The following is a 72,089-nucleotide window of genomic DNA, read 5'->3' as shown; positions in this document are numbered from 1 at the left end:
AGATGTGCCCATCATCACCATCTGTTGTAAAAAAAAAAAAAAAAAAGTGAAAGCAGTGTCTCCACAATCAGCAACACATTAACATAAATACTCCAGTTGTATGCACATTGTAAAGGCTAAGGCAGATGATATCTATAAAACTGTATATTATATTTGTGCAGGCTGTGTGCAGAATGTTGAATTCTGAGCTTGTTTCTACAGGTTCTCAAGCTTCCAATCACTGACCTGATACATTTAAGTGAGGTAATTGGTGACTCTAATTTGCCCATAGGTGCGTTTCAAGCATCAATGGCTCTCACAGCAAAAAGACGATGAGGTGTCAATTCAAGGTCACTCTTACCCAATGTGTTGCCTGAATAACTACAGGATTGTAACGGTGAATAAGAAAAAGAATAATAGGGGGAGAAATAACAAAAAGATGATAAGGAGAAAAGATTGGTTACTGAATGGTCCAGAGGGAAGAAAGGAAGGAAGGAAGAAAGAAAGAAATTAGAGAAGGAAACAACAAAATTGGAGAGAAAAAAGGGACATGACGGAGAGAAAACAATGTTAGCGATCAGATGAGGAAAAGGTTAGAGAGAAATCAATAAAGCAGTGATTTTATGCTCGTCTAATGGAGAAGGACAGAGTCAATAGCTGGATCAAGCTTCCTGTGTTCCTCAAAGCCCAAGGGAAAACTTTAACATTATTAGTGTACGGGTGACGTGTATTTATCATGCGTGCACATGCACAGGAAGACACACATTGTTGCAAAAACATAAACCACAAACAGGAAAGAAATGCATTCACTTCTGATTAATAAAGTAGAGAGGAGAAGAGATTTGAGAATCATGTGGATTTTCAACATAAAAAATATTATCAGCTCAAAACAAATTCTAAACCTAGAAATATTTGAACATATAAAAGATACAAAGTTATTACATAAAAGTGTAAAATGTTTTGAATGTGTAAGATTGTCTGTTCATGTTTGGTATTCAGTATATCCATGAGCTGATGTCACTCACCTGCATTTTCATTCAATAATCTACCCAACAGCATCCATTGGGAATCCTGTTCTGTGTTATAAGACAGGACTTTGTGTGTGTGTGTGCGTGTGTTTGTGTGTGTGTGTGTGTGTGCGTGTGTTTGTGTGTGTGTGTGTGTGTGTGTGTGTGTGTGTGTCTGCACATATAAGCCACCAGCTGAAAAACCACCAAGCCAACAGATTTTATCTCGCAGGTTGGTGTAATTGACCCATAAAAAAGCATCAAGGCATTGCTGCAGGTGAGAGGTAAAAGGGAGAGAGATATCAATAAAAATCACATCGTAAAGGAAAAGGAGTAGGCATGATATGATGGTAGAACTTAAATTCTCCAATGCGGAGAGATTTTGGATGGGTTAGAGAAGGCAGAACAAGCAGAAGTAGGGGCAAAGCCTGAGTGCAAGTGTTCGATCCAACAGTTAGATAAGCAACAAACAGAAACTCATTTTGTAAGTATACTTTTGTGTTTAGCGTGTGATGTTCGGATGCAGATCTGCTCATATTGGATTTAAAGGCTGATATGAATGCCAATATCCACAGATCTGATATCAGATGGTATCATTATCCATAACCCTGAATGAATCAAATGTGAAAAATTTACAAGGTAAGCTGCAGCTGTTTATGTAAACATAAGTGCACTTATCTAGATTTACTTCATGGTTTCCATAGTTACAAACTCTGCTTTGAAAATGTAGCATAGGGTGTATTAACATACAGTAATTATTAATAAAAGTATTAAGTGACTGCAGCCATTGCCTTTTGAGTTAATAATTGTGTTGGTTTGTTTTCTGTCTGTTTTTATCTATTGTATTTTATTCATTGGACTTTTACCTCTTAGTGTCTTCTCAAGTGGATCAATTGTTGAATGTATTTGTGCTTTTGCCAACTGCAAGACAAATTGCATTGTCATAGGGACAATAAAGACAACTGCCAACCTTAAAAGTTACAGTTTAAGCAATAAATAATTCAAAAACTAAAGCAGGAGTCACAGGGACTGTTAGCTGTTGAGGAACATGTTGCTTTCTGTTGAAAAAAGCAACAGTCCGAGTGAAATTATCCCGTAGGATATGCCTGACTTTAAATCTGAGGTTACAGCATGGAAGTAGCACACAAGCATAAACAACTGACAGTGAGAAAAAATGTGAAATGCCGACCTAGTGAACTGGGGCGCCTGTGGATCAGTGGTATAGTGATATCTTAATCAGAAGATTGTGGGTTCAATCCCCAGCTCCTGCAACCATATGTCTGATATGTCCTCGAGCAAGACACTTAACCCCAGGTCACCTAACCCTGCTGCTACATTTGCAGCTTATGAATGTGTTTGAATGGGATTAGTTAATACTGATGGACACTTTACATAGCACCCTCTGACATTAGTGTTTGATGTCAAAGGGTTTGATGTGGGTGTGAATGGGTAAGTGCAAACTAAACCATTTACCATTTAACTGTTGATTACTGGATTGTTTGTTGGACGGGTAAACATCTACTTTGAACAGCTGGGTGGACTGTACACGTTTGTTGCAGTAACAATGTAATGTAAATGTCATTTAATTAAGTGTCATGACATTTAAGGAGGTCATTGGCGTTGAAAGGAATCACTCTGATTGGCTGTTCAACATTTTATTAAACATTATTCTTTAGAAGAGCTTAGAGTACAAGTGGTGAGTGACAGCTGTTTGGAAATGGTCTTCTTGTATCATAACAACGGTTTATACTGTATATCCCCATTCATCTCCGTCCTCTTCCGCTTTTTGGAATGACGATAACATACTAGCACTGCCGACTGGCATGGAGATTTATTTTCTCTCACGCAGAACACACTTGGTAATTGGCCGACTGTAGTCTGTTCAAGTGCAACTTTTTGGCCAAGACAAAATGCGTTGTGAGGCTTCGCCACACTCGCCACTAGTTCTTTGAACAGCAGGTAGCCTTGCTTATTGTTGGAAAATGAAGCTTGTTCAGGGGAAGAAAAGGGGGTGAGCTAAGTCTATATAAAATTAATCAGCTTGACTTGTGCCACCACTTTTGCCCCCTGTTGCTTCTGAAGAAAAAAGTTCACAATTCAGTTTATGTGTTTGTGATTAACAAGTGATTAACATTGTTGTCAAAAGTTTTAAGCATTGTAGATCCTATTTTAAAAGAAATTGTTGACATTTTTGTGAAGTATACCGGTAAGCAGTGTTTGGCAGTTTTAGTTATTTAAAGAAAAATCTGACATGGCTAATGTGGAAAGGGAAAACACTGAATACAGAGGATCAAATGGTGTGGGTCTTTTTAACATAAACATCAATCAATTCATAGAGAATGCATTCAAAATAAATAATACATTATTTTATTTATGAAAAATGTCCTTTGGCATCAGTAATATATCTTGATTTAAATCAAATTGACATATTCTGCATTCAAACACTTTATGTCCACATGGCTCTAGGCCTTGTGTGCTGTAATGTTATTTCCCAGATGGCAGCTTCATATACAGTATGTATATACATACTGTATGTGTCAGGGAAATCCATTTCTGGCAACATTTCAAACACTCACAGATGGCTCACTGCTTGCTGTTTTGCTCATTCTAGATTCATCACTTTCCTTTTTTTCAACATATTGCTTTGATTCTTGTTAAAACCCTGCTCTCATGACTTGAATTTCCCTCGGGATCAATAAAGTATCTATCTATCTATCTATCTATCAGGATGCAACAAAAGTAGGACTCGAACACCTCCCTGATTGCGACACCGCCTTGACCTGAACCTGTAACAGAGAAACAAACAAGCAGCACGGGAAGATAGGTGTGGACGGGTTGCCTTATGAGAGGTTTACCCATTTGATAGGACAGATCTTACTTGGTAGAATGTTTTTTATGAACATTTATGACGTAAAAAATATTTCAGGGATACCCCACAGCTGTGGAAAATATAGCAGCCTAATTGAGTTACTGCTTTTAAAGACACTTCTGTATCTTATTTAACATTATAGTTATTTCCAAGCATCAATGGGGGCTTATGAACTAACTAAAGATACCAGGATCACCAACAGCTGACACTTACAATCAGTGTTCTGAGTTATGCGAAGTGATATACACTCATGTTAACACACTTTTTTTTCTTTTTTCTTTTTTGCTAAATTAGAAGAAGTCCGTTTTTGTTTTTTTTCATTAAGGGAGCATCACGTCTAATTACACAAGCATAACACTGTTGGACTCAAAACACAGACATGCAGTGACTATCCTCTGCAATCAGCCAAGCCTGAAAAAAAGTCTTCAGCTTTCATCTTTGATCTTTTATGACACTATAATGACAATTTCCTGCATGACCTTTGCAGATCTGATAGCTTTGGCTGGATGAGCTGCAAGTCAGATAGAGGATGACACGAGAAGTGCTCTATTATGGGAGGGACCAACTCGGGATGCCCCCTTTGCCTCAGCCAGTCACTACATCAATCATCTCTTTTGCCCTATTGATTTTCTCAGTCCTTCTCCTTCTTCATCCACTCCTCTTCTTAGAGGAAATTCACATGTGGGTGAGCACAGCTCCACTACAAAACAGAAAGCAGCTGAAGTATGAGTCACCGGTTAACAGAACCTCTGGATTTGATTTATATTCAAAACACAAGGAAGCAACAACTTCATCAATCAGTGAATCATGGAACACGTGTGATATGGTAACACCAATTAGAATCCCAAGCTAATTTTGGGAATTATGAGGAGCAAAAATGAATGGGTAAACCCTCGCTAGACATTCATTACTTCATTATATTTATTAAAATAAAAAGTTAAATCTTTTCAGATCATTGAGTCACAATCATTCTTGTTTGTGATTGCTTTACCTTCTCCAATATTTGAATACATAAGAATGAAACTGTCACATATTCAAAAACTGAATAAATGTTGATTTCTTAATAGGGTTAATTTGACTGATTCTTAAAAGATTTTAATTAGTTTTTGGATATCTGGGGTTAATATAACATACTGTGAAGAAAAGCACATATTTCCTGAACTTGATAACGCAAAGCGTTTTCCTTGAGAGGTCTGTTATAACAGAGCTCTCAAGGACTATATGTCTGTCTTTCAAGTGCTTGGAACTTAAAAGCTTGTGTAGGAAACTGTCTTGTCATAATATTGGCAACCCTCTAGAGCTGGACAAAAGTTCTTCAGCCTCATTTACATACACCAATGGATATATTACCTTGATCCTCAACACATGAAATATGTCCTCTTTTTTTGTATCCCAGGACTCTACTCCCACTGCCTTTTTTTCTTTTAACAGACTGATTCATTGTCAACTCCTTGCTTTCCTTGTCAGAATGAGAGACTGTGAATAATGTGTGTGTGTGTGTGTGTGTGTGTGTGTGTGTGTGTGTGTGTGTGTGTGTGTGTGTGTGTGTTTGTGTGTGTGTGTGTGTGTGTGTGTTGTGTGTGTGTGTGTGTGTGTGTGTGTGTGTGTGTGTGTGTGTGTGTGTGTTTGTGTGTGTGTGTGTGTGTGTGTGTGTGTGTGTAATGTTTCTTTTGTGTAACTAGTTTTTGGGTAAGCCTGTTAATGCCCGTGTCTAGCTGTGAACAAAGTTATAATCACCCCGGGGGACGCCCTCACCACCAGTCTGGCCCCATCCTTATTTTAGTATCAAGAGTTAAAGATTATGGGAACATCTGGATTATATCAAACAGCCACATTTAAGAGGAATCAATAGTGTCTCTATTGTCAGCGAAGGAGGCATTTCAAACCATTTTTAAAATTGGTGTTGCCTTTTTCATTTTGAAAATACGATATTGATTTGTTTATTCATTATTAAAGACTCATTTATTTTCACTTCACTCCCTGGACCGACACAGAGCAACCACGCCTGTCAAGAATTCATTACAACTGATAAGATCACAACGTGATTGCATTATGGGAGTAAATGGTCTGTACACTTCAAAGGGCAAGGTGGGATGCTTTTTGCTTCAATAATTTCTGATAAGGCTATTTAGTATTTTTCAATTTGAGTCAAAAGCCAAAAAAAAAAAATCTCAAATAGGCACTTGAATGAAAAATGGCAGCGTGTAGGAGGTGTTCGAGTTTATCAGCCTATAAATAGCATGCGCAATGTGGGTCACAAATTCAAAAATAATCAAGAAAGCAGATGATGACAGATCAGCTCTGTATTTGCATTTGATGTAGCGATAATATTTCTTCATTACTGAAAATTTGTTTTATCGTCTATTTTTACCTTCTAAGACTGTAATATAAGATTTTAATTAGGCTACTATCAACAGCTTCAAAAAGGTTTCATGCTTAGTACATTGCACAAATGCTTTCAGTACAAATAGAAGGGGAGATATAAACCTGTCTGAAGGTGTGTGTGTGTATGTGAAAACAGTGTTTCTTGTTTTTCTTGTCTTAATGAGGATTTTATCTTTTGCGACTGTTCCCATAAAACCCGAAAAATTGTCAATAGTTTTACATTTTCATTATTCAGTCTTTATCAAAAAATGCACGAGGATTTCATTAAACCACATCCAGTTTCTGTTATTTCCTCGCTAAAATGATAATAAGTTCATCATCATCCCATTGTTTCAAGTCGCAGCATTTTGAAATGTGTCCACTGCCGTCACGTCAGCAGTCGCCCTCCGTATTTCAAACAATAAAGACTCGGGGGAGAGCTGGTGTACATCATAGAGTACATAGGGTGGTGAATGGTGAGAGGAATGCTTATAACCTGATCATGTTTATTTAATCAAGTCTAAAGTCTAATTCAATGAACCATGATGTTCATACTGAGAATCATGGTATTGAAAAAAAGACAAAGAGCAGGTTATATACACTATATACTACATGATTCAATTACGTCTTGGTTTACAAGAGGCAAACATTGCAAACTTACTATCAAGAATAGCTGTAGTAATATTTGGGCCTACATCCTCTTATCAAAATATGGTTATTAAGTTTAGAATGACCATTTTTAAGAACTTCGCTGCTCAATAATGGAATGTGCTTTAAGCTTAACTTCAGTATCTGTATTTCAATATATACTTTATATATATATTAAAATCAGATGATAGCAAGACTCTTCTCATCATTTTCTTCTCTAACAAGAAGCTTATTCCAAATGATAATCTCAGATTCAATTCTGATGTGTTTAGACAGCTTCATGGGTCAGCACAGCCTCATCAGTGATTATATTAGTCGGGGGTCTTTCCCTCTCTTCCCTACAGAGCATCAGGCTGGCATAGATAAGCTGTCTTGCAAAGAAAGCTCTTATTAGGGATGCCTAATTAAATGTGTTCCTAAATATCTAGATTTCTTTCTGGTTTCTTTCTGCTATTTTTGTTTAGCACAAGTTTTGTTTAAAAATAATTAAAGGCCTGTCTGCAAGGTCACAAATGAAGTGTCATTTTATAGACTCATTAATTGGATACATATTGCTACAGTAATTGAAGTTGAGTTTGCCTGCAGTGTGTAGCCTCATAGTGGAGCAATCATGGCGTACTGTCGTTCCGCCTCTATCTAAAGTAGAAACAGATGCATTATGGGGAAAAGATGACTGCAATGTGTAATGTTGGAAACAACAGGGGGGATCAGAAATGTGTGTTTCCATGTTTGTATATTGCTTATTTCCTATTTTCCCTTTGTTCTACACAAACTTTTTGTTCCCACGCCATGAATTTGTACAAATGGGACTTGACACTGGAAATTGAACACACTGATGCATGCACTTCTACTTTTAGTTTACTTAAGTACTGGGACATTCTCCATCACTTTTTCTACTTGTCTATACCAGGCTAGTTTTGTGTGCCTTCCAGAAATAATTGGGATGTGACAGAAACATGAAGCTGTCACTGTAGTTAATGGTATATTCCTTAGGCAGACTGAAATGTATACAGAACATTGAAAAATTAAAACTATGTATCTGGTTAAAACAGAAAAGAGAGGTGGAAGGGGGGAAAGTGTATAGATCTCCTTATTATTCCAAGCTCCTTGTTGTCACGATCACCTCTAGTCAAATGGCCATAATATAGGAATGTGATTAATATCCTCACTTCTACTACCTTTTTTGATGTTTTGTGCTGCCACCTGTGCAGTTTAATAGCAGATCCATCTTTGTCAGCTCATTAGTGTATGCAGAGCAATGCAATCATGCATTTCCGTTACGCTCTGGAGTTAAATCCAAAAAGAAAGTGGAGATGTCAGTTATGGTTTAGTGTTTGTAAGACATTTGTCAACCTAATTAAGCTTTAAACACATTCAGAAAGTTAATTTTTTTTCTCAAAATTCTGTTGAAATCAAAAGTAAAATACATTACAACTATATTACTCTCAGCAGTTTCCTTCTCTGTCTCTTATATTAGAAAAAGGAATATGCATATTCTCCACCACAAACAATTTTGACTTATTTTATGCCCTTGTGTCGCTGAGTTTAAGAGGAGATGTTTCATGGATGACTAAGACTGCAGTAACAGATGACCTGTGGACATGTGTGCTCTGATAGAAGGATGCATTAACCTGTTCAGGGACTCCCATTGACTTCTTAGCGTGTAGTTTCTCTTCTTCATACTTTTGTTTGGTTTCCTCAGTGCCTGTCACATATCACATTTTTCACTCAAGTTACATGCAAATACATATTTTCAGGATTTCAACGTATAAAATCAATGCTGTGCCAAAGCTGCTGTTTTTCAGCTTAAGGCCAACTCCCAGCCCCACTTTTTTTTCTGTGATTTCCATGGCCTAATTATAAATATTTCATACATGCAACCATACATTATATATGTTTGTCTGCAGATGCCAAAGTTGCCTGATTGGCTTTTGCTCCATCCATCTTAATGTACAGATGGTATGCCACATGCATGGCTGACATATTGCCATTTAAAATCAATTACATATCAGGGCTACAGACTACATGGTCAAGTAGTGTTCAACTGGCTGGTTTTATTTATTTATTTTTACTCCTACATGCTCCTGACAAGTGGACTTTTTTGTTCGTGAACACAATTTCAAGTGTAACAGAAACTTAAGGGAAAGTGAAGTCAATTGGTTAGATTTATTTTGCAAAATCAGGAAAATGCTAAAGTTTTACCAACAATCATTTCTGAATGAAATTGCTAAAATTATCCATTCGTCACAGATGATTTTAAAAAGTGAACTTGCTCACAGTCACTTGCAACCTTAGATAAGATGTACTACATTTGGTTTTCATGAGTCCAGACATGTCTGGACAATTCTGATTTCTGGGTTCAGCTGTAGAACAAGGCTGCGTGATTATGACTGTGTTCAGAGGTACATTTAGGGATTTATGAATTCAGCCAGTAGATCATGACCGCAGCATGGAACATAGTTTTATTTACCAGACAGAAAGTGATCACAACAGGCTCAAGCCTGAAGCAGATGTGTCTCTGCTGGTAAAATGTTGGAGCAGAGGGTGGCCATCACTAAGAAGCAGACAAAAAAGCCGCATCAGCATGAACTGATGTGTATAGTTTAAGTGGTCTTCGTGGTTTAACTTAATCCTTCAATTAAGTTAAACCATGATGATGATCAATAGTGTCCCTCGCCCAGGGCTTTCAAACAGCAGCTGAGGATGTGTGGCAGCAGACGGAGGTTGCAGGCTGGTGACTCCACCAATCCCTGAACAGGTTGGATGGGTACATCGAACATCGTAGACAGCTTGGAGGTATCAGAACTGCAAATGATCTGTGTGTGATTGTGAAACAAGGAGTAATCTGACAGCCTACCTGCTTCAGAGAAAAATGGCATGCATGACCAGAATATTGATATATGCCATAAATCTTTGACCATTCTGTAATCATGGAAAATGTGGATATAATTACCAATAATCAATAAATGATTGTTTAAAATAGCCGTTTACACAAAGTTTGAGTAGTTCTTAATAAAATCCTTATTGAGCTTTGGTGGATGGCAGCTCAAATCATACAGCATCGGTTTTAAATGTATTTAAAAGAGCTGGAGTTCAAAGCTGGAGAAAATATTAAGCAGAGTTTATCGCAGTGGACGCTGGATTAAGATGGAAGCCAGCTCGTCACTTTTACCCATGCAGTGGAACAGTAATGAATGAATACTCATTAGGAAGAAACTCAGAAAATGCTGTTAACTCAACAGACCAAAGACAAATCTCCAACAGGGTCATAAAATCCAAGTCCCTGGACATTAAGAAATCATTCAACAAGAAAGCCTTTTTAACCAGGGATTTTGCATTAATAAGTGACTGGCGGAGTGTGCTTCTTTCTGCCAAGTATTTGAGAATTATTCGGCAGAGGTTTCCATGATCCGTGGCGGACCCCGGACTTTCCTAGTAAAGGAGCCTTTGCTTGCATGTTAAGCCTGCTCACAGATGCTTTCTGGAACAATGGGCAGGATCCACAGCTTTATGAAACCTACTTGTTGCTGTGTTGTAGCAGAAAAAGGGCATCCACTGCAATAGTGGCCACGATCATTCCCATAGGTAGATTGCAGGCCCTAATCCTCACAAGAACTGAAGCCTGCTTTTCCCGTCTTCTTGGGCATTTCCTACAGGGAATGGCATTATATGGACGACACAGGGAGTCGGTATAGCCATTATAAGTGGAGGAGGAGGGTTTAAAGTATGCTCTCGCAGATAAAGCTTTTTCAGCATTTCTTGAGCAGCTACGATATTGAGAAGCAATTGGTGTTCATAACAATACAGCAGAGACACAACAGCAAACAAAAAAACAGAGAAAAAAAGCTAGCAATGGCCTGAGCATGACTGACATGCACACTGCTGGAACCATTATTTTTTAAAACCTGCTGTACTTAATAGACCAATATTTGACTCCAATGTTTCCCAACACCAAGCTTTTATTTCTAAATTAAGCATCAAGGGAAGGCAGGCATTATGCCATCAGCAAAGTGCTTCAGAAAATTAGTTTGGATAGAAGCCAATTCCCACCACACCATCATGTTCAAGATGGTCATTGCCCACATGAGTTAAATTTACCATAAGATTAGTTCTGCTTCTTGCTAACAGTGTCTTCTGTCCTCTCCTCTCATACCTACTGTGTATACTCTCCGGACTTCAAAGCCTGCTAAATATTCCAGTACAGGATTACATGAATCACGATTACTCTTGCACAAACAGTGAACACATGAAATTATGAATGCAGAATCGTGCTGAAGTGTGAAATTACCCCAAAGTTATCAACTGAATATGTAAAAGAGGGTTAATTTATTTTCCCATAAAAAATGCAATAGTTAAAAATATTATATCTTATATCTGAAGCTGAGAGCTAGAAGCCAGAGTCAAAGATTTGCAGAGTGGTGAGGTTCAGAAAACAAATGCACTGTATGCAAAAAAAAAAAAACATGATCACCTTGAGGGAGGGGGGGGGACAAAGCAGTAATTCAAATCCCTTTGCTGAAGTTGTCCTTTACATGAGCTTAAATGTGCCGTGTGTTTGTCTGTTGTTTTTTTCATAAACAATCAAATGTCTCTCTCACCATGAACATTTGCTGTGGACAAGGAATATTTTGTAATACGTGATTACAATCAAGACTTTGTCAGTTTTATCCCAGATGAACTTGTTTGCTTTTGGAGATCATAAAGAGACATTCATTTTAATATCTGTCTGATAACCAGTTCATATTCTTCCACGAGCTTTAAACATAATAAATGTAAATACTGTCTTTGAGTCAACTTAAGGCATAAAACTTATTTTAGCCTAAATATACTTTAATATGTTTAAGTGTCTTCAAATTACATTATTTTTTAATTGTCTTTGATTCCATGTTCCTATCTACTTTAATACTTTCTATTATTGATGTGATGTGTCCAGACACAACCTTATGTTATCACAACAAAAAATATCAGTGTATTTTCGCAACAGTCGCGTAACTAAGCTTGGTCGCCATTGCATCTTTGTTCACTTCATATTGATTCTCGGATGGAATTATATTGGTATTGGTGTCCCAGTCTGAATTTCTATTGCCTTTTTGGCATTACAGAAACTTAGTTTAGCGTCGAAAAACAACTGGAGCTCCACAACAGTTTCAGAAAACAAAACCGAAAAGATCTCAGATGCAAAAAAATACAATAACAACAGCTTTATCCTGCTCTATGTTTATTGAGGTGTGCATTTTATTGTGAAATGAGACTTTTGGTTTTGAGATATGGTCCAATACCACTAACACCAAGGATGTTTACATCTTATAACACAAGTACAAAAATACTTAGCATGCCCAGTGGCAGTAACAGAGAGCAGACTTAATATGAGGATAATTGAGATGTTTTGTCAGAGCTTCTAATAAAATGTTTGTTATGAAAAAGAATGAATGATTAAAGGATGGTAAATTGCAATAAGGAATATATTTACGATTTAGTGTCTAGTCAGAAGACTGAGCTCAGGGGAGATCACTGAGTCTGAACCTGCCTCAGGTAGGAGCTTACTCTCTTGAATACACAATGGCTCACTACCAATAGTGCTGATGTACACCATCACCCAAACAACATGTCTGCCTCCATTAAGAGAGTTCTGTCAGCCAGTCAGGATGCATAATAAGCCTGTCACTGGGGTGTGTGTTTTGTTTCTAAAAATTTAACAAGAAGAAGAAAGAGACGAATTGGGATGCAGACTAACATTGATACCGCTTCAAAGAACAAAGCTTACAAGACAACAGGAACGCTAATGCAGAGGGCTCAGGTACAAAAGCAGAGGTTTATCCTACTATACATTTTAAATACATTTCTCAGTGAAACAGGTGACATTTCAATGGTTATCTTACTAGAAATATTACATGCATTTCAAATACCTGAAGAGGATTCCCAAAGTAAACAGACCACGGTAACAAAAAAAATTATTGTACAAGGTTTATTGTTACTGCAACTTCAACACTACGAGGACATGGAGGCTGTATGTTGAGCCTTAGATAGCTTATTTCTAAGTGTGAAGATTTTAATTTGAGACAAATATAGTTCATGTTCATCCCTTACTAGTCTTTTACCATGAGATGAATTATCCACATAGGTGTTCTTCTCTCAACAAACAAACAGACTCAGTTACACTACCCAGTAAAACATTACATTAAGCTTTTCCATAATAAAATTATGTTCTCTCAAATTATTTTCATGTGATCTATGGGGGCTGCAAGCTGATCAGCCAATACATTTCAGTCTATCTTTTTCCTCTAATATACTCACAGCAGCTGCTTGGGAAGAGGAGTAAGCATCGGCAGGCCAACATAATGGTGATGACTGAATGACTTTTAAAAAAGTGGGAACCAGGTTTTTTTTTTCATATATGTTGCCATGAAGTCAGCAACTCTCTTACAGGTAAAATATTTAGGGTTATACAGCAGTTTGGTGTTGTACTAAAAGGAGTGAACATGATAGTGACGAATAGCTGAACATGTTCAATAGACAAAAAGTCTAAGTGGGTTCAAGTCTTCAATGTTTCCCTAAAGAGCATCATAGTTAAGGTTCAAATTAAAGCTGCATGGTCACGATCAGAGGTAAAATGTGCACTATACAAAGTACCACAGCATAAATTCTCATGTACTGCTTTGGTCTCTGGAAAGCCTCTAAACTGGACTTACTTGATTGTATTTTATTTTTCAGACTGTCACACGATACAGCCAGAGCATGCTCAGCACAGACCGTTATGATTCTTAATAGTTCTATTTTTGGTCTGAATGCAGCCTAAGGGAGACAGAGTGCACGACCAGAGGGAAGAGACAGAAACAAGGAGCTGTCATCAGTTTTCTGAACAGCTAGGTGCTGTTGGGATTAATAACTCTCTGATGGGGTCATCAGTGCAACTGATGAGCACAGAGACAATATCAATGAAGCCAGACCAGGATTATCCTTTTTCAAGATCTCTTTTCTATTTTAGTATGCTGGCTACAGTTCAAAGGAAAAAGGGCTTTTTTGTTGGATGGCACTGACAGCTTCTTTATTCTGCAGGTCTCAGTGCCTCAGGTAAAATCTATTCCCCCTTTAGCTTTTAAGACCATATAGATGAAATATGGCAGCAGTTATGAAGGCTGACAGGCCTGTCATTTCCTCTTTTCACTCCAAACCAATCATGACCTGCTTTGAAGAACAAAAAGAACCAAATGTGAGTGGCATAGTGACCTTTCTCAGTAATTTACTCCTGTTTATTTGATAAGCCCTATGTTATTTATAGTTTGTTGTTATTTACTTGTTACAGTACAACCACTTTGTATTTACCGTTTTGATTGCAAGAGGGAAGTACTGAACCTGAAGTGGATTCATTTATGATCTAAGTTTAAAAACCAAATACAGAAAATAACTTGACATTATTCTGACTTGTTTAGTGTTATTTATTGCGATAATTATCTTCATCGTTTTGTATATAGATAAATTCCTCTACCACATCTACTAAGAAAATAAACAGCATCAGCATCAGTCACAGCATCCGATCCTGTGTCTAAATGTGCACTCCACATATGATGTTCTATGAACCAGCAGCAGTTACATCTTAGTTTTTCAATGAATATGAATAAAATCTTATACCATTTCAGGGAAATTGTCTAGGGTTTTAGCGTGTATATTTTATAATTAGGAAATAAAGTCACAAATGTGTATCATTTAGAAACAGCATTGTGAGGATATTGGATTCTCCACACAGGTGTGAACATGGTTTTGTCCACAGCATTTATCATAAGAAAACAGATATGGGTGCAGAGGTCTCAGCTTATCGCTTCACATTGTGTGAGTCAGTGATGAGCTCCTGCAGTGACATTGTGCAAGACACTGAACAAACACATGCACACAGTACATTAACAATTACCAGTTTGATCTACGAGCATGCAGGCTTTATAATGACCTAAGTGTATGTTTTTCCCACTGTGTACTAAACAAGAATCAATGATGCAAGGCTGGTGAGTAAATCTCTGCATCTAATCAATAGTAAGGCCAAACAGTCTGGGAAATAACAGTCTTCTACATTTTCTTGTACTTTAAAATCCAGTTACATTTCCTTGCAAAACCATTCTTGGACTTTGAAATTTTACAGTGCATGTTTGAGGGTTCTCAGACTCTTATTTTAAGATCATTCAATACTTTTAAAAGTAACTTTGAAAAGTACACTTCTGCTGGCCTATATGAACCTTAACATGTTGTACATCATGTGTTCATCCTTTTTATGTTGTGAAGCATGTGGGATAAATAGTGAAAGAAACAATGACAGTATGATTGTTATATTTTAGATCACTACATCTGCAAAACCCATAACTTTTGCAGTTATAGTGGAAAATATTTAAGTATAGCCAAACAAACATTAAAGTAATTGAATCCCTGTTATAGGGGACTTTTTCTTGTAAAGCCAATGTCAATATTATAAAATCCCTGCCACAGGAAATCTTTGTTTTATACCTGGATAACAGGAAGCAGCTATTTCTGTAGCCCATTTGTCTCCTTTATCAACAGGGCACTGTTGTAGTTCTATGACCAAGGCAATCTCACAAGATTTTCATTTGTTTTCGGTGCCAAGTCATAAAATCTTCTTGTTTCTGCTTCACTGCATTTGACTATTGGAAATCGTTGATGGAGGCGACACAGACCACAGTACTTACAGAGCCTCGGCTATCTCACGCTACACTGAGTTCTCCAACCAGGTAATAGGAAATCTTTGTAAAGAAATCTTTGTCATTCAAAATAACCCTGGATCTGAGATTCATATGCACTCATATACAAAAAATTGACAAGAGCATGGTTTCTATTTCAGTTGTTTGGGAGAATAAGAAAATGTTAGTCTACTTTCAGAATAATACATTCAGTGCACTTCAGGTACAGATTAATTTTGGATAGTGTGAGGGACTGCACATGTGTTTGTGAATAGAAGAAAAAAAGTCATCCCTGCTGATATAAAGTATAAATCAATCTGCGGCTTTCACAGGCTGGCCATGGCAATCGTTTCATTCTCCATGTCTCCAACCAAAAAGTCGTATTACACATCAGTACACTAATTGATAGTGTTTTTATATATTTTTTTTTTTATAAGAAAAATGATCAAAACTACTAAAAACATAGTTGTGGAGTCAGTTGTGTATGGTGTGGATAAGTGGAAATGTGCTGTATGTGTGTTGTTCTGTAAGATCTGTCCAGCTATACATAATCACAAACAAATGAATAAGCATTACAATTATTACAACAACTATTTGTACAGAGCTTTTCAAGGTTTTACAAAGTGATCTGACATGTGCAGAAGAAAACAGTCAAAACAGGAAATCATCATAACGCAACACATACAGTATATGAGACACCTTACCAATAACAAAACCCAGACAATAAAACAACCCAAACAAAAACCTGACCAACAGCACAATTCAAGCAATAATAACTCATACAACACAGAATCCCAGCAACTTAGGTTGAGACCAAGGGGACTGAGGATAGAGGAGCAATTAAAAGAGAAAAAATAAGAAGTGAGGGCATTGAGAAGAGATAAAACAATAAAATGTGTCTAGATTAGAGGCTAGAAATCATTCGGCTCTCCAAGCCCAGAGGCCAATATAAAGATAGTTCAATCAGGAGAGACATGAGAATGAACAATTATTTATTAACAATGAAATGTGCGATTATTGAATGAAAGTCTTTTGGGGGCTAGATTCCATCGTGACGACTTCATGTACTCTGGGGTAGTGAGGCTGACGCAGGACAGGATGCCCCCGTGGAGTCTAGTCACTGGTGGTGGTGAAGAGGAGTGGAGGCTGTGGAATGAGTCTCAGCCTGGACCTGGACTCTGCTGAGCTGGATGGAGGTGCTCGGGCGGAGGAGTGTTGCAGCGTTTGCACTGGAACAACAGAATGACTGTGGGAGAAAGAGACTGTTTTAACCGTTTGACAGCTGGAGGTTGATTAAAGGTCGTGGCAGAGTCTGGTTGGTTAAATCTGGGATGATACCCGCCCATGATCAGCTGATCACCAGAAAGAGAGATACAGGTAGGTGAAGATAGATAGATAGATAGATAGATAGATAGATAGATAGATAGATAGATAGATAGATAGATAGATAGATAGATAGATAGATAGATAGATAGATAGATAGATAGATAGATAGATAGATAGATAGATAGATAGATAGATAGATAGATAGATAGATAGATAGATAGATAGATAGATAGATAGATAGATAGATAGTTTATTGATCCCGAGGGAAATTCAGGGAATTGAATGAATGAAATGAATGAAGGAAAGAAAACCAGACTCCCTGTCTGAACTTTCGCTGCACTCCATTTCAACATAACCAGGTTATCTTTTAATTGTCTGGCTTCACTAACCAAATGAGCAACCACACAAAGCTACTTATCATTTAGTCAAGCCACAGATTCTATAAATGCGTTCACATAGAGGGGTGATATTTGCAGCCTATGACCGATCCCTAACATGAAAGCTCTGCCATCAGCAGTTTGTCACATTTGTAAAAAATATTAGAAAAACATAAGGATGTGAAGCTCATAATCCAGACTGTCACCACAGGTGTCAGAAAAAAATAAATAAAAAAATCACCATCTGAGCAAATAAAACAATTAAAACGTGTTTCACTTTCCATTATGTCATAGACGTGACTTTAATTACTCCATTCTTTCATTTAAATTAATTCATTGCTGAGATAGTCTTGTGTTACATTTAACAATTTATAGACATAGGCTAATATTTCATTTCCAGCCCTTATATATACAGAATGGGATAGAGCTGATAAGAGGAGAAATTAAAACATAATTCAAAACAATAAATACGCTTCATTTTATAAGCTAGTACAATTACAAAGCTTCGGTGCTTTTATGAGTCTATATGTGGTGGCATGATATCAGTAGCACAACGATCAGGGTCTCTCTCTCTCCTCCACTCTCACATCAGCTCACAGAGCTCTGCAATCAAGTGAACTCAACTGAGTGGTCAATAGACGGTGTTTTAGGTTACACGAGTTGATCTCTTACCCTGAATATAACTTACTCAAGAGCAGGTAAGGTTTTCAGCTAACATTATTGCTCAAACCCAGTGAGGAGATAACCGCCTTAGTAGTGCTGAAAACAAAGAGTTAGCTGAAGTAAATATCTGAAAATCCTGCTTCATAGTCTCATCCACTTGAATGCACTGCTGACAAATCTGTAGTCATGGAAATGGAGAGCAAGCACTTGTACAAAGCAGTGTACAAAGTAGAGAGGCTGTCACACCCTGTTGCAAAAATGCTACTGAAGAGGACGCTGAAATCTTAAACAACGCTCCGATTTGACCTCTCACAAACAGAATGTGTTTTGACAAGATAATCACAAAACTCTGTGCAGAGCGGCGCTTTAGTAAAACACTGTGGGATTGTACAAAACAGTGACTGAACATTATTAAAATCCATAACTTCGCTACTCAATCACCTATCAGTTGGAGGATTGCTTAACAACAAACTATGTCTCGATACTAATTTTCAACAAGAACATCGGGATTCCTTTTTTGAAAACTAGCATGAGAAAAGTATTTGTAATACTGTAAAGTCAATACTGATAAAATAACTTAATTTTCTCTACACATTAGCCTACCAAGTCAAATAATAAAGAAATCTGACAAGAAATCTGAATCTACACATTAGGCCTGTCCAACCCATTCTTCTGTGTACATAAACAATGAGCATGTTAGAGACATTCATTTTCCCACTTATGCTTGCCATTAATAAAAATGAATGGTGGTTTGTTGTATGTATACTTTATAACAATTGTAGAGCAAGTCAGAATTCATTTACTAAAACTAATTGTGAAAAGAAACTGCACCTTGTTGATAAGACTAAATGGAAACACATGCTGGCTTGACTTTAAATCAAGAAGCATTTCTTAATGACCCCATGAACTTTCCTGAAGCCCCACTGAGGTTGACATTTGGATTTGTGTTAAATAAAACAACAAAAGGATGGCTTTTCTTAAATGTTTTTCACTTCTTGGATTTGTGACCAAATACTGTACCTACAGCAAACGATCACCAACATCATCAGTACAATCCTGTCATGTCTGTTTAGTGCTGATTTGCAATTCTTAGCATGCTAATATGCTAATAGATTATGGAACAAAGAAAACATTTCCTGCTAAACAGCAGCTTATTTTTAGTATTAACATACTACAGCGAGCATGCTTTAATCTCTTAGCAATGAAGATTTGTTCTAAATACAGGATCTTTGCTTGTCATAGTAAAGATTTAGCTATAAGAGACGAACTTACCTTATGTGTTTGATAAATGTCAAATTAATTTAGTTACTTTCCACAACAGATTTTGACTTACACTCCAGCTGTGTTACCAGCTGGAGTAACTAAAAGACTAAAATGCTCATTCCTGAACCTGTCGATCACAGAAGAACAGCAACCATGAGGTTGTGACCATAATAAATGGTAGGCTGTGGAAAAATTAAAGGGACTGCTGGAAGGTGAAGTTGAGGACAGATGGGTCACCTGTACACTAAAATACATGTATATTTTATCTGAAATAATTATAGCTTGAAATAGAATATTTCTTTTAGGATAACAAGATTTATTCAAATGTGCCAGCACACTAAAAGCAACAGAGCAAGGTATTGTAACAGCTGACTGCAAAGCTTTCCATCATTATAGACAATTATCATTGCATGTGCATAATCATTGCCCATTTTTCTGAAATGAAAAAGTGATCTCCAATTATGGTTTCACACTTTTGTTCCTGCTTTCTTTGTGTCACAGTCAGTAATGTGTCACAGGTAGAAAATAGGGAGGAGGACCCAAGTGCAGAAAACAAAGAGATTCATTTAAAGAAAAGGCAAAACTTACTCAAAAAACTAAATCCAAAAATGAGGAACAGAGAACATCCAAATAATCCAACAGCAGGGTTCAGGACACAAACAACAACAAACCCACAACACGAGGAAAAGAACACAGAGACTAAATAGACAGGGGTAATCAGACAAAGGTGAAACTAATAAGACAGGTGAGGACAATCAGGGTAATCAAGACAGGAGGGAAACAGAGGCAGGAAACAAGAACACTGAAGACCAGAACTAAGATCCCATTATTACAACAGGGAACACTAAAGACGGAACTAAGAAACATTAATGCGCAAGTAAAACTGGCAACAATTAAAGACGTCATAGAAGGACACGAGGAAACAAAGTAACACTGAAAAACACCAGGGAATAAATAAAACAGAACTCAAAACTCAGAAATATAACATACACAAAACCAAACCATGACACTTTGAATTTGCAAATATACAATTGATTGAGATACTATAATTAATCAGTTAGATCAATCAATAATTAGACCAATTTAAAAAATAAAAATATGTGACTTGTGTGTAATGTATCTATCTATAATCTATTTTTGGTGGAACAACAATCTCTAACACAGTAAGCCGATTAAACCTGACTTTTATAAACAATGGACAAATTAAGCTCTTTTACTTTTCAAAAAGTCAAGATTCTCAGTCTGCACCGTATTTATGTATGCTGAGTCTTCTTCACCTCACTGCTACTTTAATGAGCCTGCTGAGCAACCCCAGGTTTTTTAAAGTGCTCTATAAATTCAGTGGCTCACCTTTTTCCACTCCCACTCCATCAAGACTGCTGTTTGTTTTCTACAATCTAATGAAGTCGGTCCATGTCACAACAGCCTTTGTCTGCATGGTGCAAGAGCTACAGCAACATGTGGGCTAATTAAATCTGATACTATATCTGAACAACAGGTCCCTTTAAAAAAAAAAATTCTCCAAGACTGCAGGAGAGGTAAAACAAAAATCACAATGTGAAGTCTTAGAAGTTGTGCAAGTTGTGACCTAGAAAAACTCTTGGTTTCTGTTAAACATTTTAAATATGGCTGACCTTCTATATCACATGCCTGCAAATTGGGGGACTGGCAAACTTGCAAACTATTCCATATTTCTTAAAATGTATACGAGAAGTCAGCTTTTCTGTATCATTACCTGTGATGTCCATCAAATAGGCCGTATGACACATTCTAACATGTCAGAGTAGATAATAAACACATTTAAAGAACTGAATTCAGTGCTTCAGTCCAGATTCCTTGTAAATGATTTTATTGTTGAAACTGGGTGGATTAGGTGTTTTATACATTTTGTCATGTTGCATTTCATGAGTGTTTTTAAATAAATATTCAAACTATTACATACGAGTCAAAACTTCTGTCTTTTTTTGAAAAGACAGAGGACACCACAATTCTGTCTTTATTTTGCAGGTTTCACAAATGAAAATGAAAATCACGTTTAAAATGGGACAGATGGCATATGTGTGCAGAAAGGCTTTTGTTTTCAACATGTACATGGTAAACATGAGCAGAGGACAGGAGCAAGATAGAAGACTTTAGCTCTTATTGTCGATTAATTTAACCATTCACTGCTCTCAAGGAAACTTTAACAAAGTCTAACACTAACGCTGCATGAATATTTAATCATTTTAAGTAAAATAAATTTTACATTTTGTTAACAGCAGGCATATTCAAAGGCCAAAAATCCATTTCCCTAATCAACCTCATCCTGAAAGTGTTGTCTCTGGCTTTGCAAAAGTGGCCTCATCATCATCATGCTTATTAGTTCACAGTTTTGGTGCCTTAATTGTGCATTGTGCCCCTCTGGCTTTGCTCAGTAGTGTTAAATAACCCCTGTCTTGCGGCCAAAAAAAAGAAATAAGGAGATGTTAATGAGGGAGGAGGAAGAAAGATGTTATTGTTAGAACAAGTTTCTGACACTACGGCTATAGCGGAGATGACAAAATGTAAAGAAAGAAATACGTCATGAAGGAGAAGAGGACAGCGGAATCAACAGTGCAAAAAAACCCAGAGAGATTAAAGGATGTGGAGAATTAGATCTGAGAGAATCATATATGGGGCTCTGTGTCTGAAGAAAGGAAAGCAATTATAAGTTGAAGTGTTTCCTCATAAGTGTTGGGTAGGAGGGTGTATGCGTGTGCAAGTGTTCAGTACATGCATGTTAGTGCTTCTAGTGACCCTTCAAAAACACTACAAAAAACTCAGATCCATTCAAGCAACTCTATGTGTATGTGGAGTAGTCTGATTGTCATCACAGATGCATTTTGTCTGTAATATACTGTATATACCAGATAATGAGCATTGATATACAAACAACAAGAGACTGAAGAACAAGGGAACTTCCTACTAAAATACAGTAAATCAAGTAAGATGTTGACAAATTTGACAGTGTCAATGCTCCTTAGTGTTCAATGATATCCCAAAAAGAAGTATCATTTTCTTTTGACTGATTACCTCTTTTCAAACTCTTCAATAAAATGCTCTTTGTCTTCTAGTTTCAGGTATTGCACAAGATCAATGAAAACTGCTCGTCAAAAATGAATCAGTGATCTGTTTTTGTTTTATCCTTGTGGTGGAAAAGGTTGCCTAAAGGTTGCCTTAAGATCTCCCAAGGTGTTACACTGGGCAGATGTCTTATGCTTTGCTATCTGCCTTAATTAAAAAAAAAAAAAAAAAAAAAAACACCTTAATATTCTCATCAACTAAGAATTTTTCATCTTGCCATCTTGATTTACATTCAAGTTTAACTTGGCCTGTCAGCATCTTTACGCATGTTCAGTGCATTCAACTGCACCATGCAGCACAGCGTTCTTTGAGGTGTCAGCACTTGTGGCAATCTTCCTCTCATCTAATCGATTTTGTACTTGGCCCCCATCTCTGTATGTATGTTATTAATATTCTTAGTGTGTCTGCTTAAGTGCACTCCTCATACTCAGTATAAAGGTTTTGGCCCGGTGAGAAAAAAATAGATTTGTTTATTATGACAAAATTATCAAACAAGCCAAAATACCTTGTGTAATGTTTCAGAATTCAGGTTATGTTGTCAAAAATACCATTTCAAAATCGTCTTTTAATAATTACATACTTATTAAATACTCTGGGGTGTTTTAGACCACATGCCAATATATGTTTTTTTACTGCATTTTGCAAAACAACATGAGCGATGCATTACACGTTCCTGCAAATTGCTTCACTCTGTTTATCTCAGATGTGCAAATGCTTTATGGATAGAGGATGAAAAGCATTCAGAACCCTTTTATTAGGCTCATAGGAAAAGACAGAGCTGTTAATAGAAATTATACATTTATTTAAAAGTGAAGTCCACAGGTTACTTTTCACAGGTGAAAATAAAAACTTAAACTTCATAGAATAGACACAGATGTTCAACCTTGAGCAAAATTGAATGTAGAAAAATAGACCTCAACCTTTGCAAATGTAGATCCAGTTCCAGTTGGCTTAATTTTCTAATTCTCTAAAAAAATAAAAAAAATAAAAAAAAATGAACACATTAAAACAGCATGTCCAACTTGGGATAGATCTACAAATCAACTTCCGGATGGTGTGGTGTCCATTTTAAAGATTATGAGACAGACTGATTCAGCTTCTCTATAACTCATTTCATAAGAGAATGAGAGTGACTCATAACTTGATTCAGATCCGATTTAGATTTAATCAAGCTTCAGGGAACAACAGAAGATTAGATAAGCCATCCGAGAAGTATGCAGAAACTTCCTCTTTGTGTATTTTAGGCCACCCACTATTTGTTATATCTTTGTTAAATGGACCTTTTTTTTATCTTTGTATTGAAGCTGTCCTGGAGGCCCTTTGAAACTTTGTGCAAATCCACTGAAGCTTCAGTCAAAGTTACAGGTGACCAAATTTAAACTCTGCCTGTTACAGTATATATCAAATATATCCTCCTGGAAAAGCAAGAGAGGTTACATTTAAAACAAGTAAGAGATTAAAAAGAAAGCCAAAAATTAATGGGATTTAGATGTATCTCCGTTAAAATGATGATGATTAAAAATGTTTCTCTGTGAGATTATGGGCATGATGTCACAAAGGTCGTTGTTGTCCGCCACCACTTTCTTCCTCACAAGCCTGAGGCTAGATAAGAATTTGTTATCTTTGTGTTCATGCATCTGTGTAAGTGTGAGTGTGTGTGTGTGTGTGTGTGTGTGTGTGTGTGTGTGTGTGTGTGTGTGTGTGTGTGTGTGTACGCGTATGTGTGGGTGTTTGTATGTGTTTTATTTCTTTAACCTTTCGAGCCATTTCTGCTGCGTTTCACACCTTTGCTGCTGGTTTTTTTACGGTCAGTGTCTCTGTTCTGACCAAATCTCTCCTTGCTTCCATAAAATATCAACTGATTTACTTTTCCATTTTACAGGAGCCATACACTGTACAGACAATGCCATATTGGCAATAATCTTTTTTCAAAGTTCAGCTCACCTCAAATCACATTTTCTTTGACCTTTACTGGAAAAGACACATGCTGTTTCGGTTTAATTAGCTCGTTTCCCTGATTGGAAACATAACCGAGCCAATCAGAGCTTTGCAGGAGGTTCAAGGCTTGTTAAAAAAAAGGTCACAGGACCTGGTAAGAGGTCTTGACGACGATCCCATCGCCTTTAAAATTCTTCTTCTGTTCTAAAGAAACTGGTGGAAAGAGCTAGAATTACAAGCCTCCATGGATAATAATAACACTAACGATCAGGTGACTGATGGTGCCATAAACGTTTTTGTTGTTTCAAACTCATCGTAAATGAAGGTGATTTCTGGTGCTGCAGATGCACACCTAAAAACAATGCCATGTGCATGCAAAAGGTATAGAACAAGAAGGCAGCTCGAGAGTTAACATGGATCAAGGCCAAGATACTGGGATACTGTAATTAAAAACTAAAACCATGGTTAAAAACAATTAAGGAGATCAAAAAAGGTTGCTTTTGTTTTTTGTTGAGGTTTCGGGTGAATTTATTTTTTGGGGCGTTACCTTTATTTCATATCAGATATTACAGACCTCACAATCTAAAGAAAAGCATTCACTGTATGCTGTCAGTTTGATGATTTGCATCATGAAGAGGCTATCTCATATTCCTTGAAGTTTTGATGGACTGAACGCATGAACTGCTGTTTCTGTATGTTTCTGTCACAGACTGCAGACACTGATGGTGACATTATCCAGCACAGACGTGTCAGACACGCTTGGCAAAGGCTTTATCTGTGTGATACAGCACGTGCCTACATTACAGTTCATCGCAATGAGAATTGACCTTTTTGTGAAAATCAAAAACAACCTAAAGCAACAGCAAAGAAGAAAGACAAATATTGTAAGAATGTAGACACACTTTAATGCTGTTTAATCCAGCTGTGTTATAGTTTCAAGCTGAAATGAGATGAAGCTGTGACAAGACACTGAATCACTTGTGATATGCTTTGCATATGGTAGTGAGCTGCTGCTTCACTTCCCTTTTTACTGATAAATGCCTTTTTAGCCTGGGGCTAGATAACACTCCAGCTCTTCCCCTGCAGGGTTTACTCCACCACCGCTGCCTACATCCACCTTCAAAACCTGATCTGATGGTTGCAAACACCTGCCCTGGATTCCCTATGCTTTCCTGGACACAAAGAGAAAACAACACAGAGACAGAAAGAGAGAGTAGACCAGGTCAGTTTAGCCTTAAGTCAAACAGTGGCTTTTGGAGGGGATTAACTCATACTGCCAACTACACTCTGTGAATCAGGAGCGGTGGTGTGTGTGTGTGTGTGTGTGTGTGTGTGTGTGTGTGTGTGTGTGTGTGTGTGTGTGTGTGTGACAAAGAAGAGAAAAAAGTCACTCCTGCTGATATAAAGTATGAGTTAATCTGAAGCTTTCACAGGTTGGTCATGGCGATGGTTTCATCCTCCCTGTCTCCTACCAAAGAGTCTGTGTGTGATGTTTTGCTCCGATGCTGCAGGGTGTAACATGAAGCGTCTCTTCCCATAGTAATGATGTCTCTCTTATCGTTTGACAGTCCATATATTCTGTCCCCTGAATAACTCCTTAAAGGCCTAATGTCTATTTCCACACACTCCATTCTTAAAGGTAATGATCCTGCGTTGTCGTTCACGGAGTGTCTTCTCATGGGCAGGAATTGTGTTTTCTGCATGGAGTTCTGAAGAGTGTGCAGCTGGCAGGGGAACAAGGAGCTGTCACACACACTGGGACTGGAGCGACACCAGTCTGAGATACTGTGGTCGGAGCCTGCTTGGCTGTCTGAACTGTCTCCGACCCTCTGCCCTAGTCCCTGGCCTCGGGCCAGGTTCAACAGCCTGGGGACAGTTACAATGGACGCAGACGCTGCCACAGCTGCAGCAATATGGTGGCGCTCAGCATAAGTCACTCTTGAGTCTGAAATCCGTGTGACCGGAGACGTCACTGCAACCGAACTTGAGAATGAGGCGGAGCCGAAGAGAGCCGCAACTTTCTGGTAGTATCTCGTCCGTATCACCTTAGCTGAGCGGTACAGATCCCCTATGAAACAGTAACAGATGGGGTTAAGGCTGGAGTTTGTCAGACCAAGCCACTGGGCAAACGGCCGAGTCTGCAGGAGCCAAGATGGTTGACTTTGATCGTAGTCAATCCAAAGGTCAGCCAAGTAGAGGGGCAGCCATGAGACTGCAAACAGCAGCACCAGACACACGACCATCTTAGCAATCTTCTGTCGCGTTTTGAGGCGGGACAAATGCAGAGCTTGGCTGCGAGGATCCAGATCCGCAAAAGTAGATTTCTTTCCTCCCCAAAGCCGCCTGCCAGTTAGGAAACCTATGGTGAGGTTAAACGCCACAGGCAGGCAGTAGAGCATCACAAACAGCAGCACATTATATCTGTGGAAGAAAAGTGAAAGACAACACATTAAGATGCTCCCTTCTGGAACTAAATGTATAATTTTAAGCTGGAACATTAAGGTTTTAAATCATAAGTGGAACCAATTCCCTGCATACTCTGCTACTTATAAGTTTTGCATGAAGGATATTTCTATTACATCATCCTCCTCAGTGTTCAGTTATGCATTGCAGCCTGAGAATTGTTGAACTTTTGGGTTCTTTTCAGACCCGTTCAAGTTGTTTTGTTTCCATCACAGAGACACAAGGCTCAGTATGACGAGGTCATCATGAGCAGCCCCATCAGAACTCCCAAAGAAAATCAGATTTGACAGTTTCCCTCTATAATCAACACTTTTTCTCACACTTTGCAGCACACAATCACAGACAATAAAAGCATAATGAAATACCAGCCAAAAAGATAAAAGTAACTACAGACAATAAACAATAGAAGTGATAAGGAACACAACACCTGCAAGGCACAACAATAGAACAAAAGTCCATCACTAAACCTGCGTTTGAAGAACATAATGCTGCTGAATTTGAAATCCAACCATCTAATGCACAGAATTCAAAACCTTGCAGGTTTTAATTGGAAGGGGATCCAAAAGCCCCAGACACGTACAAAAAAATAGCATGGGTGCATGAAAACTTGTGCATTGTCTCACATTGTCTCACATTGTCTCATGTTACTTCATGTTGCTCATTAACAAACTACTAAGCCAACAGATAACACAGCCTGCACTTAAGTATGTACACGTCATCTGATGCATACGAACGTCACATAGCGTATATATTGTGCAACTAAAAGTTGCAACTAGCACAGTGACTTCTAACTTTGTCTTGCTCTTCCTATATCAGCCTGTGGGCTCTTCACTTCATGGGAAAAATAACCCCTAAATTGTGGGCTGAACTGAGCTGACTAATGATTCCATTTTACATGCACAGACCAATGCCTATTGGAAATCAGAAATGCACTAAAAGTACTCCTTCACTGTTAGGAGTCTACTCACATATCTGTTAGCAGATATTGTCTGGCTGATATACCCCATTAAAGATGCATCAGATTTGATGAAACAGTAAGAAAAACCTTTTCTCAAATTATCTTAACTACATTGTATATTGTTGTCATATGTGAGTGCTACACTATAAAACCATGAGGCACTTTCTTAAAGTGGGCAATAATTGAAACCCTATGTTTCAATGCGAGGATAGCATCTTTTGGAGAAGATGACCTACGAAAGAGCCACCCTTCATAGGTTGCATACACGGTTGAAATGAGATGATCTGGTCCCCCTATTCCTAAGCACCAATGCCCTTGGCGCCTATCGACCTCCACTGCTGAGACACAACTAACTGATGTTAATACTTTGATTATCATGACACTTCATTGAAAAATTTAAATTCCTAAAGAGCAGACCAATGTTTTTCATCTTCATGAGTGAGCTAACAAACTTCAAGAAAATACTTGTCCTTTATTCTGTTGGACTACTTACCCCTGTTTGAGGCGGTGCTGCGGCCACTCCTCCTGACACACCAAGATGGCAAATGTCCCAAAGCTGATCTCCCGACGTCGATTCATAACTGTGATGGGAGCACATATAATAAAAGATACAATCCAGACCACAGCCACGGTTGCCAAGATTCGATGGCGGGTAAACATGGAGCGAGCTCTTAATGGTGATCGAACACTGTAGTAGCGATTCACGCTGATCACCGTCAGGGTTAAAACACTGGCTGAGACCGAAACAGCCTGTGTGAACGGCACAGCTCGACACAGAAGGTCCCCGTACACCCAAGAGGTGTAGATCTGGTTTCCGAGTGTAATGGGCATGCACACACACACCACAGCCAGGTCACACAATGCGAGGTTCACAAGGAGATTTCGTGTTGCACTGACACCTGCTAGCCGTCGGCTGCGCCTGTTGGTGAGGACGCGCAGGGACATTAAATTCCCAACAAATCCCAAAAAAAAAGAAAGACAGTACATGATGGTCAGAGCGATGGTACTGGGCTCGTGAAGAGTCCAGAGAAGCATTTTCTCCAGGTTGGCTAAGTCATTGGGAGAAAAGCTGGATAGGGGGAAAGGTAAGGATGAAGCGGAGGGTTGGTAAACAAAAGTGGATATTTGCTGAAATGATAGGGTTGAGGTGGAGAATAAAGGGGAGGAGATAAGGGAGGAGTAAGGGATTAAGGAGGAGGGCAGCAGAGAGGGCAGAGGTTGATGGATGGAGGTAGTTGGTGAGTTGAAAGTGGAGGACTGCATGACACTGCTGTTGAGGTTGTTTGAGTTGTTGAAGTTTTCCTGAGAGCTGTCGTACTGCAGTAAGGAAGAGAAGCTGGGCTGAACTGGGCTCCAGCTCGACTGCTGGTCCTGGGACAGATCCATACTGCACTCCCAGCTTGGGCAAAACCAGGAGGAGAGGGAAGAGACGTATCAAAAACGTAATGCTCCTTGGAAAAGCTTTACATCCCTCATTCAGGGTCAAAAAGGTAGGTCACTGTATATGTAATCCAGGAAGTTTTTCCCTCTTAAGCCAGTTTGGATCATGATTTGAAGTTTTACAAAATATCAAAAATGTTAGAGAGCAAAAGATCTGCGTGAAATAGTCCTAAAACATCCTTAGTCCTCAATAAAACGTGCAGAATCAAAGCAGGTAAAACATCACATCCTCTTGTGGAATTGTGTAAAAATGTGTGTAAGCAAGTCATGGTCTCCCATCTTTTACTAGATCTTATGAATCAGCTGGAGTCCTCGTGCTGTTCATCACTGGTCCCAGTGGAGCCTTCTTAAAATGCATGTACATTTTGTCTTCCAGAGTCTGAACCTGATAACCCTCCACCAGGTGTTAATAGACTTTCTCACCTTCAAGGAAGGTGAACATCACACAGATCTTCTTTCTCCTTGCTCTCACTTGCGCTTCCCCTCACACCTTTAGACTTTAATAGGGCTCCAATCAAATCTGTTTGGATTGGAACACTGCAGATATCAGAGGCTGTATCCATCTGCAGCAGACAAATCAAAAATCATTTTTGGAAAAGAAACAAAACACTGAAAAGCGTAAAACATCTTCTTCTGTTTTGTTTTGTTTTTTTAGATCAAAGCATATCCCACTTATGGGAACCAAGTCAATAACCAAGTCAAGAACCAAGTCAATAAATATTAGTTATTATTTAGTGTTTTTTAAAGAATAAAGACAGGGCAAAGACGAATGTAGCTTTATAGAAATTATTCATATAGGCCTATAATGTGCATATATGTCACTCTGGATTTAGTATTAGACATGTTTTTATATTTAAAGGTCTGCCATCATTAGTAAACATTTAAACAGAAAACTGTGAAAGCCAAAACACAGAAAACAACAAAAATGTCTTAAGCCTAAAGGACAAAAACAATTATCTGTTAAAAAAAAAATGGCCTAATGACAATGATCCTACCTTCAAATAAAAGTCAAATGGCCACGTTTCAGTCATTGTTTGCTGACCATGTACAGATCCTTTTAGATGCTGAAAGCCTGAAGATGCTGAGGAGGCAATCAGGTGCAGACTGAGGAGCCGCGCTTAAAAAAAAGACAAGATAAGAACAAAACGGACGGAAGGAGACAGTCTTAAAGTTACTCCGGAATCGCTTGATAATCCGTCTAAGAGTGTTGTTAAAGCTGAGGAGGAATTGTTGTTGACAGAGCTCTTTGTGTTTTCGTCGGTTTTAATTAGATATTAAAGGGACTCTTCAGTCTGCGCTCGTGCCGGCGGAAGCACCGATCCCGCGTGCGCCACTGCAGGACTGAATATTGGAAGAGCCGATGAATAAAGTAAGGGAGGGAGCAAGTGCTACTGCAAACACACACACACACACACACACACACACACAAGCGCGCGCGTGCGCACATACACGCGGTGCTCATCCTCACTGCACCGATGACATCTCTGAACGCAATCAATCAAAAAGTGCTCCTCGTTCCTGTGCTGTAGGGTTATTCCTTGGGGCTAAATTACAACCCGAAACATGTGTTTTGTTCCCTCTTGAAAATAGGATGATTAAACCCGTGCTGCTCTTGTTGATTGTAAGAGCCAAAACAGCATGACTATATTATCACCTTGCCATTACAGAACAAAAACTAGTTACAGAGGCGGATCTAGAAGCAGTAAATATTCAGGGCTTTGCCTAACCTATGCATGTTCCCTGGTAATGTTATCCTTTTAAGACAATTTTACTCACCATTTTCAAGCAATTTAAAATACAAATACAGATTTTTAACAACTGAAAATATGAAGACTAAATTATTTGGGAAAAATGAAAAAATAATTCCTTTAGAGTCATTTGCAGTGTTCATTGCAGCTTGTAAACCAACCACATCTAAACTGTCCCTCATCCTGGGATCGTCACCACCAGCGCACACCCATTGCAGGGAAGCATGTGTCATATGTACAGTATATATTTAATAGAATAGCATATACTGTGGTTCAACCTATATCACCAGTCAGAAGCGGTCCAGGGTGCAAATTGTAGCGCCCAAGAACTTCTTTTTGCAGATGATACAATTTACTCAATCAATACATATTATTTGCTTTAACCTTTTAAAATTGTACATGTATATGGAGCTTTTTTTGTCTTTTTGGTTGTAGGGAGTGGGTGAGCAGCAGTGTCTATTGACCAGCCGCCACTGTACTACATTTGTAAGAGCCAATAATTAAGCAAGCAGGAGGAAGCTATAATCTCTGGCTTTTGGCACCTGCCTATACCAAAGAAAGTAGACCAACTTTTCATCTGCGGGTAAAAGCCTACCCTTCATTTTGGAACAAGCTTTATTGGTGTGACATTTTGCCACACTTTGATTACATTTTCTTTTCTATGCCCCCACGTCTGGGTTTGCATAGCCCACATCAACAATATTGCCAATTTGAATGGCATCCAAAAGCTGTATTGTATCCACTCCCAAACTCACTTGGATGCATTGACTGGGTGGAACACTCCATTCACGAATCAACTAAAACATCTTGAATTAACCAAGGGAACAGAGGACAGGGTCTCTGCAGACATTCAGCACCATGTTTGGAGGTCCATAAATCCAATCCAGCTTTATTTATACAGAGTCTTCCCCAAAGTGCTGTACAGTCCTAAAAAATTAGTGGTTGCAATGAATGAAAAGTTATATGAAAAGAGATTAAACAGTAAAAGAAATAAAAACACAAGAACAAAGTTAAACCGTTAAAAGACAAGGGCAAGAACAGGTTTAAAAGACCTTTTTTCAGAGTTACAGTCAAGGTGTAAAAATTAGTTTAGAGACGAGCTTTAAAAACAGGCAGTGTGGGGGCCAACATGACCTGGGGGCGCAGCTCGTCCCAGAGTTATGGAGCTGTTAAACTTGGTGCAGCACTCCGTGACAACCCTTCAATACATCAAATAGGAGGGATGAACAGATCACAACAAACAGTGTCCTACTTTCCTGAGCTCTAGTTTAAAGACCTGCCAGAACATCAGCAAGACAGCTCTTGTTTAGAAAAAGAAATAACAAATAGGGTATACCAGGTGTGTTTTAAACACCAGATGAAATGTTTGTTGTCCATGTGAAGGGACATTTAGCTGTAGCTCCTGGCCGAGCCTATAAACTCCCCCAATACTATCGTGTCCTGACAATTTAATGAATCTGCACCCATTTCTCCTTTGCTGCTCGTCTGGCTTTCTAGAGAATAGTGGAGAGATGCATGCATACTGTGCATCCCAAAAGGAGCTGTTTGCTTGACTGTCATTTCTTGGTTTTCTTTTGGAAAAAGCTACTGACACTGTCTCAGTTATTGTCAGCATTGCAAACCATGAAACATTATGGTGAGGGTTTTTTTTTCGTACTTCTGCCTCCTAAAAACAGGCAGTAACTGCCTGATGTTATTTATGTTTATTTTTTAAAAGAAATAACACAGGAAGGGTAGGAATGTTTGGCAGAGTTTATTTTAAAAAGAAGGACATGAATAGTATGAAGTGTGGTTTCAGGGACATATTTATTTCTGTAACGTAAACAAGTTTATATTTAAGACATAGTATTTTAATAATTCAGTGTGTATAGCTACGAACTACCGTAAATTCCGGACTATAAGCCGCTACTTTTTTCTCACACTTCGAGCACTGCGGCTTCTACTCCGGTGCGGCTAATGCATGGATTTTTTATGGGGGACAATGAGCTTCTGCCGCAAAAACATTTGACTTCGTCACGTCGGATCTTAATATCAGTCATTTTGCGCTTCATGCACGCACCCTCATCATGGAAAACACACGGAGAAATACATATGAGGCAGCTTTCAAGTTAAAGGCGATCGACCTGGCTGTCAAAGAAGCTAACAGAGCTGCTGCACGTTAAGATGACACTGACAGCGACAACAGAGACTGGGGAAGTGAGTAATGAAGTCATTCTGAGGCAGTGAATGGATGGACTTTTTCTTGTGAAATATATTACGGTCATCTTTTTCATCAGCCGTGTTACAGACACCGTCGGCTAGGCTTCGTATTGTAACGGTTCATGTTGTAAAGTCAGTAGTTGATAATGTGTTCATAATTCCGATTATGTGGAGAGTCAGTGAATGCACCAGCGAGAACGTGTTGAGTGGCTGTATGAGAGAACGCTGGGGGAGAGAGTTGGATTGTTACGGCAAGTTACGTGTTGCTCTCTGCTGTAAACGGCGTGGTCACGGCCGACAGTGATCGGGTTATTAAAAGTTATTATTTGAACGCTCTCGTCGTCCTTTAACGTCCGTACGGACGCTACAGTATTTGCGGATGTTACCGGTAGCCTACGTCTGTGTAAATAGCTCCTGTTATAGCGTGGACACCTGCGGCTTATAATCAAGTGCGGCTTATATATGTACAAATACATTTATTTACTTATTTTTAGCCGGTGCGGCTTATATCCAGGTGCGCTCAATAGTACGGAATTTACGGTACTAGAAACTAGAAAAGAAAACAAGTCATCTGTGCTACAAAATTAAATTTCCATGTTGATCGATGGACCACAAAGGTCAATTAGGCTATTGTCTTTTACTTTTCCCTACTCCCTATCACAGCTCTCAGTAACAACATATAAGCATCTTGTCTCTTATTTTTGTGTGCGTGTGTGATTGTGACAAAGAAGAAAAACGTCATGCCTACTGATATGAGTAAAAAGTTACCAATAACTTTTCATAAGGGAGCTATGCCCATTCAGAATAGGAATTCATTTTCATGCTTTTAACAAATGTTGGTATAATTTTAAAAAAGTATTTGTTTTCATGAAATTGGATGAAGTGATCGAATAAGACAGCAGTATTGATCACCACACCCTCTCTCTGTTAATATTTATCATTGTGGAGCTCAGAGGTCTCACTTGATGACTGCAGGAACGGATCTACAGTCCTCTGAACAAAAGCTTCCTTCTGATAAACCTGGAAAAAAAACCTGAGAAAAAACAATTGTTTTACGTCTATTAACTTGGAGCTTAAATTAAAATGGCATGGGCCTGACACAGTGGTGACTCCGGCCAGCATCAGTAAATTAATAATTCCCTGTCATAAAGAATTTTGATCAAATTGACTCGGTTACAATTTATGCATTCCCTGCTGTCATTGTCACCACAATGGACTAATGTTTTCACTAAGGTTGTGTTTCCCACAATAAACAGTAAGTCTACTTCTCATTGGAAAATAACCAGTTCTGACATAAAAAAAAAAAAAAAAGCAGAACATTTTCTGTGTTATTGCTGAGCAACAACGGTAGTGTTTAACTGGTTATGAAACACAATGAAATGTATACTTGTGTTTGTATATGATCTACAAACGCAAAAAAAAGACAGTTATCAACAAAAAATATTTTTCTCTTGATAATTAAATCTGGTAACCTCTTTCAGGGAGGGTGAAAACCGAAAGATTGGACACATATTTTCCTCAGCAAATATTCACAATGAGAACTCTTGAAAAAATGTAGGATGATGTTTTTGTCAGAAAACACTACCCAAGCACAGACAGAAACACAGCAGTGAGAATTAGACATGTAGTTCTGTCTCCACAGGCTGGCCCAAAACTCAACAGACTGTCAGTTCCTGACAGTAGCTTTAAATCCAACATACTGGTTATGTGTAACCACTTTTCTTTTCTTGAAGATTAAAAAGACAATTATCATAACGACTGCCACAGGTCTGAAGTTTCCTAACAGGAGAGGTCTAATAAAGGTTTATTTCATGGAAGGTCATTTTAACTTCCTAATGTCAATAAAATGACGACTGGTCTCGTTCACTGTATATAGCACTGGCCCAGGGTTAAGCTACCACATTAGAAACCAAGCTGTATCATAAAAGTCACCCTCTGCAATATTGATCGCTTGAGCAAAGTTGGTGCTGAAGTTATGAGTCACTTCACAACATTTATTATTTAGTTCCATTTTTAGGACTAAATCATTTATATTTTGTTTTTTTTCCACAAATCCCCCTGAATCTGTTTATAAACAGACTGGGTCTCATAACATTCATTAATTAAACCCTTTGATGAGTTTTGTTAACAACAAAACTTTGATCATTTCCATTTTGAAAAAAAGTTCTTAATAATTCACTTTTCAACACACAGGAAATCACTGAGGACAAGATGAGTGTATCTGGTTTGGATAAAATTCACATGGGAAACCAGAAAACAGTAAATGGTCTCTTTTTAGCTACTCTAATAATAATTCTAAGTTGTTTGAAAACTTGGTCTTTCTGTTTCACCCTGAAAGGGACAGAAAAACAAAAGCATGCCAGCCTTCACTTACCTTTCTGCATTTTGTTTTAGTTTATTATGATGCTCATTCTGACTCAAACCCCAACCTGAACAAGGTTGTCTTAATCATTGTAGCAAAACGGTCTGTACAATTGTATTGAAACCTCCAATTGTGTTACCATGACTCACTCACCTTAATTATATCTTCAATCTCTCAACACAACAATTCCACAGATATCAATTATCTTTTTTCAGTCATAGTCACTACAATAATAATCAAAAGATCTAACGTTTCAAGGCTTTATAAGCAACAAGTTGAATCCTTGAAACTATTAAATCCGAGGTGAGCTTTTTGTACGACAACCATGTTCTCGATAAACTCACTTATTGTCTCAGTTATTGTTGCACAATTGAGTCAAATAAAATAAACACAATTCAATAATGCAAAACGTCACATATAATTAATTAACACTAAGTGTTTGTTTTTTGTTTTTTTTTAAAGGAGACAGAGCTTTATTATTCATGAGTCAAATTGCTCCAGGCAGTGCAGTTCTTTTTAACTGCTTTGATTTAAGCAGTGTTGTTTGTGCCCCTTCTCTGAGGGCATTTTATCAAAGAGGTGAGCTGCTGAGAGATAATCATGTGCAGAGCTTTTGGGTGAAACCAAAATTTGTAAATTGAAGAGACACAGGAGGGGTAGGATGTGACCAGAAGATAAAAAATGTCACATTTAAAAACTGTTTCAGGTTTTAATTTTAGTTGAGGGCAGGAAGGTGACTTCAGCTCATTTGCACATTCATTGTTTTATTCATTCTTAGGCATTAGAGGTAACGTAAATGAATGTGCAGTCAATCAAAATATGCAAGTTAATGCAAATTTGCCTCGGACTGTGTAACTGAGGTAAGTTAAGAAAAAAAAAAATGCTTCAACCAGGTGAGTAATTTCAAATTTCAGGCTTGATGAATCTTAAACAAATAAAATCCGGAGTTCATGATGAGATGCATAAACTCAGGAAGGCATGCACTAACCAAACACAACAACAAGCAATCCAGTGAATGTCTCTATATCTGTTGCTTTGGCTGAGTTAAAGAAATACAAGCTGCTAAATTAGTCTGGTTGTGCTCAGTCGCAACATTTCTTTTGACAGATTTTTAAGGTTAGATGTTACTGTGACTTCTTTATTTTATTGTCAAAATCAAAGCATGAAATCACTGCTCCAGGCTGTAACCCCTTAACAAACAGAAAATACACCCAAGACCGAATGGGAAGGTTATGAGTCTCAATTTAAAACTGGTGCATAGGGGACCTACAAACGCAAACCAGATCATAGGTGAGAAAATTCAATGTTTATTTTTTTATTTCTTTTGAATTTAGATAAAGCAGAAAAATATGGAGCGCAGAGAAACATAGAAACCTAAAAAAGACATGTACAGAGTAACCGGAAATTCTACCTTAGTTAGATATCAATCATACTTTTTGCAGTTATTTGTTTAAAGACAATAGTAACATTGCAAAGAAATGTAATTTATTTAAGTCTTATCAACAAGGTGTTACTAAGCAACAGGATCTGCTAGTCATAGGGTGAAGTGTAAGGGTAAGTAGTTTTTAGACCTACAATAACAGTTTGTTTCATTAATGTCATTTTGCAGTTATAAGTCTTTTATAGCCTCATATTATTATCTATCTATCTATCTATCTATCTATCTATCTATCTATCTATCTATCTATCTATCTATCTATCTAAGGATTAACTAAACTCTATTCAGATTCACTCGACTTTGAATTGATTTATCACAATTCACAATTAATCTTTATGTTCTTACCTGATACATAACCTGTTACATAAATATTATATCTGGCAAACAGCTGTATTCAAAATATAAATGTTCAAAAAGGAATCAAAGAGACGTAATGTTTTTATACAGGCTTGAAAAAGTATGCACTTGATTAAGGCCTTTATGCCCTCAGGATTACTGCTTTTATCCACCGTATCCATAGATTAATAATCTCTTGTAGTTTTTAATTTAAAATTTATACATAGGAACTTTTTCATTACAACCCCTCAATAGTACAAACATGTCACAGAATCTTACATTTTATTATTAACTGGGACAGGGATGCTCAAAAAAAGGAAAAAGAAACCACAGTTGGCTCTTTGGACTTCTGTGGTTATGTTTCCTCGAAGGATCCGTGTTTGGTCTCGTAATGGTGCTTAACATTCTCGCTTTGGACTAACGCCACAGTTTGATTAAACGTGAGACACAAATGTTTCCAGATGAATGAACAATAATTGGTGCATCCATTCATCTTTACATGTTCTGTTCTTTCTTTCAATCAAGCCATGTCATGTATTCACCCCTCTCGTCAGTGAAACACAAAACAGTCAATTTAATTGGCTCATTTTAATGACACTATGCTCATTGTAAATTACCGTAAATTCCGTACTATTGAGCGCACCTGGATATAAGCCGCACCGGCTAAAAATAAGTAAATAAATGTATTTGTACATATATAAGCCGCACTTGATTATAAGCCGCAGGTGTCCACGCTATAACAAGAGCTATTTACACAGACGTAGGCTACCGGTAACATCCGCAAATACTGTAGCGTCCGTACGGACGTTAAAGGACGACGAGAGCGTTCAAATAATAACTTTTAATAACCCGATCATTGTCGGCCGTGACCACGCCGTTTACAGCGGAGAGCAACACATAACTTGCCGTAACAATCCAACTCTCTCCCCCAGCGTTCTCTCATACAGCCACTCAACACGTTCTCGCTGGTGCATTCACTGACTCTCCACATAATCGGAATTATGAACACATTATCAACTACTGACTTTACAACATGAACCGTTACAATACGAAGCCTAGCCGACGGTGTCTGTAACACGGCTGATGAAAAAGATGACCGTAATATATTTCACAAGAAAAAGTCCATCCATTCACTGCCTCAGAATGACTTCATTACTCACTTCCTCAGTCTCTGTTGTCGCTGTCAGTGTCATCTTAACGTGCAGCAGCTCTGTTAGCTTCTTTGACAGCCAGGTCGATCGCCTTTAACTTGAAAGCTGCATCATATGTATTTCTCCGTGTGTTTTCCATCATGAGGGTGCGTGCATGAAGCGCAAAATGACTGATATTAAGATCCGACGTGACGAAGTCAAATGTTTTTGCGGCAGAAGCTCATTGTCCCCCATAAAAAATCCATGCATTAGCCGCACCGGAGTAGAAGCCGCAGTGCTCGAAGTGTGAGAAAAAAGTAGCGGCTTATAGTCCGGAATTTACGGTATCCTTTTAACCGGAATATCTGGGCCTGCAGCATGTAGCCACAATGGCAGAGAGGAAAGAAAAAAACCAATGCTCTGTGAAGATGATTACATTTTAAGCTAATTGATTTATCAGAAATATCAGTCATGGGTCTGGATAAAACCGTCACTCAGCCTCTGTTCCACCATTTAGCAATGTCTGATCTAACCTCATCACCATTTATACCAAGTTTCATGTCTTTAAAACTTTTTTTTGAGCCCCTTAAACCAAACATTGTAATGGCCACAGCATAGCTGAAAAAATAGAGAAGCTAATTTTCACGAGTAAATCTATAAACACAACAAAAAAAATTATAATAGAAACACTGAGGCCTTGAAGTGAACACAAGAAGTGTTTGATAACTTTTCATGAGTCAGGTCTCCTTCATCTTTAAAACCAAGTTTGACATGGATCCCATTAACACCCTTGATGCTATAAAAATGGGTGCAACACCATGACTGACAGCTGTTGACAAATGTGCCTGCTGTGGCACTCTGCACGGGATCAGCAGAGTTAAGGAGGAACAAGGAGAGAAAAAGCACTAAACACTTAGACACAAGAACACAAGAGCTGTTGGACTTTCAATAACTGTGAGTTTCTGTTTCAAACGTAAAAGTGAAAACTCTATCCCGGACAGTGTCGACATAAGGGGTCTTTGCCATTGTATTGGTAAATGATAAGTGTGTTTCTGTTATTGGAAGAGGCTGAACGTTAAAAGCTGATCCCTACTGTTCACACTGACTCCAAATGCATAAGAATCTTTAAACCGTTCTCTACAGTGTCATCATTGTAAATTCTGAATATGTGATTTTTCTGCAACTCTGGCTTGCTTTATGCCTCAAGATCTCATCCAATGACACTCAAAGTCTTAGCCAAAGTGCAGTCTGCAAGACACACTGCATGCTGAAAAAAAAATACATTTTTTGTTGTGTTTTTTGGGGGGGGGTTTCTACTGTGTGAAGGCAGACAACCTTTTGATATAAAGCTTGTATTTGTTCCTTTAGTGAAGACAGGCAGACATGAGGTTTGTGATGTGTAGACAGTTTGGCATTGTTTTTTGACAGCTTTTGTTGCTGTGAAAGAACAGACTAAAGGTTATAGGACAGTTTTGTACGAAAATGCTCGTACTTAACATGGGCGGTAGCTTGAGAAAAAGATTTTTAAAACAACGATAGCTTTACTGCTATATATTTTTTAAAGCCATGCGGCATTTTAACCTAATGATTTAAATTGAAGAACATTGCATCGACAATCATGTAAATTGTTCTGGAAAGGGTGTGAGAGACAAAGACTGTTAGGCAGCTGTGAAAAGTCATTAGGAGGAGGAGAGCCAGAGAAAGCAAGACAGGGTGGGGGTGACAAGAGCACTTTGTGTGTGTGTTTGTGTACATGGCGTGGAGTTAGCAAAGCCTCAAGAAATTGATTGCCCCCACACACACATCCTGATGGCTGAGATGGTTCGTTAAACCCTTCCACAGATTCAATTAATAGCTGAAATTAGTGTGCATGTGCATGTTTGTTTCTGTGTTCATGTGTGTTGAACATGATCTATGGGCCTTCAGCGGGAATCACAGCATTACAGCAGAGAAACTCTAATGATTTATGATAATCATTTCCTGTCACTAAAGAAGGAAATGCATTAAAAAATGAGGCTAATAAGAGAGGTAGAGAGAGAAAGGTAAAGAGTATTGAACTCAGTAATCTTTTTTCCACAATCCACTCGTTAACGTGCACATGTACTTACATCGGTTAAAGAATTGAGTGGAGTCAAGTATAGATTTGATAATTCAACAGGAGGACACATATTTGTTTACGTAATTTTCCATCAAGTCCATCCAATTTTGTTGACTCTCCAGGTAGAATGATCGAATACAAATATGAGTACATCCTTTAACTCAACAGGTTGTCCACAAACACACACACACGGAAAGCAAAAGCTGCAATCCTTTTGCTTACTGTCAATCATGAAATGGATGATGGAAAACAGATTTATTTCTGAAATACAAACTAAATGCAAAACAGCTTCTCTGTGTGCATGTGCTGTATGTGTGGTTACGTGTATGTCTGGGTTAACGAGAGACAGAGAGAGCAAGAAAGAGAGAGAGACTCCTGTGGTGGTGAAAAAATGGCTATATATAAACAGCTTTCCTTCCCTGCTGAGTACTGTGTTATAGGTAAGATTGCTCAAGACAGCTAGTTTCCTCTTGGCAAAAAGAAAAATACTGTTGAATTGCCCCCCGGGGACAAATCAAGTTTTTTTAATTAGATAGATAGATAGATACTTTATTGATCCCGAAGGAAATTCAATTAAATTGAATTGAAAGTAATTCTGAGATGGTTTTAAACCTTAAAGTCAAATTTGTCCTTTTTTGTTTTAAATTATTGAAAAACATGTCTACACTTGGTCAGTGTAGGCTGCTGTAAAAAACCTATTAAGTCATCACAGAATGGCTATAAGCTGCTTTATTTGAAGTGTCCCCTGTAGAAAATAAAGCCCTCAGCATGCTGATGTACCACGTACAGTTTAATACCAGCATTTTATTATCTTATCTTTTTCCTCATTTTAATTATTACGTTATTGTTTCAAGATTAATCCAAACGGCCACGAGTGAATCTACAGCTCTCAAAAAGCCATATCACACTTCCCAGAAAGCTATAGAGAGCACTTAGGAAGTTACTGACTGAAGCAATCAAATCAGCTGGTTATTTAATAGTTAATGTGCACAGAGTAAGCAATGCTTCTTTTATACGGTTTATTCAAAATACCATGTTTCTTTAGTGGTTTGGTGCGGTTTGTTTTCACCTTGCACTTTTCAAAAGAGGCCCAGAATTTGTAAACAAACATACATGTGCAATGATCGTTCAATTCTTGGACAAGAAGGTCTGAGGCAGCTTAAAGAGGGAGTCAGAAAGTGTAAACAATCATGGAGATCACTTTAATGCAACATTGTTCAGAAGACCGATTGAATCCTTTTTGCTGAACGTGGTGAATACAGTGTACTTTTAACTGCTTTTCAAATGGCCCTCTGCCTAAATATCCAGGAGACAGCGTGTCTCCTCAGGGTAAGAAAGCATATGATTTTTAGAACTGGGTTGAACTAAGGTCTGGTCGCTTTCTCATCTCAAACAAACTGTACCAGGGTCCATTTGGAAACAAACTGCGACCACCTCATTAGCTGGGTCCCGGATCACCTGTTCGGTGTGCACCCGAATTTGATGGTTTGTATTCACACCTGCCTAAACGATCTGCATCAGGGTTTAAGTTTGTTTCAAGTGGACTAAACACGTAGGTGTGAAAGGTGTGAAAAGACTCATGGGCAGTGAAAATAGTGGAGACACTCTCTACTCACTCACTCAGCTCTGTCTGCCACTAAAACAATTAAGGCTCCACAGCAGACTGGATGGTAGAAACACATTGTGCCTGTGACTCACACACATAATGATGCCATTTTCCCTGATATGTCCACCTTTTCTCCGTAAAACAGCCTCAGGCCTCACACTGATGGTGAGGTAAGTTTTGATTTCGGAGTATTTTATACAGTCGTTCATGTTATCTTCACATGACGTTAGAAGACTATTGCCATAAGGTGTGTAATAATCTTGCCCTGAGATGTGTACAGTTCTTGATAAAAATGACCTGAATGTGTTATTGATGTCTTTCTTGTTTGTAATAGGGTTATTGTCTGTATCAAAAACTGATGGAATAATGTTGTGGGATTGCATTTGTTTTACTCAAAGAGTAAATAGTTTACCAAATCTGACACTTTGTCTTTGTTTGAACTTTTACTATAGCTGCCTTTGAATTGCCCCCCGGGGACAAATAAAGTTTTTTTTTAATTGAATTGAATATCTCTTACCTTCCCAGGAATATTTCAGTTTAGTGCGCAACTCTGGAACTCAAAACTCTGAAATATAACAAACTCAAACCATGACACTCAAACCACATATCTATCTATTGGTACTCTCCAGTCATTGCTCAGGGCTGTATGGACTAGTTCAACTTGCTTATTAATGTGTCAATAATTTTATTTTCCAAGTTGGTAGATGGGTGGATGAAGGGGGTGGGGTTCTGTGACTTAGTTTTTTGTCAAACTATTCAGTTCTATAACCGTTCTTTGTTATTTTTAGGCTGTTTAACATAATCCTTTATGTTTCTAACAGTGAGTTCTGCAATTAAAATCAGAAGTTATACATAAAATATACGATCAGAGAAAACGTCTTAGAAACACATGATTAAATATTATTTGGTTTCTTTCTTTCATAGAAGTCATTTTGAAGGTACTTCATAGGGATCCACCATCAGCTCATTGCTTGCGTAGTCAAGGGTAAAACATGTAAAGCTAAAAACCAATTCATGCTACAGAAACATTGAATCTGAGAGCAGAATATTTAAAACAGCACTGCTGCAACATTAGGCGTCTTGGCTTTATTCATGTGAAAAACATGGCTCAACCTTCCAGAAAAAGATGCTGTATGTAAATATGTTTATTGTACCCAGTGAGTGATACAGTACATCCAGATGTGCACGCTGTTGCACTTTAATGTTTTACACTTCCCACAGTCATATTAACGTGTGCTCAGCAGTCTGTCCTCTGATACTCATCAACTCATTTTCTGCTGTAGAACAGCAAAGAGACCTTCCCGACCATAAATCCAATTTCCTGCTGGGAAATCTCATATGCTGTGTCTTCAGCTTTGACAGTTTGCTGTGTTGTTACATATAGTTCACCTGGGCACCTGAAGTGTGTGTATTTGTGTTGGTCAGTGTAGGTGTGTTCTTTGTGGGTTACAGATGCTTTCTGAAATGAAGAGAAGCTACTCAAGTAACCCTGGGACAATTCTTCCCTGCAAACCCTCTGCTTTGCATCATAAATATTTAATTTCTTCACAAGTCACCTTTGTTCTGGCCCCCCACTGCGTCCCTCTGTATATTTATGAGAAGAAGCATGAGAGACTATGACTCCTTGATTACCTCTTGCTTGTGCTAATTGGACCAAAGATTAGATATATTCATTTTTAAATCATTATTTCTGTGGAATTGGTATGATGGAGCACTAAACTGACAGCACTTGCACTCAGGAAAGACAGTAAATTTGAGATGTCAGAGTCTCTATCAGATCAAGAACCCTGTGGCCCGGCTACATGGTAATAAATGTACTCTCATAGATCCAGTGTATAGTTCAACATTTTATGCCAGTCATGCATGCCTCTGTATACTGTGGCGACCTGTATAGCCCTCAGATTGACCTTTATGCATCTTCCACCAACTGAGTCACTATATATATATATCAACTGCAGGAAAACTAATTTTCTCATGCAACCTTTCACAACCCTCTTTCACTATCATAAATATTTCTTTTTCACCTTCCTCTAACTTTTGCCACTTGCAGGCACGTTTGAGTTCAGTTCAACACATGACTAAAAACAATTTTGCAAGTAGGTTTCATATTTGCACGAGATAAGCAAATCCTTTAATTTACTATTTGCTGGCATTTCTGGTGGTGCTGCATGATAACCTCTTTGTTTCTGGGGGTAGGATCACACTTTACAGCATACAGACTGCAAGACATTTATCAGAAAAGAGAGATCTGACATACAGGACTTGTACTTCTACAAACAGCCAAACAACAAGCTCTACTCGTAAATGGAACCTTATTCTACGTGTTTGGTTTGTCTGATGGATATTAGTTTGTTCCTTCTTCAAATGATTCTAAATTTAGTGAAATGGGCCACTTGAATTTGCACCCTTAATGAGGTTAAAACCTTAATTTATAATGTCCAGCACAGCCTCCATTATTCTCCATGCGGAAAATGTGCAGAAAAAGCTGCAAAAACCTTCTTAAAAGAGAAGGTGATCCCCATAATAATAATCTCCTGTGTAGGACTTTCGTTGAACTAACTAACCCACTACTTCCTTACTTCCTTTCAGTCTCCCTATCCATACAAAGTGGATGTGGACTTAACAGTGGATGTCTTCCTCGCTCCCTCTCTCTGGCTTTGATCTTATGTATGACATTATTTTAATACTCGGGGAATAGAAAGGGGAACTTTCTCTCTAGTTTACTCATTGATTTTACAGTAGAAGTAAGAGAAATGTAAAAAACAAAGGGTCTGCAAAAACAGCTTCTCCCAAATGTCGTCTATGGGAAGTACTTGCCATGGCTTCACCAGCTGTAATCCTGTACGCAGTGTGTATAACTTTAATAGGCCAAATATTATGTATTCCTTGGAAATCAATCTATGAGAACATCACAGCCTCTCTTTGAACTCTTCTATCAGATATTTGTCTTGATTTGCTTTCTTTGGTTTCATCCACCCACTAATTAAGTGACTCAGCTCCTGGAATCAGATAAGTCCCAGAAATGACCAAACTAAAACAATTTGATATTTTCCAGGCTTTTGGAAAAAGTAAAATGCCTTTAGAAGCTTCTGCTAATAGAAAAAAAACATTTATCACATGTGTAGTGTGTTGTTATTCCACGGAATAAGCTATCACAACAAAGTCCTCCTGGAGGTGTCCATGTAGCTTGTCAGAGTTGTTGCCAACTCTTTACTGTAACACAATCACCTCGTGTGTTACATCAACACACCAATAGTAAATGGAACACACCATAATAGACTCAATGCTTCTTTTTTGATGCCTGTGTCCACGGACAGAGTGGTTTACAGTACTGTGATCTTTTTACATCGACATAGACTTTTCTCATGAATCTCACAGTGATTGACTTGGAATACATTGATAAACAACAATCATATCTGGATTGATGAAGATGCTGTTCTGCAAGAGTTTGATAAACAGATAAACAAAGAATGAACTTCACACAGTTTGGTACGTTATAAAGAGTTGAAATAATTTACCTGCTTAATAACGGCATTTTATTTCACAGTGATGTGAAGTATCAGTGGAGCTTGAAGATAGACGAGCACATTTAATGTAACATTAACCGTGAGTGTAAACACATCCAGTCTTCTCTGGGGCTTCAATACATATGATCTGAAGTCATTAATATCTTGCGTAAATACACATTCAAATCAATGGAGTCGTTTAGTTCCAACTTACTGAACTCTTGGTCTTATTTTTTCTTTCATTCATCTCTTAATGCTGTTCTCCAACAACTGCCATAAGAAATAATTTCTCTTTCGCTGTCCTAGACCAGATGCGTAGGATGTGTGTATTAATGTTGTGCAAACAGACTATATATTGTATGTCTGTAGTGAGTAAAAATCCCAGGGCAAATTACCTAACACATTTCAGCATATTCACAAAGGTTCTCCAATAGTAGCAATTCAGTCCAAATCGGAATCTCAGTGATTGTGGAAATATTTTTGAAGGTTTTTTTCTGTTCAAGAATAATGGAGTCTGTGCTGGACATTGTAAACCATGGTTCTAACAGTATTTTCTCTCTATATTCAGCTGGCACCTATTGCCCCCATTATGGAGACCCATTTGCAAAAAATACCAAACCAATGTCCATCAGAAGAACCAAGGTCGAAGAGTGATAAGATGGATGACATTTTTCTTATCTTTAAGATAAGATAAGATAATCCTCTGTTGATCTCACAAATGGATAAATTTGTAGTGTTACAGCAGCAAAGCATTCACATTGCATATAAGGATGGACATGTTATTGCAGAAGTGGTTTCATAAATTATTACTGCAATGCAATATTAAATAATATCAGGTGGTTATGACATCTTATAACATTATTATTGCACAAGAGGTAGTAGTGAATTGTACTGTTTGTGGGTGAGTTTTGCGATCAACTGGGAGCAGGTTTGGTTTAACAGTCTGACTGCAGCAGTAAGGACGGACCTGCAGTATCTCTCCTTCAGACACCGCGTGTAGTAGGGCTTTGCAGCATGTAGGAAGGATTCGAACATTTTCCATCTTTCAACATGCTCAAATCAAATGTTTTTATAGAGCATTTATTTTAACAGCATGTGTACATTAAGGCAATGTCACCTAACAAAAGCAAGATAATTCACATTGCCTATATAGAACTTAAAAAAAAAAGAGAGAGATTAGGACTTGATTCAATGTCACTGTCATGCAACACCTGGATGTTTACAATCAGCAGTGTCATTACATTTGAGTGAATAACAGACTTCACTTATCCAGTGCGAATGTGCCACAGTAAACTGACATAAAAGACAATTCCAAAATTACTAATCTCATACACGGAGGGCTTTAATTGAAGTCGTTGGGCTGACAATACCTTGAAAAGCAACCACTTAAATTACAACATATGAATATATATGTTTTGAAACCTCTCTTTGAAATACATGAAATATGACCAAAGAAAAGATTTTAAACCAAGTGGAAGGTATCTTGACTTTTTGTTAAAGTGAAAATATGAATAGATTTTCAGGGTCAAGAGTTGTGAAATGTAAGCTGCTATAAATAGGATCCCTTCTCTTTCTGTAAGGTGGTTCCTCCATATGAGTCACCATCCTTTTTTAAGCAGGGGACACTTGCTGTGCAATAATGAGGTAAATATGGAAATACAAGAAGCCTCTTCTTCTACTCTTACTCATCCTTTAACTATTCACTATATCCTGTCCTATGACAAGTCACCAACATGCGTCACCGGAAACACAAAATACAATTTTATCTGTCAGCTACAGGCTATAGGTTTTTCGATCCTTGCGTCAATGAGCAGTTTCTGGAAAAAAACACTGACTCAAACTGCCAAGGGGGATAGTTACAAGAGAGAAAAATGGAGGGAGGATGGAGGGAGAGAAATATATAGATGTACATGCATGTTTGTGACAGAGCAGGGGTGGAACAAAGTGTCCCAGAGTAATTCCCCAAAGCACCACATGATGCATGTTTCACTTCATAGTTTCTGTATAAAATTGACACTGATGAGTCCGTGTCCATTTCACAAGGAAGATGTATGAGCTGCACGCAGAACAAATCACATCAGCTACATGCGCCCCCCCCCCCCCCCCCCCCCCCGCACCCCAAGCCGAAGCCTGTGTAAAGCATTGCCTTTCTTTTCTGCCTTGATGTTCAGACCACTGATAATGGATTCAAAAAAGACCTCAATGCATTATTTTGTGTGCATGAGTGTGTTTGCATTAATTTGTTTTGAAAACTAAAACGACTACACAATGAAGCCTGTCAGGATTTATTGACATGCATGTGACATGATTCGTAAAGACGTTACAGCACCATCTAGTGGCAAGAAATGCCCTGTTGCACATGCAGTGCATATGTCCTGCAGAAACTGGCAGGTATTCAAGTATCACAGTATCACATTTGCGACTGTTCTTGTATTTGCTAGAGAAAAATGCTACAGGAACACAATATGTTATCATAGTATTGGGGTTGATGCTGTTATGATGCTAAGATATTAGTGCCACTTCAACATACCAACAACCTGGTATTTCAGAGAGAAACGACACCCTTGTCATCACAGTTTAGATACTGGGTAAAAGACATTGTTTAAAGGCATACAGAGGCCTTTATGACATACATGACTGTACATTAACGGCAAAAGGAAATAAAAATAAATTGACTCCTTACATTAAAGTAAATTGGTCTTCAACTCTCAAATAAAAATTGGATTTGCAGTGAAAGGGACTTTACACATAAATCTGAGCCATGGACAAACTGCATCCATAAGGAAAGTGCTGCTCTTTGAGGGAACAGAGAACAAGTGAGAGGACATTACTGACTAAGTGCACCATCAACTTGAAATGTTCCTGCTTTGCTGGACAATTAAATGCCTTATTGTCTATGAAGCATAACTAAAAGGTGCAGATAAATTCCCTTGAATTATTTCAGACAAAAATGTATTGTATAACCAAGCTTCCAGCACCATGTTCCAGCAGTAAGGGACCAAAATATTGTCCAGTGTCACTTTCTCACGGCAGAACAGATTCTAACAGATTTCATGACACTAAAAAGGGAGTTTGAATATTAGCTGAAACATTAGCCAATCAAGTTGGGCACCAGGGCGGGTTCTGTTCAGCAGAAGAGCTGCACAAACAGATACCACTGTGTTTTACGCAACGGATCAATAATTTAAGGTGGTCTTCAGCTCCCATTTGAACAAGTCTGCAGGGAAAATCTCACTGCTCTTTAAGAACCCGCTCAAATAGAAACACTTAAGATATTTCAGAGGATTAGGGAAGCTCTTGTCCACAAGACTGTAAGTACCTGGAACAAACTCCAGATATGGTCTCAGGGTGGACCTGGATTAGTTTAATCTGACCAGAGAATCTGTCTTTAGATGTGGTCTGAAGCTCAAAGTCATCTTTTGACCATACATTTGTCCTGTCAGGTTTGAGCATGAGAGTTAAAACCACAGATGGCTACATTCAACAGTCTTTAGACTAGGGGTTTTAAGAAGAAGCGTTGCTCCCTTCTGAGAATTTAACAGTTTAATATGTTCATGTGCCTGCAGACACACAGATAGTCAAGTACACATGCACAGGATGCTAAAGTGGAGCTAAAAATGATTCCACTTGTCCCTTGGGTAATTTTTTTATCAGTGTCAGTGGAAAGTGTTGCACTATAAGGGCAGTGTGTGTGTGTGTGTGTGTGTGTGTGTGTGTGTGTGTGTGTGTCAGAGAAAAAGAGAAAGAGATATTCTTCTCACAAGAAAGTGACTCACTGCTTGACAACAGACACTGCCTTTACTTGTTTTGGTATCACTTGTTCTTGATTTGATTTGGGACCATACATGGCAACTCTTTAAAGACACAATGATTGTGTTCATCCCTCATGATTGTATTTAAAAATAGAAATAGATAAATAATAGAGAATAGAGTGATATGTAGCCATTTGGATCAAGTAATTTATAGTTAAAGACTTCTCTTTGTAATGCCACACGTTTAAAATGATCACAAATCTAAAGAATCAGCCCGTTTATGATGGCCAGATAGAGAGTATATGCACTTGAATCCTTTCAAAGTTCAGCTTGTAATGTTGATTTTAAATAAACTCACTAACTGTTAGGTTTGGTGCCAAAACATTTCCAAACAGTCAGTCTCAAGTGTATGCCTAAACAGGAGGGAAACATTATGGGGACCGTGAAATAGCACTGAAATTTGATGACCCTGGGGGGAGAAGGCTTAGACGCTGTTTTAGGATTTTAAACGTTTCCAGTTTCTTCCTTCATAAGAAGTCAGACAGGGTCATATATTAGGAAAGAAGAACCTGAAGCCCTTTTCTGCTTTGGAGAACTTTAATAAAAGTTTACAATTAGTAAATTAGTTAGTCTATATTGACCTACTGTTGTCAGCTATTTGTTGGGTGAAATACATCAGGTAAGAGAAAAAAGAATGAAGGGAAATGTGGCATATACATGATGTTTGGTGTCTAAGTGCTGATTAGCAGTCAGGTGTCAGACTGATGGAACACATCTCTGAGTCAGGCTTATGTGTATGTCTGTGATAAGATAAAACACTGAGGCTGTCACAATCACATTCACACAAACTGAAAGGTGTCAGTTTCATGACACACATTACCCTGTTGCCATTTTCGAAGCACTATTATCAGGCAAACACCTCAGACACACAAACACAGGATTGTTTGGCTGTAACTGTGAGAGCACTGCATTGATTTTTTTCCACACACTCGGCTTCAGCTTGTTTTTTTTTAATGGAGGAGACAGGACAGTGAATCAATCTCACTAATTCACAGATTGACTGTAGTGACATGTTGTGACATTAGAATCCATAACAACAGGAGCCTACTTGTGCAATCAGTTCATCAAATAAGATAATAACCCCATTTTGTGCCAAGGAGCAACATATTGCAGTTCAAAATGTCATTTTTAATCAATGCATGCAGCACTTCTCAGATGAAAAGCCTTTTTTTATTTGTGTTAATGCGTCTGATCTCATTAAAAAGCATTTATTCCTAGAGATGTTAATCATGAAAGGTTGATCACATCACTATTAAATAATATTCAATTAAAAAACAATAATGACGTAGGGCAGTGCAGATTTAAGAAACTTAACTAAAACAGCAGTATATTGTATATTTATAGAGGGGGCTATTTTCAGGAAAAGGATTAACATATATGAATCCTGCACCTTCTTTCTGGTGTTGGTGATAAGGAATGAAAGAGCCTGACAATAAACCTGTGAATAAAAGAATATGCCAGCGTTTAAGTCTGCATGTGTGAACGGCCGACAATCCAACACAACAGAAAGCGATAAGGGCTGGGTGCAGGTTATTCTTTGCATGAAAGTTTGCACATGTAGATTTAATTTATATTTTCACATCACAAATCTGAAAGAACGGAAAACTCAGCTCAGTTTATTTGTGTTTGATCACTGAACATTTTGAAGCATCTCTGCAGATGTCAGGTGGATTTGACTTTTGGCTTCAGCTGCTTTGATCTTAAATTCAACAGCGTTTGCAGATACATTTTTGCAGTTGTCTGTTTTTAACCCACTGAGCTGCGTGATTTATGAAATTCTTATACCATGACACAAGGTAAATGTAGCATTTGCATACACACACACACAGGAGGTCACCAAATGCCATAAGTGTCATGTGCTGTGAAAAAAAAGTCTCTTTTAGCAAGTAGAGTTGGTTTTCACACACTAAAGGACAGCTGTCCATCACCCTCCTGTCTTCTTACTTGATTCAGCATTTAGTTCCAAAATTAATCTCCATTTCTGTGCCAAATAAGAGTTATTTAATTCAGTCACAAAGACGTCACAGATTTACAGAATATAGACCGGTCTTTAACCTGCTTCAATTTCAATCAGTTCAGCAGATTCACTTTCAGACGCTGATAGTGACAGCGTGACCGAGCCGAGGCTCCACACAGACCACAGGCTCCCCTGCATTTGTCATGGCTCAGAGTCTGTTGGCACGATTTTATAGAGCCTGAGGAGGAGGGTTTAAAGTTCTTCAATGTATGTGTGTCACAGTCAGAGGAGGTCAGTGCAGGTGGTGTGGATTTCAAGGACCAGGAAAGGCAGGGGTTATGGGTCAAAAATCAGCCATTAGATTTGAAGAGCTGCAGGGAGAGAAGTGAAAGCAGAGTCCAGCTGAGGTAAAAGTCAGCCGGGTCAAAGTTTAAAGTTAAAGGTGATGAAAACAAGTTTAACCTCTTAAACCCCTGAACTAAACCATGTTCACTGTCTATGAGATTAGAGTAATGCAGTAAAAAATGAGTCTGGAATTTGTTATGTGCACAGAAACACAGTAGTAATGACACCTTTACGTACACTCTTATGTTTACCACACAGACAATTTACACTGTTGCACTAATTTAAGAATCGTTTCTTTTCTATAGTTTTGGGAGTGCAGCCAGACTGTGTTGAAAGACTTCTACAAGAATGGAAGTCTGTACGACTGAACATTTCTGTAAAATTTAAGGTAGCCTTGCCACTGAAATCTGTCTGAATTGCGTATTCACATATTTCCCTTACAGGGTGAAGTTTCCCAGACAGGTAGGGGGTCTCAGGAGTAAAGACATGATGTATAAAAGACTCAACAGAAATCGAGCATGGCGGTGAAAAGCAACAAGAGTTCAACGCAAAGATGATGATGCCTTTATTTCTATGTGTATTAATGTATTCAAAATGTCACAGTTTCAACAAAGGAGTGAAGAAGAGCATACATAGAATGTAAAGCAGCTGCATTGCATGAACAAAGATTACATTGGTGTCTCACTGGTCAAATGATATACAAGTACCGTAAATTCCGGACTATAAGCCGCTACTTTTTTCTCACACTTCGAGCACTGCGGCTTCTACTCCGGTGCGGCTAATGCATGGATTTTTTATGGGGGACAATGAGCTTCTGCCGCAAAAACATTTGACTTCGTCACGTCGGATCTTAATATCAGTCATTTTGCGCTTCATGCACGCACCCTCATCATGGAAAACACACGGAGAAATGCATATGATGTAGCTTTCAAGTTAAAGGCGATCGACCTGGCTGCCAAAGAAGCTAACAGAGCTGCTGCACGTTAAGATGACACTGACAGCGACAACAGAGACTGAGGAAGTGAGTAATGAAGTCATTCTGAGGCAGTGAATGGATGGACTTTTTCTTGTGAAATATATTACGGTCATCTTTTTCATCAGCCGTGTTACAGACACCGTCGGCTAGGCTTCGTATTGTAACGGTTCATGTTGTAAAGTCAGTAGTTGATAATGTGTTCATAATTCCGATTATGTGGAGAGTCAGTGAATGCACCAGCGAGAACGTGTTGAGTGGCTGTATGAGAGAACGCTGGGGGAGAGAGTTGGATTGTTACGGCAAGTTATGTGTTGCTCTCTGCTGTAAACGGCGTGGTCACGGCCGACAGTGATCGGATTATTAAAAGTTATTATTTGAACGCTCTCGTCGTCCTTTAACGTCCGTACGGACGCTACAGTATTTGCGGATGTTACCGGTAGCCTACGTCTGTGTAAATAGCTCTTGTTATAGCGTGGACACCTGCGGCTTATAATCAAGTGCGGCTTATATATGTACAAATACATTTATTTACTTATTTTTAGCCGGTGCGGCTTATATCCAGGTGCGCTCAATAGTACGGAATTTACGGTAATTACTCCCCGCCTGCTTGCTTACTGTGAAGTTTCCTTTTTCTTCACCAGACCATTTGTCTCTTTTTTTTAACTATTCATCTTTTCTTTTTGTTTCGAGTCCTGGGAGGAGTGTTTATTATCACCAGCAGACACATGAATCCATATTTGACTGTTTTCTTTTCAGTTATTTGTTATTTTCCCCTCACTAATTCCCATGAGTGTGTGTGTGTGTGTGTGTGTGTGTGTGTGTGTGTGTATCCACACTGGTTATATGTGTTTTGGCTCAGACCCAAATGAAACAGCAGTTAATTTCCTCCTATCTTCATCACATTATTGTCTTCTTCAGCTCTGTTTGTGTCTCTTACGCTCACTGCTAAGCACACTCACACACAGGGCTATATCACCATGTCGCTGTATTTGATATGTGAGATAGTGCAGAGTTGATATGTTGTGGGGGTTCATGATCATGGGAGAGGTAATGTCAAGAAGTGTAAAAAGTGATGAAACAAAATAAAATCATATTTGACTCTGTGGTGTCATGGCCTGTATTACAGGAATATCAGTCACTCATTGATCGCGCTTCTGAATGAATCAAATGTGTTATCATATCAGCACTGCCTGTCACCATTTAAAGCTTTAAATACATTTTTTACCCAAGAGTTCTAGGTTCATAACCCATAAGTGACTTATAAAATCTGCTTTGCACTGTTCAGTAACTAAAGAGCCATATTCAGAGTTGTTCACTGTTTGAATGCAAATGATAAAAAAAACAAAAACTATTGAACATGTATTATCCTGAACACTCCAAGGTAACTTGAAATGAAAAAAAAGAGAACTTCATATTTACTATAAGTGGAGAGCAGTTGCTTTGTGCAGCTGACAATGAAAGTACATGACAGATCACATATGCAAATCAAGCAAACAAAACAATATGACAACATTATTGGAAGTGATTCACCTCATAATTTAGGCCTGCCCTCTAAAAGCTTTAACACATCAGTTACGGAGGGGCACAGGTGTCATTAGTTTTGTTTGTTTTTGAATGCTGCATTGTTATATTGAGAGCAATGCAGGGACAACATCTGGAAGCCTGTCAACTTTGAAAACAAGTAAACAATTGCATACACTCATGTTTCACAATTGGCAAAGTCAAATTGCATATGTAAGTCTGGGTATATGAACTTACTGTGTAAAAAATGGTTTTGTTTTCTTTGGTTTAGCATTGGACAAAAAAGGTTGATTAGTTACACCTTCATTCTGACAGGTAGGTCTTTCTGGTAGCAACTTGACAATCACATGTGGCTGATCACTGAAGCACAGTTTCAATGTATCACCTTTAATGTTAAAAGGGATATAACTTACAAAATGAACATCATGTTGTATAAAAGAGTCTCGAACTACGCATTTTAGACCATAAACTCATTTCACTTTGTTTCTGGTTGATCTCAAAACAATTAAACTTTTTATTGCAAACAGGGCAGTTGCCACATCCCTGCCAGAAGAAAGAATACAGAAATACGGCACTTCAACATTCGCTCCATCTAACATTTTGGAGTCCCATGGCCACTCTTTATGCAGTCTATCAGTAAGACCTTAATCAAAATTCAGGGGCCAGAGACTCATGTTTTAATGTACAAAACATGAGGTACTCCACTATATGTCCAGACTACTCTTGTTCCTCCTATTTTGTTGAGTTTCTGTAATTCTACTACAATTTATTTAGCAGAGGTGGAAAAAAAGACATTTCAGATATTTCAGAACTACACAGTGGATGTATGACCTTATAGAGAGAGGGCCTAGCTCAGGGGTAGATGGGAACCAGGCAGAACTTGTCAGAGACTGTGGTGATTTCAGAGATTAGTACTGGGCTGACAGGTTAAACACAAACATGGTAAACATAAGGGAATCAGTCCTAGTGAGAGTATCAGAAAATTTAACATACAGGGAAAAGAACAATCAGGCAAAGAGTAAGCCTGGATTACTGATAAGGAGCAGCTGTGTACACCGGTGAGCTGATTGAGCTTATGAGGTGGAAGTGGCTGGCAGGCAGCATAGAGCGTGTGAGTGGAAAGATACTGAGAAGGGGAAGATAAGCAAACTTATGGCACGTACTATCTGTATAAAAGATTGTTTAACACATATTCAAGCCTGTAGGTCACATTCTTCTATCTCTCTTATCATTAGCTTGCCTCAATTCCTATTGCCTCTCAAACAGACCCACATGCACACACAATGTGCCACATAACACAAACAATGTACACAGCAGACTCATTACGTTAACTTCTGTGAAGTCTTGTGATCAGGGATTCTTCGCTTCAGTTCCCTGCAGATCATATAATGTCTCCAACAGCTCTTTGGAGGCGCCTTTGACTCACACACAGACACACACATGGGAAAATAGACAAAGAAATACGCACACACACTGGGTGGTATGTGCAGTCGCAATATTATTTGATGGACTCACATGATCCAAGTTAATCAGCTTTGCGTAAGTAGCTGCCAGGTCATCCATGAAGATTTTTTTCTTGTTTTTGATTAATCATATGATTATGACTTGCTTTTTTTAAGAGTCTGGAAACTTCTGTGGCTCTGAGCATTTTGCTATCGTCATCATCATTAGAAGCTTCATCATCGATAAAATGAGAAGCATCAGCAGCACTCTGTAATTTCCCACCATGTCCACTTAAGTATTATTGACAGTTCTTTATACCAGCCAAGCTATAATACTTACCTCAATATCGAAACATTAAAATCAAACACAGACCGCGTGTGTGCGTACACACACACACACACACACACACACACACACAACTTGAACATATTGACTGTGTAGTATCAATCCAAAACTAAAGGAATTATTTTAATGAGAAGCACATGACTGTACAATCCTAGTTAAGATGACAGGACCTCTTGTTGTAGCAGTGCACGCACACACAAGGACACACACACACACACACACACACACACACAGAGAGAGAGAGAGAGAGACACACTCCCACACACAAAGGCTACTTATCAAGGAAATTATCAAAAATTCTGACTGCTATAAGGAAGATGTCTTTGAGTTTATTTGCTCAGGAGAAGAAACAGAAGATCTCAAATGAACAATGGACATATTTCACTTTTAATATGAAAACAGGCGAATGACTTTAAACACAAACTGTGAACAAGGAGCTTTTTGGTTGACCACACAGTTGGCTGTATCTCTCTTTAGTTCACGATAAAAAATAAAAAAAAAGATAGCACAGAATCAGAGACAAAGTGAAGTTCAGAAGGGTGAGATAATGAATGTGGAGGGCAAAAGTGACAGGATTCAAACAAATAATAAAGCACATAAACTACTGCTTGAAATAAAAATAAGAAAAAAACATTTGCCCAATCTAAGGACAAAGTTTCCAGTAATCTCAACCACAAAAAGAGAAAAGGGAAAACATTGAGAAAAGTCTACTGAGACAAGGCAGAGCCAAGAAGAGAAGCCTGTTTTGACTGGAGGCTGCCAGGTTAGGCTGCAAACTCTCAAACTTTTTATTCTAAATCTCACGTAGCCAGGGAAGGGAATCAAGGACAGGTGTAATGTGGTCACTTCTCTTGGTACGTGTTAAAAGCTTGGCAGCTGCATTTTGAATTAAGTATGCTTGCGAATGCCTAAATAAAGAGCATTACAGTAATCAAGTCTGGCAGGGTATAAATGCATGGATGACTTTTTGTCACTAGGAGAATGGAATGACCTGATTATGGTTAGTTGTGTTAGTTGAGCAAAACTGGACTGCAGCACCTTGGTCACCTGGATATGAAATGTATCTCTGAGTCGAACCCCTAGTTTGTGTGCCTTTTTGCAAACATTATTGGATAGAGCACCCAGGCCGGAGCAGAGATTATCATTAAGTTTGAACTCTGTCAAGAGGGACTAATAATGAGCACATCAGATTTTATGTTGAGCTGCAGAATACTCATATTATGTTGAAGATCAGTGCCAGGTTTTAGCGGGACATACAAGTGTCAACGTTTGCGCCCCTCCTGGAATCACTGGTCTATGCCATGCCTAAGCAGCATTTATTTGGATTTGATTAAGAAAATGAAGTGAGGATGAGAAAAATGCAGGATGGATACAACTAGAGAAAAGGCTTCATCAGATTGTCTCCATAAAGACTTGTTTTTCCTATTGTCTGCCCATAAAGACAAAAATCCCAGCCCTCTGTTAAATGTTAAAACACACATGTTTTGAAACATCTCTGCTGCCCCTTTCTATTGTCGTGCAACATCCAAAGAGGTCATATGCTATTCCAACTGAAACCTAAGCCGACAGACAGTCTCTATTACTTGCCTGCCTAGGTTGGCCATGTCCCCTCTCCAAATATACACTATATATATTAGGGGTGGGACTTTAACGCGTTAATTACAATGAAAAAATTACAAGGAAATAACACATTAAATTTTTAAGGCATTTAAACACAGTTTGCCTCATAAACAGCACAGAACTGTTTGTCAGGGGTTAGAAAATGTGCTAATGATAGCAACGTGTGATCCAACTTTCCAACTGCTGTGCAGAAAAACTATTTCAAACAAGATCCAACAGCTTTGTGAAACTGAGAAGCAAGTAAAATTACATGCATTGCATTTATTCAGCCACCAAAATCCATTTAGATTAAGAAGTGCTGTTTTTTAGGGCAAATATTGTGATGCACCTAAAATGTGATTAATTAACTAGAAAGCCCTGAGTTAATTACATTTTTTTAATCAAGTCCCATCCCTTATATATATATATATATATATGTCTCTGTGTGTGTGTGTGTGTGTGTGTATACATGTATGTATGTATATATAAAGGAACATCTATGTTATTGCCATTCATTATAACCCTTGTTGAGAATGTATTTGTAAATCAAAGACGAGAACGCCCTCTATTATTTTTATTTATTATTTGCCACAATTCTGCAATTTATTTAGCAGACGCTTTTATCCAAAGTAATGTACATCAGTATGAAACGTCAGTCGAGGCTGATTTGATACAGTTGCTGTTAGGCAGTGTATTTTTTAGACTGTAATTAAAGTTAATATGTTGTCAACAACAGCTGTTCTTGAGAGTTCTAATAAGCATCGATAGTAGTACAATGAGTAAGGGGAAACCCGGGTAAAAGTCTTGACTTGAGGCTTGGAAAACTGTGATCTGGCACTTTCAATCCTTCAACTTTGACAACAAAATATAAAAAGAGGAGAGATGCAAGGAAGGAACGAAAACAGTAAAGGATGAACAGGAGGAGGTTTGAAAGCAGAAATCAAAGGGAAGGGGATTAAGCCAAGCTAAAAAAAAAAGGGGGATTTCTGCAGATGAAAGAGAAGGAGATGGAGGAACAAGCTCCTCTGTTCTTGTATGTTACAGTTGCACATATCAAATAAGAACAGACATTCAGCAAAACAGAATCATTATTAAGCTCTTAACACAGAAGAAAAGCACAGAGAGCATATTTGTATCATCCTAAAAGATGTTGCATACAAGGCAGAATGAAAATACATTCCAACATGGTTCAGTTATTCAAGCCAAATATTAAAATACTGTAGTGCTGGAAAAATGGTTTACTATAGCCTATAGGCCTAATATTTTTCAATGTCTTTTTATCTGTACCATTGCTGTGACTTGCTACACACTAAGCTATGTAACATGCTGGCTACCTAAACTACAGGCTGCAAATAGACTGACAGGAATGAGTCCTAAAACCCGGAAGTGAGTTAGCATTTTAGCACCATGTGTTCCTAACTTTAAAAGCCAATGTGGGGATTATGAATGGGTTTGTAGTTAGACGCTTGAAATAATGCTTGTGGTTAACGCAAGCTTAAGAGATGTTGACATTTTGTTCAACGAGATAAAGTATGTTACTTAAGACCCCCATTTGTGAATTTTAAAGTTTTTATGCAAACTTAAAATGGTGGTTGCTAACAAGTGGCTAAATAAGACTACAGTGTTTGTCGGGGAGATTAAAGGTCATCACGCCGGGAACTCTCTCACTAATCCGCTTTACAGCTTCTAGTCATGGTTTTCAGTGCTCTTGCAAATATTAGGTTAATAAACAACTTATTAAGCTACCATTTGGCTAGCTTGTCAAAACCGCTGATCAGATCAATGAAGCATAACTGTTGTGATGTCAAAATCTACTGACCACAGGTGTAGTCTGCTTGTAGCATAACGTTAGCTTGTTACTTCTCTCTGTTGCATTAACACTTCAAACTTCATAAAAGTGATGTTTATCTATAAAGATTATCCTGCTGAATAAAACAGCTACGCATCAGAAACGTGTTTGTCACAGAAGTTATTTTCTGCAACTATCCAAAATCCAATTCAAAAATCCCATTGACGAAATCTAGTTAGACCCCATGGTGAAGCAACTTCAGAAATAGGTCATCACTTTTCCAGTCTACATTAAATCAGTCCCTCTGGGAAGTCGCGATGTTGCGATCGCAACAATTCACGTAAATTCAACCAATCACCGAGATTTCTGGGCGACCTTGCAATTTTGTCCAATCACCTTAATTTTTCTGCAAATTTGAACAATTAAAATAGTTTTATTGCAAAAAAACCCCCAGCTAAAAACGTTGCAACAAGCATTGCAACTTTTTTGGAAAAGCTATCCCGAAATCAGGCATTTAAGGCCGCAACAATCCCCCAAAAAATCCGCAAAATCCTGGAGGGATTGTTAAATGGCGAAGCCTCAGTGACGTCAGCCATATATTACGTAAGGGAGTTCTAGAGGCTCAATGGCAGCTGCTACCGTGCTGAAAATGTTGTCATACTAACTTTCAGTCAACTGGCAGGGTAGGAATTGAAGCTGAGGTAGGGTTTAAGCCTCTTGACTAACCGTTACGGCGAGCCCACCTGTCAATCATGTCAGCTACGTGCCTAACCAATATTTACAGTCTATGGTGTCTAACTATGAGTAACACTTTTGTTGTTTTCAAAATCAAAACAAAAACATTATTAAAAAATTTATCCTATGTACACTGTGTGCCAGTGATGACAAAAAATAATCAGCCATGTTTTGTTTTTTTTGTACCAGGGAGCCCCAACATCCACACACCCAACAGATGGATGTCCCCTACCTCCCGTTTTAGTCCCCTTTTCAATTGACCAACCAAAACACAAACAACAAAACTTGAGAGACTGTAAACTTGTGCTGGCTGCTTGTGAGAAGCCTGACTGGAGCTAAAACCAGTAGAACACACAAAAGCCTGACTTAAGTACAACTGCCTTCACAAGGTTTTCACCTGTTATCATTCATCCAAATATTCTTAATAAATCACCCGCAAAATGCCCACAAACCAAACGTGCAATCTGGAGTGAACACGCAATGATGATAGATAGATAGATAGATAGATAGATAGATAGATAGATAGATAGATAGATAGATAGATAGATAGATAGATAGATAGATAGATAGATAGATAGATAGACAGACAGATAGATAGATAGATAGACAGACAGACAGACACTTTACTGATCCCGAGGGAAATTCAAGAATTAAGTACTCTTTAATTGGGATCTTAGTAAATCAGGCCCTTAGTGTAAAAAAGTTTAGACACTAAGACTGGATCCTATTTCCTCTAAAAATTAACAGGATTAAAGTCAAATTAAAGTCAATCAGCTTCTCACAAGATTATAAATAGAATCTTCTATCCACCCCTATTCAAAAACCACAACATTCTCCAGACACACACACACACACACACACACACACACACACACACACACACACACACACACACAGCTCTAGCTCCCACTGTGGCTACACTGGTATGGTTTGAGAGGAAATGAAAGCCATCATAGAAAGGGGAACTTGTGTGTGAGTGCAGTTCAGCTGTTGTTCCTTTTGTGGTCTCCAGTAGATAAAAGTCAACAAGTAAAGAGGTTTTGACAAAGCCAGACAAGGAGGACATCGCCAACAGGAGAGGGAATAATGAGAGTTCGGATTTTACTCCTTGTCTAGTGATTCTCTTAATATGTGTCTTTCTGTAAGATAACTGCACAAATCCCCTTTATGTCGAGACTAAAAAACTAACATGGTGATGAGAAAAAAAAGAAACTAGAGGATGAAGTCCCATTCCAGTGAATTTTGTTGATTATTATTTTTTACACTTTTGGGCCAACAGTTAAACATTGTTGTTGCTAAAATAGAATTTAAAAATATGACTTGAAGACAACTTTAAGGTCACATGTAGTCTTCTAAATACACAAAGTTGAACTGCCATGGCCTTAAGTAATAGGTTTAGATTTAGGTAATGGGATTTGTATATCTGTTTTGAGTGTATTAAGCCTATGAGTTATTCATAAATGTGCATGATAAGGGATGTGGCTAAGTTGATTCAGAGGTGGACGCTCACCTCATCCCCACCTCTTGTCTGTTTGCTTGATTGAAAGGTAGGTTATTTAGGTGGAATCCTGTGAAATCACTTTTGACTACAACCAGCCTGATACCCATTTTTTTAATGTTGGGTGCTTATCAGCATGGTGTTATAGAGTAACTCTATCAAGTCTTGAAGTTTCTCTCTTAGTAACTCCAAAAGGGCCTAAACTAACTTGTTGGTGTTACTGCTTTTGTATTTTTCTAAAATGTAACACAACACTGGCTGTGCTTGAGGGATCAGCACAGATTACACAGCACAGACAAACTTCACATTATGAGAAGGAAAACATTCCTCGGATGGTTGGCTTGGCACATCTGTCTTTTGTGTCTGTGTTTGAATAAGTGTGTGTGAATGTGTGCCATTGGTTGGCAGCACTACAAACAGCCAGATGTCACGGTCATCTTTAACATCTGTCCTCTTTGAAACGGACCCACAGCCTCCTCAAAGACAAACTATGTTTCTTTCCATCTAGTAAATATTATGCTTTTAACTTTGAATCTTACAATACCTGCAATGTGTTAAAAAGTCCATCTTACTTTTTTCATGAATTGTCAGTTTCAAGAGTCCCCCTTTTTTTTTTCTTTTAAGAACTGTTTTCTGGGGTTTTGACTCCCCCATTAGAAGGCCTCAAAAAACTAAATGACACAAGCACACATACATGTGCTGACCAAGCAACATGGAAGAAACAATGAATTAAGCAGTTCATGCAACATACATAGCACTAAATGGTTAATCGTATTAAAATGATGAATATATGCCTGATCTGTGAAGCAAGTTCATGGGGAGCCTTCGCCGCCCCTGTTGGTTAACTCCGCCCACTAAGAGCATTAAAGACTGCCATAGGATGAATAAAACGCACCGTCCCGCCCACCGGTGGAGTTTCTAACTTCTCAGTTAAATAAAATAGTCAGTCACTCGGTAGTCAACTACTACTGTGCGTAAACCATGAAGATGCTTTAAATCCAAACCGATAGTTTCTTGGACTTTTTTTGGTCCATGAAGGAAGCTGTAAAGCCTCACAAACCGTCACAATGTGGAAACCCGCGTGCACATTCAGCTCCGCGGCAGAACCAAGCGCCGCGGCAGCCGCAGTCACCTGCCTGCTTGTGACCGGGATGCTGCTCTTCACTTTCGGACAGCCGGGGAGCGCTGACCCGGCGGAGCCCCCGGCAGCTGCAGTGGTGGCCGGCGGGAAAGTTTTCTCGGCTTATTTTAGAAAGTTGACCCGGGAGAGAAGAGGGACAAGGGAACCCTCAAGGAGAAACGCTCCCCCCCGGCCAATGGAGCCCCTGTGCCCGGAGGACGTGTTCATCGCGGTGAAAAGCACCCTGAGATATCACCGGCAGAGGCTGGAGCTGCTGCTGGACACCTGGATCTCCAGAAATATGCAACAGGTGAGCTCCTGCCTATAAAAGCCTACAGATGTTATGTTAGGCTCCATGTCAAAGTAAACTTAAGTTTAGTTTTTTTTTTTTTTAACCACAGAATTATAATTTTTTTAATTTATTTAAATATTAGAAATGTGACCTTAACTTTAAAAGTTTGAAACCTGGAGGGACATGAACTATTGCCTGCTTTTTTTTTTTTACAAGTCAGTATTGTTTCAAATCAAATTGTAATTTTAATGAGGTAATAATAAGGTAATAAGGTAATTTTACCTCTACCAGGTACCAAAGCTTTCAAATTATAATGCTGGGCACACTTCAGTTTTAAAACTGTGGAAGAGGCCAATCAAGCAGGCTGGAACTCACATTAACTTAAATCTCGTTGCTGATGTTGTTTTTAAAGTGATGAATTAGCTGATGAGTGGACACATGAAGTAAAATGTAAACCGGTAAAACCTGGACAGATAGTTTGAAGATCACAGCTGAAACATGCTTTGCCTTGGCTACTTTCTGTATCAGTGTGTGTCCCTCATCTCCTGCTGCAATTGCAATCAAGTCATAACACCCCCCCCCCCCCCCCAATGTTATGGCCTCTTTGATCTCTCTTGCCAGTCAATTGTAAAACAGAGATTGAGGCCTTTTGTCACGCATGAGAGGGAGATCTGAGGGGCTAACAGGCTGACCACACTGCCATACCAGCATGGGACATGTAGACAGGAAGGACGGTACTTCAGGAGTCAGATGGATAAATGAATTTCCTCAGACAGCCTCGATGAGATGCAGATTTCTCTGTGGTCTGCACAAAGAAAACAACTGTTTAGTGGGGGAGATATGACGGTGATTTTTTTTTAAAAACACCACTGTACATCATAAAAATTCTGAAATGTTAGAGGAGGAAAATACATTGGAAAGTTAAAAAAAAATAAAAAAATACCAGTGCAATATAAAAACTTTCTTTCTTGTAGTTCATCTTTCAACCACTGCTTCACATAATGTGGGGTAATTTTTCCACCACCATGTATAAGGGAGCAGTACTTAATACCTCCATGTTATTTCTGGGACATCTTCTATAGGTGCATTAAAATACCTCTCACAAAATAATGGCATTATGAACTAATTCATTTAAATAACAAAGGGCTCATTCTAAAGTCTCAGCACCTTCAATCCAGGTACATTATAGCTTATGTTACTGTTTTCAATTGGTGATTTACACAAGTGCTTTGTGTGTGTCTGACTTTTATGTGAAATAAAATGTTGAACCTTTGTGTCTCTTACACCAGTAAACAACCTGAATAGAGCTACGACCAATGATTATTTTTATTTTTTGCTTGATTAATTGCAAAGTGATGAAAAGGCCTATGAACAGTTCCTGTAGCCAAGTAACTTTCAAGGTGAAACTGACATTTTTGACAGCCTGCTCCTGAAATCTTTGAGAAGCTCATTTACACACATCAGGATGTTTTCCCTGTCATCAATTTATGCTATTATATCAATGCCAAGTTGTAGGACATAGTCAAGCTATCAACAAGAACAAAAAAGACATGCTGGCTAACTAAAAAGAGCATAAAGCAGCTTTTATAAGTGTAGGATGATCACACCAATCGCTGGTATAAAAATGTCATCAACTCCCTCCTGCTTATTTGCGGCGATGAATATCTCCTACTGTGTTCACACATCGGTTCCCCAGATGCGGAAACACGGTCAAGTGTGAAATTTGACTCTTTGTGTTTCCACGAGCAGCTCAGCCCAAATATTTCAGGACATTTTCAGGAGTTGCAGATGTGACTTGGCAATGTGTAAAAATTAGTAAAAATAAAATGTATGACCAATTAGAATCTTTCTTTTTTTTTTTTTCCTTCAATCATATTTGGTTAAAAAATTGTCATTAGATTAACAATGAAATAGTTTAAAAATGTTAGTTTCAACCTACGAATGCATCAGAAAACCTGGACTCTCCTCCTGCCACTGATCATCTTTTCCCAGTTAAATGTTAGGCACAGTCTCAATGATAAACATTTCACATCAAACCGTAGAGCAGACAACATTTTGGGTTTGATTCACTGTGGTGAGTGAGTCAAAGACGGATCTGTTGCTATAAAACAGATGGGCCTGTGGCAAGCTGCACCCAGCCGCTTCAAAGCTCCTAATCGAACACAGACATGTGGAGATGACAGTGGTTGCTCTGATTCCCATTTAAACCTCGGAGTTTAAAGGAATCGTTCATGTCTCATGTGCTGCAACACACTGACTCGCACACAAACACACTGTTGACGTGAAAATAGAGGTTATGTTGGGGGAATCAGCTGATGTGTGTGTGTGTGTGTTTGTGTGACGCATTCTTGCATCGGCTCTCACGGTCAGGTGTGTGTAACTCTACCTGTTTCCCAGGCACACCTTTATCCTATAAGACTGCTGAGTAATGGAAACACAGCGCGCACACACACACACACACACACACAAGTTCTCACAGTGTTACCTACATAAACACACATGCCCTGGGAACTCTGAGATTTCTCATTGGAAGTTTAAAATGCACACAGACGCACACACACACACACACACACACATGCACTCACAAACTTTCTCCTGCCCTGATTGTATTTGTAGGCGCCTTTTTCCTGGGCCGTAAAGCGCAACTTCTGGTGAGCTACTGAACTATTACCCCCCCCCCCTTTTCCCAGCCACACATTTTTTTCCTCACAGTAAGCCCCCCATCTTCTCTCACACACACACACACACACACACACACACACACACACACACACACACACACACACACACACACACACACACACACACACACACACCTCCTCCTCGTACAAAACACCGATACTAAACCAAGAAGCTGACTGGGGCTCAAGAGGCAGTAAGGAAAAAAGGCTGACAAAAAGTCACAGCTGTTTGGGCTCTCCCTCCCTCCTCCCCCCACCTCTCTCTCTCTCTCTCTCTCTCTCTCTCTCTCTCTCATGCCTTATCAATTGGAATACAACACTTGTATGTAATATGTTTTCACTGACTTGGTGCAGCTTGGCAGTGAAGCTGCAATGTGGAATCCTCACGGGACTGTGTTCAGTGTAGTTAGAAAATGCTGGGGCAAATTCTTCTCTAGCTCCTCAGATTCAATATTCACATTATAAATGTAGCAATGATTATCAGGTTGCAGTGCAAATCTTTATATCTAAAGGGACATTTTAAAAAGTGTAAGTAAAACGTTACATTGGGAAACGTTTTATTTTTATACTGTACCAAATTATAAAAAGGAGAGGATCGCTAATAAAATACCATATTTTTAGCTATGTCATTTAAAAAGACACTCATCTACTGTTAGTCTGTAAACGTAAATCCAACGTCTTTTGCAGCAAATGCCACATTACAGAAGCATAATCAGACTGTTGGCATCTTTCCCACTGATCTACAGCCAGGCTGCACTGCAGCAAACCATTAACTATTGATCAGTTGATTTGCAGGTTCAGAGTTCCGACCTGTGACCAATTCCGGCACGATGTGGTGGAGCATTATCGATCATGAACAGAAAGTTGGGGTTGTGCTGGCAGAATTGGGAGATGGTGATGGGTTCTGTGATGAAGTAAGAACGTGCAGTAACTGATCCATCTAAGATCACTAAATCTGTTTTGCACTGATTAGTGATGCCTGCCCAGACTGTTGCACCTCCTCCACCAAAGTGAACCCTGGAGACCATGTTGACCTCTGCGTATTGCTCACCTTACCCTCTCCAGCAACGCTGTGCAAGGTGACCCGACACTCATCAGTGAACAGATAGATAGATAGATAGATAGATAGATAGATAGATAGATAGATAGATAGATAGATAGATAGATAGATAGATAGATACAGTAGATAGATACTTTATTGATCCCGAGGGAAATTCAAGGCATCCAGTAGCAGTATACAGACAGGCAGGACACAAGACATGATGGTAGGATGGTAGGAACAGGATGGTAGACCACTGCTGCATTGTCCAGGTCACATGGTCTTGTGTCCAAATTGTCATGGTGGTGTCTTGGTGTGAGTGGAGTCGTCTGGCAACAAGCCAAAGCGGTGGAGTCGGTTGTGAATGGTTTGTTTGGAAACCTTAGCACCCCTCACTTCTCGTAAACAGGCCTGCAGCTGTGTGGCAGAAGCATAACTGAGTCTGAGTGTAAAGGTCTTTAGGTATTGGTCATCATTGCGGTCCATCACGTTTGGGTCTGTCACGAACACTGCCAGTAGTTCTGTGTCTTGCTGTCTGCTGATGACGCTTTGAGACACACCAAGTTCACGAGCAACATCTGACTGATAATGACTTGCTGACAATACCAGCTTTGCATACCCCCAGAATGTTGAGATTTATGTCATATTTAAAAGGGTTGTCTTTTTGTATTTTTTTTTTAATTGGCCCCAATATGTAAGTCTCACTATACACAGTGAAACTATCACATGGAAAACACAAAATGAGGTGCGTCTATCACCCTAATACAATTTCCTCCCTACCCCAAAAATTATCCATCCATTTTTCCACCGCTTATACGGGGCCGGGTCGCGGGGGCAGCAGTCTGAGCTGAGACGCCCAGACTTCCCTCGCCCCAGACACCTCCTCCAGCTCTTGTGGTGGGACCCAGAGGCGTTCCCAAGCCAGCCGAGAAACATAGTCTCTCCAGCGTGTCCTCGGCCTTGTCCCGGAGGGACATACCCAGAACACCTCCCTAGGGAGACATCCAGGGGGCATCTGGCACAGATCGGACATCTGATCAGCCACCTCAGCTGACTCCTCTCGATGTGGAGGAGCAGCAGCTCTACTTCGAGCTCCTCTCTGGTGACTGAGCTCCTCACCTCTAATCACTGAAGTGAAACAATGACCTTATTTATTAAACCCACTGAGAACCTCACAATTTCTCTACCTTATTGTGAGAAGTGTAAATGATTAAGTCTACAAAGTGTTCCAATAAAGCCATAATCGTTTCAAACCAGGGGGTTTTTTGGGTGCAAGTGATTTCGTGGGCTTTTGGGGCCTTGATGGACTGCAATTTTTGACTTCTACGTAGACTTAATTTTCACCACCGAAGGTTGTCTCTTAAATAATACTGCTCCTCTCTATCCCAGCCAGTCTTTTTAATCAACCATTGATCAGCTTCCAACTTGGACCAACTAAAATAATGACAGCAAACTTGGCTCCTTCTTCCAGGTCTACAATCCCTCCCACCCTCTATGTGTTGCCACTGAAAGGCGCCTGATCAAACCTTTAGAACCATGCCCAAAGTCTTCTCCTCAGTAGTCCCTCAGGGGTGTAATGAATTGCCAAAAATTCTTGTTTTTTAGGACTATTTGTGCAATGGAAAAACGTCCTTCACTGTTTCAACAATACCGATTTAGAAAGCCTCACATAATAAAACCTCATTGTCTTTGTTTCATTTCACATCATTGTCCTTGGAGCCAACACAATATTTACAGACACTTCTTTGTGTGCACCCGGGGTGTGTGTTCACTTCCTGTGGAAATTTGAGGGGTCTACATGGCTTCCTGAGTGCGCAGTGACCCTCAACCCCTTCACTCATCACATAAACACACTTACACACGTGCGCACACACAGCTGCTCGGTTGCTGATGAACATGAGCCTTACTTTTGTCTTGGCCTCCATCCAATTATCACTTGCTAGCTTGTGTGTCGTTGAACGTAAGCATGTGTGTGAGAGAGGGAATAGTGGAAGTCTCACCTGAGATTAAAAACAATCATTTACAATCAAAGATGGTGGAGCAATGAGTGCTTCTATGTGGCTGTGTTTTCATTTCCCTGCTGTTTCACTACGGGCTGCTGGAATAACATGAACTGTGTTTGTGTGCTTTTCCATAGACCTATGTTTTCACTGATGGAGAGGACGAGAAGCTAAGGAAAAGGATGGGTGAGCAACACGCAACACACACACACACACACACACACACACACACACACACACACACACACCCCATGGTTTTAGCTAAGTAGCTGCAGCGTTATCTGCAGTGTGCAGGAAAGCAGGAACCAGGCTGCTGACTGGGCAATACTGTGTTTCCATGAGGTGCAGGAAGTCACTTTAGTCTAATCAGTGGGTCAGTGGGCCTTTCCTTATTTCGCTTATACGTTGTTTTACTTTCAATGAGGTATTCTTCTTAAATGTCCACATTATAGATTACAAAATTCGATCTGTAACGTGCATATTTAATAGGGTATTATCAAGCATTCAGGCTTTAATGGGATCCTCATTTTCTGACCTGCTTGTGAAACAAACATTTATTCAAAGTTGCTTCATCAAATCCTTACAGTTCTTTTTTTTTAATTTAATTTAATTTTTTTAAAGAAAAATATTTCCAACCCCTCTGTTTGAGATACTGGTTCTTGATTTTGTATTTTATCGATTACTAGGAGCTCACCTTATCAACACCAACTGCTCAGCCACCCACAATCGTCAAGCCCTCTCCTGTAAAATGGCTCTGGAATATGATGCCTTTATAAACTCTGGAAAGAAGTAAGATACACTAAACACACGTAGTAACGCAAAGTCTTGTCCTAAACATACAAATGTTCTTTTACTAACTTTTACTTACCTGTGTTGCAGGTGGTTCTGTCATGTTGATGATGATAACTACCTGAACGTCGGCTCTCTCCTGAAACTCTTGTCTCAGTACAGTCACACTCAGGACATTTACATCGGCCGGCCCAGCCTTGAGAGACCAATTGAAGCCATGGAAAAGCTCAGCCCCACTGAAATGGTAAACTTTATTTTTCCCAAAACTTCACAATAAATACAGTCTTAACATCCATCTTATGGCCTAAGCACTGAACTGTCACAGACTTGAATGACTTTAGGTGTGCTTGGTTCACTGGAAGCAAAACATCTTCATACTTATGGTTTGTGCCCAAATCTGGGGGGGGGGGGGGGGGGGGTTGTTTGTTGCACGTTGTTTTATTTTCCTTTGGGTTCAGTTAAAAAGGACAGAATATGATGAAGAGATTGTATGTTGAATGGCATGTTTCAAAAATGTAATAAAAATATTTTACTTGGACATACTTTCACGACATCACAGGTTGCTTGGAAACAACATGCGCCATGATACGGTATAATGCAAGAAAATCCCATCTCCAGTTTATACTGTATTTGTATTTCTTTCATTGGAATGAAAAGCAGAATTTTGAAAATCGTTAATGCTGATCAAACTAGAAGCACATTTAAAGAGTGAGTCTGTTTGAAATCTGTGAATCTATGAGTGTGGAGTTTGGGATTTAGCCATAGACTTAAAAAAAAAGTGTACATTTTGGCTTTTTAGTCATCACTATTATTTATTTTTAAGTAAGACATGCTTCTGTTGAAAGGGCAGAGAGAATGAATTGTAAAGTAAGCACCACGTCATTTGTCAGAGTTTTAGTGTGATGCATTTAGCCTAACTTTTACACCAGCTAATTTGAAAACTTGCCATCAAAGCTAAAATGTTAGGTAAAGGACCGTCATTGATACTTAGTCATTAGTACTTAACACTTTGAGTTTTATAATGTAAAACATGGATTGATGTGCTGTTGAAACTAGCCCTAACTGGCCATTTGTGAAACTACAATAACAGGATCTTCAGTATTGGATCAATTTGTTATCCCAATGGTTTCCTATATTTCCTTTGTAAAGGAATATAATGTAAATATGTTCTTTTAAGTCATCATTTCCCTGCACCATAACCAAATCATGTTTTTGACCCCCTTGGGTAGTCTCTTCTGATGAAAGTTCTGATAAAATTGTTTATCTCCTGGGTTTGGCTAGTAAGCTCTTTACTGGTCCAAAAGGCAAACACAGAACATACAGCAAAACAAATGTTTACGGCAGCTAATTGTGTGTGTGTGTGTTTGTGTGTGTGTGTGTGTGTGTGTTTGTGTTTGTGTGTGTAGAAGCAGGTGCGTTTCTGGTTTGCCACAGGAGGAGCAGGATTTTGTCTCAGTCAAGGCCTCGCACTCAAGATGAAACCCTGGGCCAGGTTAATATTAACCTCGATGAGAGATGAGTTTGTTGGAGTGGTATTATATAATCCCGTCTAATGTAACTGTTTTATCTCTGTAGTGACGGCGTTTTCATGACAACAGCTGAGCACATTCACCTTCCAGATGATTGCACTGTAGGCTACATCGTTGAAGCTCAGCTTGGTGTGAGCCTCATCCGCTCAGCGTTGTTCCACTCCCACCTGGAAAACCTCGGACTGGTTTCAGACGCACACAGCCAGGTACACACTCATTCACACACTCGCACACAAACTGACTCACTTATCTGCCATCTGTTTAAACAGCTTGCGTATTTATTTGCCCGCCCTTTTTTAGGTGACACTCAGCTACAGCACTATTGAAAACAGCAGGAACACTGTGAACCTGAAAGGACCTCTGTCAATAAATGAAGATCCTACAAGGTACAAATATGTGTTATGGAGTTGTTTTTGCTTCACTCAAGTCAGAAAAAGAGCCTGCATAAAATGGTAACCACTAGGCATTGAAATTAACACAACAGTGAGAGGAAAGAACATAGACTGTAAAACAGATGTTATTAAAAAAAGATTGCCCAAGAGGACAATAACTAATAAGGCTAATATCATCTTTTTTTTTTACCATGCTTTAAACATGTTATTTATTTTAACTTTAAACATGTTAATTTCTGCTGTGAAGAACAGGCTTTTTGAATGTGGCGTCAATGTGACTTTTGGGGCTCTGCTGGGTTTTGCACTTCTTCATTGGATTCATTTTTCAACACCGTAGGTTGCTGCTTTGGAAAGACATAATCTTGACCACAAAGGGCAAACAAAAGCTGATCTTATCTTCAGGCTTCCTGAAATTAAGGGGTTTTTTTGGGTTTTTTTTTTATTAGTTCCCTTCTTTCTTCTGTTTTTTTTTGTCCTCTGTTCAGTCATTATGTTATAATTGTCATTATTTGTGTAACTTGACACTGATGACATTGTGCTACAGGGGATGATGAAAGGTGAGATGAGGTAATGAGATAAGCTTGTTGACATATCGGTATGTGGGGTTAATTGAAAAAGACAAAATCTTTAGTACAATCAATAGTAGACATGGTGTATTTTTTTGTTGTCAGTTTCAGGAAAAGCTTGAGCTGTGCAAACGTGTATGACAATCCTCCTTTATGTAAG

The 72,089-nt window shown here is 38.7% G+C and overlaps 2 protein-coding genes across 2 annotated transcripts in view; one reads left to right on the top strand and one right to left on the bottom strand.

Moving 5' to 3' along the window:
• Window positions 1–23,804: 23,804 nt before the first annotated feature.
• Window positions 23,805–30,401, bottom strand: LOC306820578 (neuropeptide Y receptor type 2-like). The gene is made up of 3 exons (XM_079338458.1): window positions 30,074–30,401; window positions 28,132–29,641; window positions 23,805–26,638 (listed from the first exon to the last, which is right to left on the bottom strand). Exons 2-3 carry the CDS (start codon window positions 29,022–29,024, stop codon window positions 25,645–25,647), a joined length of 1,887 nt encoding a protein of 628 aa, XP_079194584.1. The 5' UTR covers window positions 29,025–29,641; window positions 30,074–30,401; the 3' UTR covers window positions 23,805–25,644.
• Window positions 30,402–62,413: 32,012 nt separating this feature from the next.
• The window catches only part of LOC306819919 (beta-1,3-N-acetylglucosaminyltransferase lunatic fringe-like), a 10,169-nt gene continuing 493 nt past the window's right edge, over window positions 62,414–72,089 (top strand). Inside the window, exons 1-7 of the mRNA XM_079337545.1 lie at window positions 62,414–62,951; window positions 68,791–68,839; window positions 69,340–69,442; window positions 69,533–69,686; window positions 70,849–70,934; window positions 71,018–71,177; window positions 71,272–71,357. Of these exons, the coding sequence (XP_079193671.1) occupies window positions 62,589–62,951; window positions 68,791–68,839; window positions 69,340–69,442; window positions 69,533–69,686; window positions 70,849–70,934; window positions 71,018–71,177; window positions 71,272–71,357 (1,001 nt within the window). The 5' untranslated portion in view covers window positions 62,414–62,588. The remainder of the gene's footprint in view (window positions 62,952–68,790; window positions 68,840–69,339; window positions 69,443–69,532; window positions 69,687–70,848; window positions 70,935–71,017; window positions 71,178–71,271; window positions 71,358–72,089) is intronic.

The sequence above is a fragment of the Symphodus melops genome (genome assembly GCF_947650265.1).
Source record: "Symphodus melops genome assembly, chromosome: 2".
Lineage (NCBI taxonomy): Eukaryota > Metazoa > Chordata > Actinopteri > Labriformes > Labridae > Symphodus > Symphodus melops.
Note: the sequence above shows the minus strand (reverse complement) of the source record. Positions and strands in the feature narration are given on the sequence as shown.

Coding starts and splice junctions, on each gene's coding strand:
- LOC306820578 (XM_079338458.1), bottom strand. CDS start 29,024: ATGGATCTGTCCCAGGACCAGCAGTCGAGCTGGAGCCCAGTTCAGCCC. Junction 26,639..28,131: donor CAGCACCGCCTCAAACAGGG/GTAAGTAGTCCA, acceptor TTTCTTCCACAG/ATATAATGTGCTGCTGTTTG.